Source organism: Anthonomus grandis, chromosome 6 (assembly GCF_022605725.1).
Source record: "Anthonomus grandis grandis chromosome 6, icAntGran1.3, whole genome shotgun sequence".
NCBI classification, from domain to species: Eukaryota; Metazoa; Arthropoda; class Insecta; order Coleoptera; family Curculionidae; genus Anthonomus; species Anthonomus grandis.
Window position 1 is genome coordinate 25701006 of NC_065551.1, and position 72089 is coordinate 25773094.

General features: G+C 30.0%; 4 protein-coding genes across 9 annotated transcripts; 1 reads left to right on the plus strand and 3 right to left on the minus strand.

Annotated features, from left to right (window-relative positions):
* Positions 1–20677: 20677 nt before the first annotated feature.
* Positions 20678–29229, minus strand: LOC126737695 (alpha-amylase-like). The gene is made up of 8 exons (XM_050442693.1): positions 29027–29229; positions 28812–28966; positions 23440–23621; positions 23162–23383; positions 23001–23109; positions 21239–21459; positions 20983–21177; positions 20678–20929 (listed from the first exon to the last, which is right to left on the minus strand). Exons 1-8 carry the CDS (start codon positions 29201–29203, stop codon positions 20715–20717), a joined length of 1476 nt encoding a protein of 491 aa, XP_050298650.1. The 5' UTR covers positions 29204–29229; the 3' UTR covers positions 20678–20714.
* A 6626-nt stretch (positions 29230–35855) lies between these two features.
* On the plus strand, positions 35856–47553 carry LOC126737414 (myeloid leukemia factor). 6 transcript variants are annotated; one of them, XM_050442305.1, is made up of 7 exons: positions 35856–35897; positions 35949–36039; positions 36138–36438; positions 40006–40206; positions 40288–40430; positions 40591–40710; positions 47123–47553. In XM_050442305.1, exons 2-7 carry the CDS (start codon positions 35984–35986, stop codon positions 47214–47216), a joined length of 915 nt encoding a protein of 304 aa, XP_050298262.1. In that variant the 5' UTR covers positions 35856–35897; positions 35949–35983; the 3' UTR covers positions 47217–47553. The 6 variants fall into 6 exon arrangements, with proteins under 6 accessions (XP_050298262.1, XP_050298264.1, XP_050298265.1 ...); XM_050442307.1 differs by adding an exon at positions 40946–40996 and having other exon boundaries at positions 35873–36039; XM_050442308.1 differs by adding an exon at positions 40946–40996 and having other exon boundaries at positions 35873–36039; positions 40594–40710.
* A 1585-nt stretch (positions 47554–49138) lies between these two features.
* LOC126737415 (thioredoxin domain-containing protein 17-like) lies at positions 49139–54274 on the minus strand. Its single transcript, XM_050442311.1, has 3 exons — positions 54052–54274; positions 53834–53940; positions 49139–49340 (listed from the first exon to the last, which is right to left on the minus strand). The coding sequence occupies exons 1-3, from the start codon at positions 54244–54246 to the stop codon at positions 49205–49207; spliced, it is 438 nt and encodes a 145-aa protein (XP_050298268.1). The 5' UTR covers positions 54247–54274; the 3' UTR covers positions 49139–49204.
* Positions 54275–54370: 96 nt separating this feature from the next.
* LOC126737413 (SET domain-containing protein SmydA-8-like) lies at positions 54371–58573 on the minus strand. Its single transcript, XM_050442303.1, has 8 exons — positions 58315–58573; positions 58000–58260; positions 57690–57944; positions 56592–56727; positions 56364–56538; positions 55664–56022; positions 55471–55592; positions 54371–54568 (listed from the first exon to the last, which is right to left on the minus strand). The coding sequence occupies exons 1-8, from the start codon at positions 58462–58464 to the stop codon at positions 54443–54445; spliced, it is 1584 nt and encodes a 527-aa protein (XP_050298260.1). The 5' UTR covers positions 58465–58573; the 3' UTR covers positions 54371–54442.
* Positions 58574–72089: the final 13516 nt, after the last annotated feature.

Sequence of the window (72089 nt, forward strand, 5' to 3'; positions counted from 1 at the left end):
CACAAAAAATCAAAATTAAAAATTGTTCCAGTAAATCTTAAGAATTAGTAAACTTGTTGATGATAAAATAATAGTGTCACGACTATTCGCATACTCCACAAGTTAGAAAATAGAAAAAAAATATTTTCTTACTGGCCGACACGTGTTTTTGCTTACTGGCTTCTTCAGGGCGGGTAAATCAAGAAAATAAGACAGATGGTCACGAACAGTAGAAATAATAAATTTATACCTCCGATTTGAGGAAAAAACAGCATCTATATAAATTATCATATATAAATAGACTTTTTACTACTGAGGTACAGAAGGTGCTTTAAGGATAGAAGCTTTTCGCTTGTAGTATAAATAATCAGGTTTTATAATTTGAAATGTTTTAGAGACTTAAAAGCAGATTTCGTCCTTCAGCTAAAAATGAGTTTTTTTGGTATTACAGAGCATGTGTTTTGATATATTCTGCAATTATTAAGCATTAATTCTGGAATTATTAGTCAATAACTGTCAATATTTTCTTCATATTGATCTTCACAGATCAGTTTCTATTTCCCAATTCTAACACATCAAAAATATCAACATCCCAAAATAATTGATACATTACAGTGACTATGTTAACCCTTTCATGTTACAATAAACCTGTTTTGCACCTTACCTTGCAAGACAAATTAATTTTTCGAAAGTAGTTTACTCAAAACCTTGTTAAAAAGCCAGAACTAAGGATATTATTACCCATAAGACAACTATGACGAACTTACCCTTAAGACCTAACAAGCTACGCCATACGTCCCGGTGAAATTAATAAGGAGGCTTTTTATTTACAAACGTCCGTAGGTCTGAGATATGGACTTATGGGGTCGAACCATAACGTACGTGAATTTTCATCCATATCTTAACGGAAAAATTAACATTAGTGCCCCCTATTTAGAAGTTACATTCATCCCTCTTTTGTAACGTTACTGTACCGACGCACGGTGCAATTTTTTACAAACAATTGACGTGTTCTAAAAAGGAGCGAAATAGCATATAAACTATGCGACAGAGAAGGACGGAATTAATATTTAGCGTTCAGCTGCTGCTCGCCACGCTTCACGCTGATTTCGATCCAAATTTAGGATTCTTTAGAAAGTTGATTAGCACGGGTGTCACATGACCACCCTGTTTGCCATAGCTGCCGATGAAAAATGCGGAGTTCACACAATATAACCGATTTATGGGTGGATGTGAATTGAAGCTGGGTGGTGATTGTTTACTGATATCCGACAAACAATGGCGCGGTGATGGAGCTTTATATGAAGCTTTTATATAGCCTCTCCTTAGTCATTAATTGTTAATAAGTCAGTTGCTACCCGAAAAAGACCTAATTATTTTTTCTTAAGCATAAAGAAATCAGTAGGGTCTATTTTATTTAATTATAATCATACAAGTTTAAGGTTTAAGTAATCGAGGTATACGATTAGTCGAAAGTCGAGGAATACGAGTACGCGGAGTTCTTACACGATTTGATAAGTGCACGACGTGTGCAATAAGCCTCCCAGCATTTTCTGTTACTGTGAAATTAGCAGCATCACACCTCATCCTGCCCCCGTCATGAATAGCAGATCCACGATGTACAACATCTCATCAAATGCTCAAAATTGTGTTAACCTCTTCGATCAAATCAACCCTCCAAATCATAACATTATGAAAGCAGTCACATGACAGTATAGAGAGATAAAGAACTTCATGACTTTTAATGACACGCTGATGGATAAACTACAGAAAGAATCTTTTACTGAAATAAATTTATAAGTGAATTTGAGTGTAATATTTGTCAGTATCTGCTTTCTTCTGATAATCTCATATGTCTTGGTGATTTTAATATTAATACATATAATCTAGAATCTACATATATGCAGAGATTTATTTCTTTGTTGCAGGTTTATAATTAAAATTTTAATTATATTGAAGTCATAGATGAACCAATTCCGCCTGCTTTAAGAAAAAATACTTCTCTTATCATCATATCTCTAATTATCTGTTTCAATAAAAAATTCTAAGTAAGCAGTAATCTTGAGCCCTCTTTGAATCTTCTAAGCCCTCCCCTTTTTATTGACATTCAGAAACATTAGAACCTTTGAAAAAGACGACATTTATAATGATTTAGTTAATTCTTATTTAGAAAATATATTTTACGTGACAGATATTAATGAGAAGGTTTTGTTTTTTTTTTCAACATGCACCATATGTATCAAATAAAATAACAAAAAGGAAGAGTCCTTGGATTATAGACAATAGATATCTTATACTTTTAAGAAATAGGGCTCTTTTAAAACATAAAAGGGAAAAACAGTAAATAATTGCGAAAACTAGCACGAACTTCGGAACCAAGTTACAATAGCTATTGACTGAGATAAAAGTGCTACTTTTATAAAACATTGCGTCAGTTGTTCAGTTCTGCACAGGTTTATTATTCATTCAAAACCTCGTTATGCAATTCCTAGTAATTTAGGTAATTTCGAGACAATTAATAATTTTTTTGTAAAAGCTGCCAGCTTCGATACTTCAAGCGCAGTAATTTCGGCATTTTATCTCCGAAATAAAAAGGGAGGAGTTGGAAATTTTGAGTTTCAAGTTGTATCTCTCAATGGAGTTAGAGAAACTTTATTTTTTATAAAATCTGAAGCCGTTGGTTAAGATGGTATAAGCTTTATTATGCTGCTGCACTGTTGTCCATTTATTCTCCCTTTTATTGTACATACATCTTATTAACTGCTGAGACTTAGAAATTTTTATGTCTACTTCCAATTTCCAAAGTTGCATTACCAAGTCAATTATCTAAAGCTATCAGCATTCTTCCTACTATCTCCAAAAGTATTAGAGAAAGTTTTGGAAAACCAAATAAGAATTTATGTGGATAGATTTGTTATTTTTACTCCAGTTTAATCTGGATTTAAAAGAAGCTATTCCACTGCCCTCGAAAAGGTAATGGATGATATCTTGCAAGCAACTGATCGTAATAAATTAAAGACTTTGGTATTGTTGGACTATGCAAGGCCTTTGACAAACTAAATCATCAAATATTATTGGTGATCTTCACTACTTGTGCTTTAGAAGAAATGCACGTTGCCTTATCAAGGAGTATTCGACTAGACAAATACAGTCGGTAAAAATCAATGGCCAGTTGTCTTCTTTTTGGATCCTTGTTTGGTACGTGCCACAAGGATCCATCCTATATCTTTCGCAATTATCTTCTAATCTCAGATACTCGTTGCTCAATATTTATGCTGACGACACATAAATTTACTTGCCATTTTTACCTGATAAAATTGAAAAATCCAACAAACTTATTTCTCAAGATCTTGCTCTGCTTGATAGAGCCTCTAAAGATCACTCTAACCTTAAATCCAAATAAATGTTAGGCTCTTCTCTTGGTAGGATTCAGTGTAGAGACAAGTATGAAGACATTGTAAAAATTGATGTAGATGATGAAACGATATAATGTACTACTGCAGCTAAAAATCTTGGTGTACTATTGGATATTAACTTATTAAGATTTCGAGAACATATTAACAATTACATTAAAAAGGTATATTTATAACCTTAAAATTACTTTATAGCCAAAGACATTTACTTAATAAACACCTTAGGAACGTTCTCCTATGCGATAGTCTTATATTGTCTGACTTATTGTGATATCGGACAATATGGTCCTTGCATTTTGGCAATCAATTTAAAGCGTATTCCATACATCCAGAATTATTGCGTATGATTGATAAATGGATTGAGAAAGCACGATAGAGGTGTGAATGATGAGATGCGTGGAATAAAAACAAAATCTTTTGATATTTAACAAAATTTTATTTAAGAAATGTCCAAGGTGCCTATACCAAAAAGTTAAATTCAGATATGACGCTCATGACTTGGATTTAAGAAATAAAAACTTTTTATCACCTCCTCAATAAAAAACATGTTTATTTGAAATTTTAGTCACTGTATAATATGAATTTGGGTCCGGAAATGCTTCATCAGGGAGCTAGAGCTGTTTGAAGATACCCTTTAAAAATATAGCTTTCGCAATCAAATTTAAGACATAAATTATTGTTAATTGTTAGTACGCTTATCCCTTTTAATCTATTAAATAAAAATTATCTTAACCAGGGGCTTACGAAGGGGAGTATTGGGTAAACTTAACCCCATTTCTCTAAGCATTCAATATCTGCCGATTTGGGCATCAAATGATGGCGTTTGCATTAATTTTGCATAAAAATGGTGCTCTTAGTAAAAACCGATAAGTTTCACCGTTTTTGTAAAAACAGACTAAAAGTAAATTAAGATACAGCACCAGAATTAATTATTTTATTAATAATGCATAAGTTCATTTGGCGAAGAGCGATAGTAATAAGATTTGTCCTAAAATACAAATCTTTTTACGCGTTGTGGCTTGATTCTACTTTAGGACTGTATTAAGATAATTTAATTGAATCTATTTGTGGTTGACTTTATTAAATTTGAAGCATAAAATTTTATAAGAGTTGTAAGAATCTTTGATATGGTAGATATAAATTTATGTAATTTTTGAAATTACTTAATTGTATAATATTGTGGGACGTTCAGCAGAAAGTTAGAAGTTCAGTCCTGATTAATTTTCGAACCTTGTTAACATGCACTATCGCTTTTCAGCAAATGAATTTTAGCATTATTAATAAAATAATTAACTCTGCTGTTGTATTAATTGACTTTTAGTTAATTTTTATAAAAACGGTAATATTTATCGATTTTTGCTGAGAGCACCTTTTTTATGCAAAATGCGTAGAAGTCTATAGTAGAGTATTTTTGTTTGGTGGGTTCAAAAGAATAAACGTACTAACAATAATTTTGTTACGAAGCTATAGTAGTTCCGAAGCTACGATATATAACACGAAAACTAATTTTTAAAGGTTATCTTCAAAGAACTCTAGCTCCCTGAGGAAGCATTTCCGGACCCATGTTCATATAAACTTTTCTTTTTTTTTGACGTTTTCTATCTACCCTAGAAGTTTGTAAAATAATCAACGGAACACCCTGTATACAATTCAATGCCATACCTTCCAATCTTAGCTGCCTGCTGCCGCCTCAGTTTAAGCCTAGAATTAAGAGTTTCTTTATAGAATCAATTTAAATCTGTACTTAATGTTTGCAAAAAGTTTTAATTTTTTTCTCTTTTTCTTATTTTATTTCGTTTTTAATTATTTTCTATAATGTACATTTAGACATATTTTTATATACATACATTTTGTATATTTATTACAATAAACTTTTAACATAGTATATAGTTTTTTTTGATATAGCAAATAATTATTAGTTATTATGTTATCTGTAAGATAGGAAGCATGCTTCAACTTCGTCATTTGTAATTTACTCTGTTAATTATAATAAAGACATTATTATTATTATTATTATTATTATTATTATTATTATTATTATTATTATTATTATTATTATTATTATTATTATACATAGAGAACATAGATGTTTCTCTTAAGGCACTTTATTACATTCAGTTATCCTCCAACTATTCACACCTTTCAATTACAATTTCAATGAACCGAGGTTTATTTTCAAAACGAAATCAAGTAAACAAAAAAAGTCGATTTCTGGCTGTCACCTTAGGATGATGTCCTGTCACCAAAATGAAATTAAGTTTGTCCTTACTCTGTCATCTAAATCTCTAAACCCCTGTCTCAAAAGACGTTTTTGTAGCATTGCCTCGGCCTAAGAGATACGTTTAAAGGGTTTTCGCAACAAACATAAGAACCGTGTATCATCGCCATCGGTTGCATTCTTTGACACCGAAGAGAGTTAAGTCCTGAATCGGATTAAATCGGTGGGCCTGCTGGGTTAATATGTTGTTTTGTTTTGGGGATTGTTCCTCTAAAGCCGATAAACCGCATTGTTAGAGGCGATACATGAAATGAGGGCTGTTCGTGGAATTTATTTTAATTTACGTCAAAAGATGACAAAATAATGTTAAGGTGGAAAAAAGAGGTATGTTCCTAAATAAATTTGGATGTTTATCATATTGGAAGTTCGTTTCTTAGATTCCATTAGTGGATATCTGTTGCCTTTTTATAAGGCGTTAAATTTCACTTTTTCTTTTCTAAATTATTTGTTTATTATTTGTTTATAGTCGGATGAATATTCAGCGTCCAAAAAATTCAGAAATCTTATATTGCCAAACTTCTTTTTCAATTTCTGAAACACAAGCATAGGAAAGCTTATTTAGAATTATTTTATTATTTTTTTAGCTAAAACCTTAGACCTTTAGACACAGGCTGTTTTATCGTCGGAAGATCCTCTATTTCAAATTCACACGACCGCGCCGTCGCTCAATTTTCCATAACATAAAATGCTAATGTTCCGGTTTAAAAAGGGCCCGATGGTGGCGTATTAATTACTCTGCACGCCACTGTATAAATTAAACACAAACCACATTTCAACCTGTCCCATAAATTCATCATTCGAACGAGAGAAAAATTAAAATCTTGACTGTTGAGTTATTGGGCCGATTTGTTACGTAAAAGCCAAAACGGCACAAGGAGGTAGATAGAGGAAATTAAACTAATTTTTTATCTTTTTGATCGAGAGCATAAAAGAATCGAGAAGAATGAAGGAAAAATTGAAAAAATTAGGCTATTAGTCACTTTAGTCGGCTTGGAGCAATACATGACACATACAAGACAATTTTTCACTGGTACGATGAATAAAATAATAATTTTAAGACTATAGGCTTTTACATTTGTCAAAAGCCTTTGATTACTTTGTTTTTAAGTTAAAATGTTATGGTTTCTCATTTTATTCTTACAAACTTTCGTGTATAAAATGTATCTTAAATCCCTTCAACTTTGTTACAAGCAGTTACCAGCGACGATACAATTAAATTCTTGTTTCAAAATCATAAAATAGCTGAATTATTCAATGGACAATTTAAAAATTATAAGTGATTGGTTCAAGAGGCATACATAATTTCCAAACTCATCTAAATCCGACAACACAATAATAACAAACAAATTAAACACTTCGTTAAACTGATCATTTAAACACAAATTTATTTATTTATTGGATATACGGGAAAATGTCCGGGAATTTGTCCTTTTGGCCAATTTTAAATATTAATACAATTTAATATTTTATTTCCATAGTGATGGAAAACTAGAAGTCCAAAAATAGCCATCTTATAGATTATATTAATTTTTTTGAACCAAAGGTTAATTTGGGAAACTTAAACAAAGCAAATTATTTTATGTTGATCCCCATAATATGGGTTCTATAAGCATGATGACTATTTTTTTGGTATGATTGGCTTTGCACATTACGCATATAGCTACTACAGTTAACTAACAAATCCTTAAAATCGCAAAACTATTTATTTTAAAATAAAACACTTCTAAACATAGAAAACAGGGTCACACACTTCACGTCATAGTGGTCTATCTAGGCGACTTAATTATTTGACAAACTAAGGATAATCGACCAGGATAAAAGTATATAACATATATGGATAACAAGAGAATATAATACCCTATAACTTTATTTTACACATTTTAAAAAAAGTGATAACTATTCTAAAAATGTGACAACTCACTACATTTTTATCGATTTTATCTACTTGTTCATTACCGAAGATACCACAATGTCCTTTAGTCCAGACAAATATAATTTTAATGCTATCCTATTGAAGAATGGTTAATATACGACAAATCTCAAAAACCAAGGGATTTTAATATACAATTCCGCCGATTACTTATTGCCAAAAGGGATGATATAGAATCTGATAAAATTATGTACCTATTGGAGTTTGTATGTTGCAATATATACTTTCATCATGCCTGCACTATTGCACACATTTCAGCGGTAAATATACTGTCAATATCATTAAGTTTAAAGATCTCTGAAATATTTTTAAAGGGAAGAAAATAAGCAGATCCAATAAAAAACTTCAACAAATATAAATATACTATTATGTGAGCTTGACGTAATATCGGCAACTATATCATTATTTATTTGCGGATATTCACAATATTGTGGGTAAGTAACAATGATATTACACAAAATAACAGCTATAATATTGTTCATTTATAAACTTCCAAAAGGATTTTGGAATATTTGAACTGTACTATCAATACTTCTAATATATTTAATATAAAAAAGTTGTGAAAGATGTTATCATTTACCTTTAAAGCGAGAGACATATATATAGCTTTCATTAAAGGGCTCAGTAACATATTGCAAATGAGCAGATTGTTAATTTCTAGCGAGCTGTTTAAGGTCTCAAAAAAATCATTTGGGAAAAATTGATATTGCATATATTAGAACATATAGCCTGTAGATAAAAATTCATAGAAGATTTCAGTAATTATCAGCCAAACAATCTTGGTAGTTAACAGAGGCAAGGAAATGTTTGCGCAAGTGAAAGTTTAATATAATTAGCGTTTCTAAATAGTCAAATTTTATAACACAATAATACAACTCCACCTGGATTATGCACCTCAAATATAGATGCCATTGGAAGCTGTGCACACTGGTTATTAAAAAACCCATGTAAGATCTTATACAACTCCATGTTTGAAATTTATAGTTCTGAATCATTCGTACAAAGAAGAATAGATCAATTGGTGGTTAATTTATTTTATATTGTAAATAAGTACCAAGATGGTCATTTTATTAATTATATTATTTTTTACGAACCAAAGGATAATTTAAGAACCTGTAATATGGATCCCGTGAGCATGATGACTGTTGCCAATGAGGTTTTTAGTGAGGTCCAAATAGATTAATAATGATGTTGCTACATTCTGCGGTAAGGCTTGTTTTTTTGTTCTTACTTTTCTTTTTTTTCTTTTACGCATTACATAAAATTACCTATATTCCTTGATTTTTGTAAAGTATAATCATGCACAAGGCCTCTATGATAAAATTTTTAAAAAGTACAATATTCCAATTATATTTAATACTATAGTTGTCACCCAATTTTATATCAAAACTGTCTTTATTAAAACTGATTTTATTAAAAATGGTCACTTTATAAAAAATTTTAAATCTTGAGAAATGTACTTTCCTTAGTTCAAAAACTTACTATATACATTTCCAATAGTAACTATTTTGTTCTTGCTGATGTACGATAGCAGTGTTAATATTTTTTTTTTATTCATAGCGAGATGAGATATCTTAATTATATCATTTACTTTTATATCATCTACTACTACTACCTTTGTGATTTGTTAATATCTGATTTTCAGTTTTTCATTAATTTTAAATATGTCTGTCAGTTTTTCTTTCTTTTCAAGTATTATTTCAGTCTTTTTCTTTGTACATCAGTCCATGTCATGCATTTTGCGTTCCTTATTATGAAATATGTTTTACTATCAACTCTTTGGCATGTAAATTTTATTATTATTCTTTATATTTGTTTACTCTATAACCTTTTTACTTGTGATACAGAGCAGCTCTGAAGATATTCTAAGCGATGAAAAGCGCATAGCTAATTTAAAAAAAATACATTAGACTGAATACAAAACGTTGTCTTAGTTCATCGCTACAGTGTAAATACATTCTTCAAAATGTTATTTTAGAATTACTTTATTTTAAAAAAAATGCTAATTCTGATGATACCCAGAAAGAATCATGGCTTATTATTGATGCAAAATTTCCTCGAATATCTTATAGGTAAAGGGATTCATTCTTCTTGGCGCTAGTAGATATTTCTGAAATTAAAGAAACCCTTAAACTCTTAAAAATAGAAATTCTTCTGGGTAAGATGGCATCTCTGGACTGGATTTCAAGCTACATAAGCGCTTTTAAGAGGGGTGTAGTTGCTAGCATTTGTAATCCTGATTTGCTTGGATCACTTTATATAGGGGGTGATTCTGATACTCCAACAAACTTTTATCAAATGTTTCTTCTTCCTTCCCTACATAAGCTAATAAAATGGCTTGTCAAGAAGAGAGTTCCTACATTCATTACAGCAAATGAAATCCTTTTTAGTTCTAAATTTGGATTTTACATTTATGCATTTATTGTGTTTCTAATGATTAATTGATATTTTTTGGCATATGTATATATTTTTAATAACATTTTAATGTTTACTACTGACTCTCCTAATTCCTAAAATAATTTTCGCCATACCAATGTAAATTAATATGTAAATTATATACAAATTATCGTTAAACTCCGGATCATTATGGTAAAATTATAATAGAATAATAGATTATTGCATAGAGCCATTTGTTCAAACAATAATAAGAAAAAGCCATAAAACCGACCAAAACATTGGCAGTTTATCCTTATTATAACACCTATAAAATCGGTGAGGAGAATTCTGACGAAAACTATAAAAATGGCAGAAACAATGGAAGTGCGATTAACATTTGCGTTGTCGGCAAAGGCAAAGGCCGGTTTGATCTGCGTGAAGACTGCACAATCACGCTTCGATTTCAAAAATGATTGCGAGCGGGCAAAAACTGAGCCATAAATGCAAGCAGTTTTATGTTTTGGATGTACTTTTGCAGCCTCCTTAGTGAGAAACGCTGCTAATTAGTTTTCAGGGCAACACCATTAGGACCCAAAATTACTTGAGAGTTTTGGCGGTTTTATCTTATTTGATAGTACCTTAAGGGCCACTTAACATGTTTTAGTATTCCAGGGACGTAAATGTGAAATAAGTTCATCACCTGCCAGGTGTGACTTATTTAATAACGTTTAAAATAAATGATTTTAAAAATACTTGGTATATAATTTATTAAACTTAATATTTATGCGTAAAAGTTAATTTTCTATTTTCATCGTTGAATTCTAAATACTATTAGATCATGATAAATATTAAAGTTAAAGTTATTAAGTTTTTTATATTATTAGATAATGGACTTAAAAGAAATTTGTTTTTGCTAATAACAACATAAAAATTAACATAATAATTATTTCTGTCTTTTTATTTTCGAAAAAAATTCGCTTAAATTTTACAAACATTTCAGAACATTTCAAGCTTAAACCGACCTTACTACTGATTTTAAAATATTCTAATATGTTGCAGTGTTTTAGGATAACTATTTTTTATAATTAAAAGGGATAATTTTTACACGCCCTTAGTTACAAATATGATTAATTTTATGGGCAAGGGGGGTAATTTTTTCAATTTTTCTGCTACATTTTTCAGTAATATACAGGGTGTCTAAGATAAGAATCCTAAACATGGGGATCTCAGTAACTATTGAAGTTACAGCTTATGTTAAATTACAAAAAAGTTGTGTACCCTGAAGCGTAGTTAGAGTTACATGCCGTTAAGAAAATTTAAATTTTTTATGGCATGCCAAGATATTGAGCAAAAACGGAAATTTCCCAAAATCTATTTTATTTTTTTCTGACCTTATTTTAAAAGATATATAAAAAATAACGAGACTTTTTCATTGGCACTTTTTAAGAGCTACGTGACGGCATTTTTAGATTTTATATTCGACGTTTCGTTTTCGAGAAACCATCATCAACTTTATTTTTTTATATTGCCCGGGAAAAAAGTATACCCTATATCTGATTCCATTTTTTATTAAAAATTCAACGATATATCACTTGTCACATTTTTTTATTAGATGCAAGAATAAATGCGATTTTTCTATTTTTTAATCATATTTTTAAGTAGGATTTGCAAACAAATAATATTTTGACATTTTGACGTAAATACCTTTTACCCTATCACATATGGCTTAATTTTATGCTCGTAGTCGGATAAAATAATAATTGTTAAGTTGTTTTTAGAGTTTTTATTGTTGTTTGTGTTGTTACAGTTTTTATTGTTTATTGTTGAGTATTTTTTTGTTGTATTAATATCGTTGAATATGCCGGGTGGTCATTATAGTATTAAAGAAAAGTTTTACATGCCGACCTGCTACATTTTGTGCCGGAAGAACACTGTAAATACAGCAGCAATATATTTAAAGTAATTTCCAGATATAAATCAGCCATGTCAGTCAATTTTCTTAGAGTTGGCGCGAAATTTAAAAAAATATGGTGCATTTAAAAAACCAGTTTTATCTAGGAAAAAGGAATCTTTTAAAGACACTTAAAATAATGTTTTACAAGCAGTTGTTGAAAACCCTAGTATCTCAACTAGGTAAATTGAGAAAAATGTAAGAGTAGCCGAATCCACTGCTCAATTAATTTTACATAAAAATAAATATCATCCGTATAAATTTAGAATTTAGAACGATGACCGCATTTTTGTGAGTAGTACACACGCGCATGCGAAAATTATATAAATTTCCCTGCACAAATAATATGGTCTGACAAAAGTTTAGTGACTAATAATGGTGTCTTTAATCGCCGGAATAGTCATTACAGGGCGCAACAAAATCCTCGTATTAAAAAATATCACAACCTCAAGAGCGCTTTGTCTTTAATATGTGGCGTGGAATTTTCGGCATCAAAATACTAGGTCCATTCATTTACTACATTTCATTAACTGGAGAACGATACCTTTAATTTTTGGAAAATAATTTGAAAGACTGCTTGGAAAACTTATCTCTGGCACAATTCAATAGTTGGTTTCAATAAGATGGTGCCTGCACATAATTCAAGACAGGTTCGCTAGTATCTTACGCAAAGATTTCTTGATGGAAAGTGGATTGGAATGGCCAGTGCAGTGCCTTGGTCAGCACGATCCCCAGACTTAATGCCTCTGGAATTCTTTCTTTGGGGGTTTCTTAAAAATATACCAGTATTCTTTTGAGACTGAGCAGCAATTACAAGAAAGTGTAACTAACGCATTCAATAGCATTACACCTGACATGTTGCGTGCTGTTAAAGATCTTATTTATGTTTGGAAAATAACGGAAATCTGTTTGAACATCTGTTGTAAATTAAATTAAAAAATGTTGATTTATTTGTTGTCAGTTATTTTCAAATTTTATTTATTTTTCTTTGTGTAGGGAATTAAAATAATGATTCTCTTATGGTAGAGTAGTTTTTTTTGTGTATAAATAATTCCTAGTATGTTCCATTACTTTGTAAGTAGATATTTAACTAAAATGTGAAATAAATGACTCATGACAGGTATTTAGGTATGTCAAAATGTTATTATTTTGTTTGCAGAGCCTACTTAAAAATATATTAAAAGAAAATAGGAAAAATCGCATTTATTTTTGCATTTAATAAAAAGAATGTGACATTGTATACATCATTGAATTTGTCATAAAAAATGGAATAAGATGCATATACTTTTTTTTTCCGGGTCATATAAAAAACAAAGTTGATGATGGTTTCTCGAAAACGAAACGTCCGATACAAAATCTAAAAACGCCATTACGTAGCCCTTAAAAAGTGCCTATTAAAAAGTGTTGTTAGTTTTTTTATATCTTTTAAAATAAGGTAAAAATAAATAAAATCGATTTTGGCAAATTTCCGTTTCTTCCCAATATCTCGGCAGGCCCTAAAAATTTTTAAATTTTCTTAACGGCATTTAAATACGCTTCAAAGCACGCAACTCTTTTCTAATTTAACCTAGGCTGTAACTTCAATAAGTAATGAATGAGATCCCCATGCTTATGATCCTTATCTTGGACACCCTGTATACATCCGCAGGTATGGCAATTTTCATAAAATAATTAATTTTTTATTCTGGAAATATTATGTTAAATATAGTTGTTAGTTGTGGCAATTGCTTTCTCTGCCTGGATATTAATGTCATAATTAATTTAATATATTATCAAGTATTAATTTTTTAGGACATTATCAGGTGTATAATAGAGATTATTTGTCTCTCTATATAATTGTCTCTCGTTTTTCGACTATATTGTATGCTCAGTGTTCCGGCTAGCCTTTTAGATATCTTTGTAATGTGTTCTGTAATTCTTTTATTAATTTATTTAAATTCATTTTTAGAAATATTTCTTTTGAATAAGATATAAGAAATTACATTTGAATGTAAGGTTTGTTTGATTATTAGATTGAAAGGATAGCACTTTTTTGAAACAAATAAAGTTATCAATTAAATTATTATTGGTGTTGTATTCTTTTTCTTCTAAATAAAACTCCGTTAGTTTTCCCCTTTTTTTTCTACAAACTTTTTAGCACTTTTAGAATAAAAAAAAAAAAAAAAAAACACGCAGGCAGCTGCGCTTTGTGTCTGAAATCAATGCAAATTCAGCGGAACGTTGCCTGTTTTATCGAGGAAGTTATTCGGTTTTATGTTTTCCTTTAACATGGCTGCGAGAAAAAGACACGTGCCCCCTCAGTCGCCGATACGTATATTCTTGAACGAACGATGGATGGATGGATATTTTATGAAAAGCTCCGGAACTAAAAACCGTAACAGGATTTTCTGTAGGAACACCGATAAAGGCGGCCCGAACGGCGGTCTTTTCATGGGCAAACCATAAAAGACCAAGCAGGCAGAATCACCTGGAGATAAGCGAGATCTTAGAGGATAGGAGAACCTTTTTTTCTGTAATGGAGGTTATGAAATGTAATAAGTGGTTCAACGATCCATCTATTACGGAATACGGTATTTACGGTGTTACTAATAATTATATCACTGGTTTTATTATAACGAGCAAAGTACCTTGTAACTGCTCGGCCGCATAACTTCTAACTGAAGGCATTAAAACTAATCAAATGCATTATTTGAGATCTGGATTTACAGAAAGTTGACGTACAATATTACATTAAAATAAATGTATTAAGCAGGATTTTAAAGAAACCTCTTGGATTCTTACATACAATTATGATCCGTGTACTGGAAGGTCAAAATGATGGGTTGAATCTCTGAATCAAAAGGTTACAAAAACAAAAATTCTTAATTCATTCTTAATCTCTTCATTTTCTTCTTTTTTTGATTTAGAAAGAGTTGTTTGCTGGACATCAATTGATCATAATTTTTGTAATTCCCCAGAAATTAAATAAAATTGCTTGTTTTAAAACCATCAAAGAATCTTCTATTCTTCCAGGCGCTCCAGGCTTCAACTGCCTAAAAGAAATAAAAAAATACGTTAATTCACGATTAAAAAAGGAAACACATTTAAAATAAACTGCTTGGAAGCAAGCAAGTTCTGAAAAAAATTCTTAAGGCATAGCCGAAAATGTTGGTGTTAAAAATTATAAAAGGATAAAGACAAATAAAGTGTTAATATAATAATAAAATTAAACAAGAAAACCTAGAAAATTAAAGAATGCTTTTGAAAACAGTGATAAAACTGGAAAAAAAAGGTGTAAATCAACTATTTCCATAATCTCTAGTATATGGTTTTAGTGAATAAAAAACCCAAACATTCAGAGTGAATAAATTTTCCTCCTAGCACTCTAAATGCTCTTGACCTTAACTCCCTGGAAGAATATAATGATTGATGATGTGTTAAATCTGTAAATCACAATGTTACAGGTGTAAAAATCCTCATATTCTACTAATTCCTAATATCTTTATTTTTTTCTTTTAAGTGTTTTATTGATAGTTTACGAAGAGCTTCTTGCTGGCCATCAAGTAATCATTATTTTGGTAATTCTCAAGAAATTATATGAAATTGCTAGTTGAAACCCATGTTAATCTTTAAGAAGTTTTTATTCTTCCAAACACTCTTGGCTTCAACTACCTGGAAGAAAGCAATAATCACTTCTACTGCTGAAAAATGATTTTCATGGGATATCCGAAATTTTTATTATTAAAAATTTTAATAAAAATAGAAATAACTAAGAAATAGAAATAACATAAGGTAACTATTTCTATAGTCTAGTATATCTCTAATCTCAAAAAAATATTTTATTTTGCCTGACACTCAAATCAAAAATTACCTTAACTCATGATTCAAAAATTATTAAGAAAGAAACACATTTAGATTAAGTGGGTTTTATTGGAGTAAAAAACCCAAATATTCAGAGAAATTTAGTTTTCTTCCAGGCAATCCAAATACTCCTGACCTTAACTGCCTGGAAATTAAGAACTATCTCAACTGAAAAAAAATCATGGAATATACATAAATGTTGGTAATACAAATTACAGTAGTATAAAGGCAAATAAAATGTGAAAACAATATAATAAATTAAAGAAGAAAATCGATAACTATAAAGTAATAATAAAAAATAATAAATAATATAAAATTATAAAAAATATTTTTTAAAACAGTGACAAAACTGGAAAAAAGAAGGCTAACGAAAAGTTTGTTTCTGGTCATCAATTGACCGTAATTTTAAATATCGGTAAATACTTATTTTAAATTCTTCTTTAGGAACCTTGAAGTAAGTAAGATCTCAGAGAACAGGCGAAGTTATAAAATGAAATATAAGTCGTTCAATGATCAATCTATTACGGAATGCGCTATTTATGGTGTTACTAATATTTAAATCATTAGTTTTATTATAAAAAAACTAAATAACTTCTAACAGGTCCTAAAGGCATTAAAACAAATCATGTGTATTATTTGATATCCGGATTTAGGGAAAGTTGACGTACAATGTCACATCAAAATAAATATCTTAAGCAGCATTTAGAAAATCCTCTTAGATTAAAGGAAAATCTTAAAGGAAAGTCTTAACTGAAATAAAAACAGGTTATATAAGGACGTACCAGGAATGACATTTAGGAGAGTTCATTACTCTAGTAGTAATAACAAAAATTAAAATCTGCACAATAAGTTCAGGAAATGAGCAACGTTACTCAAATTCATTTAAATTTTATTAATGCAAAAGCTGACATAGAATTAGATTACCAAGAAAGCTTCATGATCTATCGAAAAATACAAATGATGGGTTGAATTTCTAAGTCAGAATATTACTGATACAAAATTCCTAATTGTTTCTACTAATTTCTAAGCTCTTTATTTTATTCTTTCTTGTTGGTTAATTATAAGAAATTATAGGGAATTTTTTGTTAAAAACCGTGCTTATAGTAAAAGATTATTTTTTCATCAGGCACTCCAGGCTTCAACTGCCCAAAAGAAATTACGTTAATTCACGATTCAAAAATTATTAAATAAGGAAACACATTTAGACTCAGTTGCTTGGAAAAAAGCAAGAATTACCTTAATTGCTAAAAAAATATTTTCATACCATAACCAAATTGTTGGTATCAAAAATTAAAAAAAGATAAAGAAAAACAAAGTGTCAATACAATAAAAAAATTAAATAAGAAAACCGAGAAAACTAAAAAATGATTTTGAAAACAGTGATAAACTTGGCAAAAAGAAACTATAAAGCAACTCTTTCCATAAATTAGTATATGGTTTCAGTAAATAAAAAGAACCCACATATTCAGAGTGATTAAGTTCTTTTCCAAGCACTCCAAATATCCCTGACCTTTACTGCCTGGAAGAAACTAGACTATGTTGTGTCGAATATTTGAATCAAAATATAACAGGTGTAAAAATTCTCAATTAATTCTACTAATTTCTAATATTTTTATTTTCTTGTTGTAATGGTTTTATTGCTGGTTTTCGAAGAGTTTCTTGCTTGCTGGCATCATTATTTTGGAAAAGTATTTAAAGATCCTTTAAATACTCCTGACCTCAACTGCCTGGAAAAAAGCAAGAATTACTCAATTTTGGTATTAAAAATTTAAAAAGAAGTAAGACAAATAAAGTGTGCAAATATTTATAAAATTAAATAAGAAAACCGAGAAAACTGTAAAATATTTGAATCAAAACATAACAGGTGTAAAAATTCTCAATTAATTCTACTAATTTCTAATATTTTTATTTTCTTGTTGTAATGGTTTTATTGCTGGTTTTCGAAGAGTTTCTTGCTTGCTGGCATCATTATTTTGGAAAAGTATTTAAAGATCCTTTAAACACTCCTGACCTCAACTGCCTGGAAGAAAGCAAGAATTACTCAATTTTGGTATTAAAAATTTAAAAAGAAGTAAGACAAATAAAGTGTGCAAATATTTATAAAATTAAATAAGAAAACCGAGAAAACTGTAAAATAAAAACTGAAAACTAGAGAATGGCTAGTATATATTTAATTTTTCAAAAATCTTTTATTATTCCTGGTACTCTAGGCTTAAGTAGCATGAAAGAAATAAAAAATTACGTTAACTTATAATTCAAAAATGATTAAAAAGGGGAACACATTTAAACCAAGGAGGATTTAGAGAAGAAAAAACCTCAAACATTAATAGTGATTAAGTTTTTTCCCAGGAACTCCTGGAAATAATCTTGGCCTATCAAGTACTAAAAGAGAATTTTTATGAAATATCTAAAAATTTTGGTAAGGCAAATTAAAGTAGGTCAAAGGCAAATAAAGTGTGATATCAATAACAAAACTAAATAAGACAACCTGGAAAACTAAGAAATATTTTTGAAAGCAGTGATAAAAATAAGAAGGTTTGCGAAGAGTTTTTCTTGGACATCAAGTGATTTTGGTACTTGTCAAAAAATTATATGAAAGTTTTCGTTGAAAACTCTGATGGGTTCTATAAAAAATACCTTATAGTAAGAGCAAAATTAAAAATTTAACAGTATATCCACGATTTGGGATGTTGTAGAAAAGTTGTATGTATTGCTAGTTATTATTTGCTGGCTAATTTATTTTTGTCTGTAATAGTTTTTAACTAAAATAAAATTATAAATTTTCAGAAATATCCTGCAGTTTCTTCTAAATACAAAATATTCTGCATAAAAAATAATTTAAAAACTGTGTAAATATTTGTATGTAGAAAAAGGTATTGCACTCAACTTTTATTTAGGATGTTTCAGTTTTTTGTTTTTCAATCAATCATCATCTTTGTTTTTTAAAAATGCGCTATATTGGATTTTTATATACATAAAGATTATATATAGTAGATTATATAGATATTTTTCCTATTTTTAACTTTTACTACCTACTATTAGCTGCAGCTATTAGTGAAGAAGATATTTAAAAGATCTTGATTAGTCACACTCCAGAACTATATACCATACCGGATATGTGACTCAAATATAGAAACTCCTACTTCATGCCAGGATATGTTCCTCAAAATGCAAATAACAGTCAATCAAAATTCCCAAGAACCTAGTCACAGACGAGGAAGGAGATTTCCATTAAAAAGTGAATCCGTGAGATCACATGTTAGTCCCATCAAGTAAGACTCACTCGCTCAGATTTATACATAAGCGATTGCAGTAGAACTATTAGCTACTTAATAAAAAACGATTGAAATTAAGGTTAAAAATATAAGAACATTATTTGTTCTCAACAGATATGTGAAAAATATATTGGAACTTATGAGGATAGTAAAAAATATACTGCTAAAAATACGTTTTTTATGGCTTTAAAAAAATTGGAAGGGAGAGTTTTAAACGGATCTATACATTTTAAAATAAAAATTCGTTAATCACAAATAAATCAAAAGCTACGGCATTGGATTTAATTGTTATATAGTAAGTGAAAAAAAATTAATATTTCGAAATCTATTAAAGAGAGGAATAAGACATTATTATTAAGAGAAGCAGGTATTAAAAGAAATAAAAGGTGAAGAAAATTATTAGGATATTCAAAAAGTATATGTAGGTATTTCTACTTTCTATAAAGTATTTATTTTTGGCCCCTCAATAAAGATACGCATTTAAACTTTTACATAACAGGTATTTTTATTTAACTTTACTTATATAATCTAATAAAAAGCAAAGATAGAACATTAAGTTTCTGAATGTTGACATTATGGTAAATTTTTAAAAATACTTAATTTAATGAAACTATTAAGTTTTTTGCATAATTGAAAAAAAACTAAAAACTAAATGTATAAAATCCAAAAACCTCTTTAAAAGTGGGTATTCGATTTAAAAACATATGCCTTTGTAGCAACCTTACCTTTTTTAAATCACCCTATTATTTTAAGTTTTTTCTTAAATGTGGAGAGTTTATAATTCCATAATAAGTCTAGGAGCATATTATTGGCAAATATTATCTTTAGGCTATAATATACCACTTTATACATTAATGCCATTATTTGACTCACCGTACACTTACAGCTTTATCCATTTAACGGCTTCTTTTTAAGTGTTAAATAATATTTAGCACTTCCAAAACTAGAGAGTAGAAAATCATTAAACTTTCCAGGAATCATTTCTCTTCATCACTCCAAAATATGATGATTCTTCTATTGCTAATAATCCTGACTATGATTTACTTTCTTTAAAGCAGAGGTAGAAAGATAATTAAAAATTTTATTGTAGATTTCAACTTTATCATCATGATCAGCATTAATTCTATCGACGTACATTCTCTTGAATCTTACGATTCTCAGTTTGATGGTTACGATTTTATTGATATCATCCGCTCGTAGCTCGTTCTTGGTCTTGGACAATTTTATTAATTTTTTTCAAATAAAATTACCACAATAATGACATATTAGCACCCCATACATATGACTATTATAAAAATAGTTAAAACCTAATAACAAATGAGCTAATAAGTCTCTTAAAATGTAAATCAGGCGGCTCCATAGGGTCCCATGACGAACGCCATGGCGTGAACCACAAAATTTTGACAGAGCCTAATTTGTCTACGCACACCGCATACATTTAATTAATTAGAGTTATTTAACAGAAAGATTTTTTCAGCGTCTGTTAATGAAAATTTATTGAGACTTAAGATAATTAATTTATTGTTCAAAGAAGAGTAATGGCGTCTACGTAATTAATTGATCAGATGTAAAGAAATCATTATTTGTAAAGAGGTTTATAGTGGAACCTTAAACATGAAAATAATATTTAAAAAATTGCTGTAAATTAATTTATTAATAAAATATTCTAAAACTAAGATAATTTTGATTCTACATGTATAGCCATTGCAATTTCATCTCCACCAGCAGACAGTTGAACTTGCACATTACCACCTGAAACTGTTACAGTTTTCCCAGTGCAAGATCCATTTGAAAGTTTACCAGTCATAACGTCACAATAAGTACCATCGGCTAATGTAGTGGGAATACCTTGGTTGATATCTCCACCAATAGTTGTTGCAAAGAAACCTAAATAAATTTGTTTCATTTCAAAACTCTTGATAATTTTTTAACTTAATCACCTTTGTTTCCTCTGCTGAAAGCAATTTGGTTACCATTGCTCCAATATTGTTGCATATCGGTGCCAGCAACAACATTTCTAAATTGAACCATGCCAACAACGGAAGTCCAACGGTGTTCACAAGTCCAACCGTTGCTACAACCGGTTTCAGTATAAACTGGACTGAGGATGTTAAAGTTATCATCGTGAGGTGGTCCTACAAGATTTATCATTTTTTCCCTAAGAATTATCTCGATAATTTAAAAAAGAAAACGTACCGCTGTCTCTGCCATCAAACTCAAATCCAGACATAACCTTTGGAACTCCAGCATAATAATGAGCCAACATAAAAGCTACAGCTCCGCGGTAAAGGTTACCATCTTTGTAATTTAAAAATTGATTGTTGTCCCTTTCTGTGTCGTGGTTGGTTACGAAACATAATGTGTGTTCTCCAGCGATGACTCCCCATTGGTCTTCATCGAATCCGAAAGTATTTAGTCTAAATGGGATGAGTTTGAATTGAGCAAAAATTTGGAATGATCTAGGTACATTTAAAAACATGTCTATGAAAAATTAAGGCGACATGTGTGGCCTTGGATAATTGTATGATACTATATCCATCACTGATCTTTCTAAGAAATATCACCTTATCAGAAAAATGCGTGATGATTCTACTTTTGCTGATATATATTTTGCTTGAATATGATGATTCAATTTTCAAAACTGATAATTAAAATTACAATTTGAGGCCTTGATTATATTCAAGTAATTCTGCTCAACTCTCATTTAGCTCTATTGAGTAACAACTTCAATATTTCAATTTTTTTTTTACATTTTGAGAAGCATTGTTGCAAGACGCGTAAATAAATTGTTATTTTAGGAGGTTTCAGCATTATGAAAGGCTCCAATGATTATCCATTATCTTCGTTATTATTATTTATTACCATATTCATCAGTTAGTCCTGAGTGCCAGTTAATTGTTGTAATTTTATGTCAGCTTTGATCAGCTTTTTCTCTTTATCTCCACTTCAAGAGCATCTTAAGACATAAATGTATATGTAATAGAAATTTAGGCTGATGTCAGTAAAAAAGTTAATTTTTTATGAAATTAAGTCGCTTTAGATAAGAAATTATTTATATCGTACAGATGATTTTAAAATTTCATTGACTCGTAACATCATTTACAGTTTTTTCCTTATATTGCTTCTTTGAGATAATGAAGATGGTTGTTCTACAGGTTAACTATTACTAATTTTATACTAGTAGAATATATTGACTTTCTAATTAAATTACTGAAATATGTAGTTTAGGCGGAGACCATATGTTTGAAGTTTTCTAAAGCTTTTGACCAAGTAAGTCGTACACTTCTACTCAATAAATATAAGGTTATCTGTTTTGATGATTTTTTAAATCTGTTTATATAATAATCAGCAAGAGACCGTTAAACCGTCACTTAATTTTATTACATGAGATTGAGGTGTCTTTGGTACTTCCAGAAACTTGTATAGATTTTAATAATATTTTAGTTTTAGATGATTTTAAATTCTTACATTCATTTAGTCAGGATTCCGAAGTTCAATCATTGGATGCTATTATTTTATCAAAACAGTCCACATTTGAATCAGTCTAGTGATCTATGTATTGCTACCCTTTTAGAAATCGATATTTGTGACAAGTTGTAGTTAGTTTGTGCATGATAAGTACATAAATAATTTCAAATTTAGAAGGTCCTAGGAGTATCCTCTAAATTTTAGTTGTCATTATTATCGGCAACTTGACTAATGTCTCGTCATGTAATCGTTATTAATATAAAAAAATTTGATGACATTAATAATAATCAATATTTTTCATCACCCTAAAGCATATTTTCATCATCTTTTTATCCCTTGGGAATCTTTTTTTATTCGGGTATACTTAAGATTATTGTGTATTTTTACCTCATGTGAAGTTATAGCATCAGTGATTTATAATATGATTTTAATTTTCATGCTATATTAACTTATTTATCTGAAACGTAGTTCAAAAAAGTTCATGACTTACAAATTAAATGGACATTGTCCTTTAAAGCAGGGTCCAATAAGGTTGCCATATTTGAATTCACAAACACGTCCAAAGTCAATATATTCCTTCTTTGATACAACATCATTGCCTAAAAAAAATGAAGATATTTCCTCTATGCAATATAATATTAAACAGGTTACCATAATCAATAACTTCTTGATAGAAAAATGGCCTCGAACCAGCACTAAAATAATCAGTGTTTAAATCATTTAAACTTCCGTAGATGATTTTTAAATCTTCAGGCCACATGTGCTTGGCTGCGTCAATTCTGAATCCAGCCACTCCAATCTCGATCAAATGGTTCATGTAATCTTTGATTTTTTCACGAACATAATCTTCGGTTTGATTTAAATCGGGCAGACCTTATAATGGAAATTATTATTATTTTACTGAATTTGTTGTCTATTATATTACATACCACTAAGTTCACAATTTCTAATAGCGCTTGGACTATTATAGTCCATTCCGCAAGTGGGATGGAAGTGTTCTTTGGTGTAAGGAACAGCCGGGTAGTCTCTATTGGTTGGGTCACAAACGTCTCCAGCGGTACCATCGGTTGATATTGAGGCCATGTGGTTTACTACTACGTCTGGATATACTCTTGAATTTAAAAGAAAAATTGTCAAAAGATTTTATTTTTCATATTTTACCATATACTGTTTTAAGATCATAGAAATCCTCACCTCTTTGAAAAATTAATTGAGATAAATTTCTTGGATAAAGTTTTTTGGATATTATAATAAGTTAATTTAGTATATTCAAATTTTATTGATTTATTAGAAATTTACGTGTTTTGATTTATTGTAATTTTTTATTAAAGATTGCTGCTTCTTTGGTTGTCTAATATGATTATCATATTATAAAGTATAGTAGAAATGAACCCATATATTTCAAAGAATTTTTATGCAGTTATGACTAATATTATTAATTCTTCAAATCCAATAATTTGGTGCATTTCAGATATATTCTTTAAAATGTCTCAAGTACACTGACTTTAAAGGAAGTATGCCTCCTTCTGCAGAAAAACTTTATAAATTAATTTATTATTTTCTTGAGCATTTTTAGATTTTAACTTTAAATGCATTATAATTATTTGGTAATAGAAATTTCACGTTTAATAGATAAATAAATAAAATAATATATCCAAAAGATTTTCAATAGTATATGTGAGTAGTTACTTACTAATAACGCAAAGACACATCAGCAATATTATAGCAATTGCCTTTACAGGTATTGAGATTTACTGAATATAGCCCTGTTAAATATTTTGGAAATATAGATGTTATATAGGCTCAAAAATGAAAAATAAAAATACAGAACTATGATAAACAAAATTCTATCTAAAAATTTATTTATGGTTCAGGTCTTTTGGAATTATTTATGTTATTTATATATATTTATTTTATGAGAATACTTTTTTGAATAGTGGTCTTTTTTAATTCTATGTCAATTTAAGATTTAGAAAACCTTGGAAAAAATGGCTAGTTATTTTAAAATTAAATCATTTAACTCTTTTCTTTTATCTAAATGAAGTGAAACCTAAAGTAGCGGAAACTGATGGTGTATCAGCAATATTTACTTGCCTACTTTCCCTCTTAGAATATTCAATTAATCGCTTGAGTTGGGTACATTTACATCGGTCTGAAAAGGAGCTATCGTTATACCCATTTTCAAATCAGGTGACAAAAACGATATAAAGAATTACAGACTTTTATCCAAGTTATGTACATTTGCAAAAGTTTTCTCTCTATGCAAAATGTCTTTTTCCCGGAAAATCCGCTAATACGAATCTGATTTCTTATACATAGTACATTCTGGATAATAAGGACAATAGAGTCCAAGTAGATTCTGTTTACAATGACGTCAGTAAAGCTTTCGATTAAATGAAATCTTTCTTTGCTTGTAAAAAGTGTCTGATTTCGGTGTTTGCGGGAGCTTTATTTCAACTTCCGCAGAACCTCAAAGAAGCAATTTTGGACCTTTATTATTTATTATTTTTATTCTATTTTAATTCTAATTATTGGTAACCCTACTGATTGTCTTGATCTACAAGCTGATCTCGATAGAATTCAATCTTATTGCCTAAAAAATCATTAAATTCATAAAAATGTTTCGTTATTACCTGTACAAGAAATCACTATTTTTTCTTCACAGTTTTCATCATTTAACTCCTCAGTGCTTAAGCGTGAAAGATTGGCGAAGTATTTATGTGAACTACTTGATAAAATATTGCTATTTGATGAACATGTAGAGTTCATTGCTAACAATGCTTTAAGAAAGCTTAATTTATTAACAGACAAAGTAAACAATTTAGAAATAATGATTCTTTCATTACACTTTACTATGCTTATGTTGATAGTTGGTTATCCTTTGACTCCTCAGGGTGGAATACGGAAATGGGCATGAAACTCAAATTGCTTGTGACGAATTATTAAGGATTTCATATTTTTATATAACACAAGTAATGCAACTATCAATTTTATGCATCTTTTGTCGATAATACAAATAGCTATTCCACAAAGAATTTTAACAAATCTTAGTGGTTTTACTAATAGCTCTGCAAGTTCATCAATAAACAAGATGTTCACATCTGCTAATACGTACTGTGAGGAAATAGATTTTTATCATGTATAGGAAATGTTGCAAAAAACACTTAAAGCTAAATTATTGGATTTAGAATGATAAAAGAGTTGAAATAGGTATCGGATTTTTGGTTAAGAGATCTTTTTGCAACGTATTTGAGTATCACTTTTTTTAATGAAATTAAATTACTTTAATTCCTTATGTAATATATACACATATTTTTGTGATTGCCTGTTTGTCCCCAAAGAGAAATTAATAAATAAATAAATTTATTTAAATTTTAATTTTTTATTTTATAAACAGGAGTTCAAGTTTTATTTAAATTAATTTAAATATATTTTTTTAAAAATTGATAATGTTCTTATATGATTAAGATGGTTATGAATATGATGATTATTTAGATGCTATTTTTTTATTTATTGAGTTCTTATCTGATTTCATTAATTCATAAAGAGCTTTATTTTTTTTAAACTGAATCTTTCTATATATTTTTCAATTTTTTTTCCCATAAAAATTCATATATTATAAGCATACAAAAAATTTAATTCGGAATGCCTTACAGATAAAAAAGTTTTTTTATTAAATTTATAAAAAAAATCCATCTTAAGCATTAATTTTATTTAACTCAATATGAATTCACATTAAATAATTAATTATCTCGTTATATATACGTATTGTAGTGAGATAAAGCAAGTTTATATGCAATACAGTAACTCTCTAAGTTTTCAAATTCTTCCATAGAACTAAAGCACAAAAGCTATAAAGAGCTTACTTATTCACTGACTTTGTACTTAAATGCTAAAGTTATGTATGTTTTTAATTTTCGGTGGTGGCAAATTGTAGAGATTGATGTCAATAAATTTTAAATATGTTGAGTTACTTGAAGTAAGGATGTTGAAATTTCCTCTACCATTAGATTTAATTAGGTAATTTTGATTTCTCGTTTAATGAGTCATTCTTCTCTAAAGAATAAAGTTTAGGACAGATAAAATTTATAGCGTTTCAAAATCTACTAAAGATGTTAACGTAAAAACCTTAGAAATTGGGAACATTCTTGGCTTATCATAGATAATTTTAATAAGCCACTTTTGCAAACTCTTGATTTTAATATGACCTCTCCAAATACAGATATCCATGATTTAGAACGTATTCCACTGGTGCTTGATATATTTGTTCAAGTGTTTTGAGGCTCAAAAAGGCTTTTTAGTTGTTTAAATTTGTAAATATTACACCTTAATTTATTCGGAGTAATTCCAGTTCCATCTGAGGGGTTAGTCTATCTGTAGTTGCAAGAATGAACAAGAATAATGTTATAATTTCGTTGACTATAAAGAAGAAGCGATGTATTTAGTTCTCGCAGTATTCAAACTAAGCGAGTTAGCGTTTTATTAGGCATAAATTTGTTGAATTTTATTTTTAGCAGCAATCTTTATTTCATCATTTGTTTGGTAAATTTAGTAGATGATTAATATATATCAGGTAAAGCACTGGTCCCAAAATAGTTCCCTGTAAAATTCCCACTAGTAAAACGTTTTCTGCGCTTTGTATTTTCGCTCTATTAAATCATCCTTAGTAAGATTCCATGCCACATCCTGCTACCCTACCAGTTCATTTTTTTCAGTAGTCTATCATAATACCATATCGAAAGCTTTTGCCAGATCCAGAAATATAGCAAGAGGCTTCTGACCCAAATGAATTGCCGATTAAATAAAGCTCCTTTGCTACATTACTTATAAGTGAGATAGGTCTATAATTTGTTGTGTCAAAAGGGCTGCCCTGTTTTAAAATTGGTGTAACCAAAGTCTTAAAAATTTCCGGGAACCCACTCCATACGAAAATTGTATTTATTAATATTGTTAAAGGAGGTACAATGCTATCCGCTATTGACTAGGACTTGCTGCGGCTTTTAATGTGTTAATTATTTCCTTTGTTTCCTTTTTTGGTACAGGACAAAGGGTTATTATATTTTCAGTGAGGGGCATAGGAAAATGAAAATTTTTGGCTTTTTTAATCGTCTCCGCCATCTTAATTTCAATACTTATAAAAAATTTAATAAATTAATTGGCTATTCTTAGAATAAATACCACTTTCTATTCAAATTTTCTTAATGCCACGTTTTTGTTTTATTATCATTTGTTGCTTCCTAAATTATTTTTCACGTTTTCCTTAGATCACTTCTTGATTCGAATATCTTTTTTTATAATAATTATTTTTTATTATTCAATTTATTCTTTTTCTTAGGTCATTGCAGTCATTTTTAGCTTGTGTATTGTCCAGCTATTTTCCTACACTTAATTCTGTTAATTATTTCTTTCTTTTATCAGTTGTACAGTTTCTTCTTTTATACGTAATTTTGTTTATGAACTTGGTTGACATTTTGTCTGCATCTTTTTTGTCAAAATATCAAAAACATTTTTTGCTCTTAAGATCTCCTAGTTGTTTTACTGAATTTATTTGTTCGATTTTAACGTTTTTATTCTTTTCGATAATATTCTCTTGTGTTCTAAGTTGAAAATTAGTAAAGTAGTGATCGATTATAGACTATAATTTTGTTGGCTAGTTATAGTTTTTATATTAAAAGAATTAATTTAATAGCGTCTATTAAGGTTGTGGTTTTTAATAAATATATGATCGATTATTGCTGCTGTTGAGGATGGACTCGAGTAGGCTTGTCAATTAATGGAATTAACCCAAAACTTGCTGCGGTATTAAGATATTGTTGAATAGAATCATCAGGTCTACCTAGATCAATATTAATATACGACTAAAAAAAAAGTTCGACTAAAGTATTTCATTTAAATCTTTGAAAAATAAGTCCAGGCTCGTTGACGGGTGTCTATTATATTGTAATTAACCGGTACCTAGTCTTATTTTTTCCAAAAATAGAGCACTAAGAAAGATATTTCATGTATTTTGTGATTTGTGTTCTCTCAATTTCATTATTATGAGGAATGTATACTACTGTTCCATCACCAAAAAATGTATAGTGGCAAATATTAAAATGTTCCTATTTTATTTGAAATGTTTCAGTAGAAATCAAATGATCGTAATTAAAACTGTATTTCATTTATGTTTTTTTAAAGGCTGCAGTTATTTAAATTTATTAAGCTGAGTTTGTATGTATAACTAAAACATCTTCTAGACGTCAGACTCTATAGGATGATCCAAAAAAGTCTATTATTATTAGAATAATAGGATAATAAGTACCTTACTCCAACGGCATTACACCGCTTAACCATATCCTTAAAGGCTTCTTCATTTCCATGCCTATTTTCCAACTTATAACTAACAGGTTGGTATGCCTCCCACCATGGTCTGTCGTTATTTTGCACCCAAATAATATTTTCGTTGGGTGGAGAAGTCTAAAATAAAAACTTTATACTTAAGATTTAATTAATTAAAGTATAAAATTAGATACTTACTTGAACTCCTCCAAACCCATTAGGTCCCAAAAAATTCTCACATTCATCGGCAATATCTGACCAAGTCCAGTCAAAGAGATGCACGATGGTACCACGACCATCAACAAAATTTGGATTTTTTTGCGCTAATGCGAAGTTGACGCAAAAAAGCGTCAACGAAACTACGAACAGCTTCATTCTTTGGTTTGGTACAAAATAAGGCAAATAATAATTATTGCGCTAATTAATATTAAGTAATTTTTATCTTAAAAGTGTTTTCCATTATTTTGGAGGTAAGTACCTGCTTATTATTAGTTTTAATCTTAAGTGGGGGTTCAAATTTCACGAGTGAGCTTTATTTTTAAAATGTTCTCTATAGAAACTAATTCATGTAGGTGTGTAATATATATTGATAAGACATTAATTTATGTTACAATAATTCAATAATTTTTTATTATTAAATTTTTATATAGATAGTGCGTTCGTTATATTTCGATTTGTTGAACTTAAGAAACAGCAGGGTTGACGTTTAATACCAGATGATGTGAAATGTTAAAATACATTTTTTTGTGTTTTATCTTAAAGGCCTTATGAGATTACGTATTACATATTTTAGCTTTACACCTGTATAAACAAAAAAATAAATACGTTTTTACGAAATGAACATTATGTTAATGTCTTTTACTAAGACTATTTCGTCGTTGAAGTACTAATACCTCGTAAACCCACAAATGACATTTTTCAGGAGATGAAAAAAACTATTTTTTATTGAAAGTATTTAACTTAGATATTGAATATTTTTTTAGATAATTATTCGAAATTAAAGTTTTTTACTAATTTTAATTATATAAACATTTTTCGTGGCATACGAGGTATTGTAATGAATATCTTGTTTTTGGAGTGAGATACACAGTTTACCCTTTGTAGACAAAACACTTTGTTAGGAACAAATACACGTATTTTTTATTAATAACTAGGCCTAATTTACAATGGTATGAAAACATTAAACTTCACTGTATGCTAAATTGTCATAAAAACTGTGACAGTCTCTGGGTATAACGGATTTTAAAGCTTGCAGGTGTTGCCACTTTTGTTTCTTTATTTTTCTTTTCTCATTATACATGACTGGCCACTCCACAACATCTAACACCTTTTTTGGTCTCTGTGGAAGCTCTTTCCAGTTGGCATCAAAATCAAGTTTGTAATAAATTTTTTCATTAGGCAAATATCTGAGTGCTTTGATGTCTGTTACTACGGGATCATTTACAACTTTACAAAAAACATAATTTTAATTAATAAACTTAATGATATTAATATAGTTAAGAAACAACTTACTTTTCCTGGTCTGATAGAATTATATCGATGAAGTCTTTTTGGAGTTAAGTCTTTAAAATCTGTATACTCCATACACACAAGATCATACGGGGCTGGCTGAGATCTTGCTTCTTTTGAAATGCGCAAATAATCACTGGGTAAGTGTATGTCTTTTCCTTTTATTTTTCTTTCAATACAGCTGTGGACGGAGTCACATTCCATCTGTGTATGCCCAACTTCTAAAAATGTCTGAACAATCTCCACATTATTAATCACAGCATAATTGAGTAAGGCATTTGACATAATGCTGATCCGATTTTGGTATGTGCATCCATCGCTATAGATTATTTTGTTTTATTTTATTTTAATTACACCACTCCACAGAAAAAATTCCAATTATTGAGTGGGGGAAAAAAATACAATATTATACAAATTACAATCCAAAACTAGAGAAAAAAAAGAATACATTATTAATAGCAATAGTTTCCTACAATATTATACAATACTTGAATAAAAAATAATTTTGTTTATGTCTACTATCTAGGAAAAGCGTACTCTTTTAATTTCGGACAAACTGCAGTTGAATATGTCACATTGATCCTGAACAGAATTAAAAGTGCCACATGCTCTACGCATTGGAGAATATTTACAAATATTCGTTCTAGGTCTAGATAGGTAAAATGTGTCAGAATTTCTAGATGATATGCGGGGCACATGAAGATCTACATGTCGTAATAAGTCTGGCGAATCATTTTATTATTAAGAAGTTTAAATAAAAATTTCAGATCAGCAGATTTTCGCCTCTCCTCAAGACTACCAAAGGAGTACCTTTCTAGTAGGCGTTGATGTGAAAAACCAATTTCTGGGTACACTCCGTCACATTTATATAAAAGGAACTTTAAGAATTTACGCTGAACATTTTCTAGTTCATGTATATGATTCATATAAAATGGTGACCACACAGAAGAAGCATATTCCAGTATTGATCTCACATAAGAAAAATACAAAATTTTAAGACTAAAGATATTATTAAAGCTATGTGCGTTCCTAATGACAAAACCCAGCATTCTGTAGCTCCGATTAACAATGTCCTGAATGTGTGGCTGAAAGGAAAGAGTGCTGTCGAATGTCACCCCCAAATCCTTGAACTCCGTTGATCTTGGGACGGTCTCACTGTCCATAGTATAGTCATACATAATCAGGTTTTTCTTCAAAGAGTAAGAAACAACTTTACACTTGGCAGCATTAAGAGGAAGATTGTTATTTTTGCACCATGCATTGAGGAGATTAATATTATTTTGCCATTCCATACAATCTAAGATACTATTGATGCCACAATACAATTTTGTATCATCCGCATATAACAAACTATTTACAGTGAGCTGTTCCGATATACTATTAATAAATGTGTTGAAGAAGAGCGGCCCCAATATGGAGCCCTGTGGAACTCCAAACGTTGCAACTATCTGAGCCGAACTACGGCCATAACATTCCACGTGCTGAAGACGACCCGTAAGATAAGAGCTAAAAAAGTGTATTAGGTGAGAAGAAAAACCGTAGTTTTGGTCAAGATTATTTAGAAGAATACCATGATCCAGACGGTCAAAAGCCTCCGAGAAGTCTGTATAAATAACGTCAACCTGTGAGCTGGCATTTATTGACTCAGATATATGTTCTGTAAGACAGACTAAGTTTGTGGTGGTAGATCTACCTTTCATAAATCCATGTTGACGATGATCTATAAGAATCGATCTATAATGAAATGATCTATAATTGGACCAGATTCATTTTGACATTTTATATTCAAATATTTCAGGAAAAAGGTCACAAATGTTGATGCTGTCATATCAGCATCAGTTTCTGTGAACCAAAAGCAAGTTGCCTGATGAGAAACTGTATCATAAACAGTAAAATTATGACAGCATAGTTTAAGCTTAAAAAAAATGGCGCTGGCTTGAACGAATGGACATACTTTAACTGCTTGCAAATCAACTCTTAAAACGCGCCCTGTTTTATTAGTGTTTGCTTCCTCTTTGTCTTTGTTCTTCTCATCCCGAGCCCTATCCTTTTTGCGTCTATGAACACTCCATTCTTCATCTGAAAGTTTAGTGCATAAGTCACACTTGTCCTTTTTTATGGGATATAATGACAAATTTTTAGAATGGAACATACTATTGAAGACCGTTCTAGATAGGACTGATCTGTTATCTTTATTACAGGTTTCCTTATACAAATTAAAGAGGTGAGTTAAGCTTTCAACAGTGGTTTCTAAATACAATTTTGTAGAACTGGAACGAGTATAATGTGATGGTAATTTAGGCAACTTGTCAAAAAATTCTTTAAGGTATTCTTTGTCAGCATCTTTATCTGCTCTAAAAGAAGGTTTTTTCTTTTGTTTGTTAACTTCTGTTGAAGTAGTTATACTAAGATCTCCTTTTTTATCCAATCCTGAACCGAAAATTCGCCCAAGCACAATGTTTGTAGAAACATCTTTTTGGATTGCTCTTTGTTACATGGTTTATAACAAAAATTTTTCGTCGGTCCCAATTCATTTCATTCCAGAAACTTTTAAATATTCTAAGGCGTTCTTCTTCAGATATTTTTGCACAGTGCTTATTTTTGACTCTAATAGATTCCTTTGATTTGCATGGCGGTCCTAGTTTTCGAGCCTCTATGGGAATATTTGAACTTTGCTGTCTTTTCTACTGTAACCCATGTATGGTTGTCCCTCCATTATTTGTCGCTTTGTTTTATTTTTGCCCCACCTATCCTCTTGACGCTTAATGCTTCGTTTTCGTCCTTCTAACATGTTACTATAGTTTGGTTCTAGCGGGTTTTCGTTTTCAGGTAAATCACATCATGATCTGTCTCTATAGTCTGCGATGTAGAAGCTTCGTCGTGTACGTGATTTCGGCCAGGGTCTCTCAGGTTATGTGATTCTATTTCGCTATTTGAGCTATCAGAACAGTTGTCTACTTCTGAAATGTAAGCATGATCTTTACCGTCAGTATTGCCACCAGTATTATCATAGTCCGGTTCCATTGAATTTTCATTTTGAAGTATCTCATCTTGATCTATCTCCATAGTTTGTAACGTAACACCTTCATAGTTTATATTATGCCTTTCTTCAAGATCTAATAGGTTTTCTAAATCGATAGTATTGCTTGAATAAATATTTATCTCAGAAATCCCATAGGGGTTTTCAAGGTCACTTTCTTCGTTACGATTTTCCAGTAATTCGTTGGTGGCAACAATGGTACAGCAGGTCTCGGTATAGCAACTAGTGTCAATAACATCTTCATCAAATATAATGGGAATATAATTGATATCAAAAGGAGTTAAACTTTCTATTATTCTCTCTTGGTCCAAAGCATTAACAGGCGTGATAAGTTCGGGCTCATGTAAATTTTGATTGAAGTCATCTGGTCAAAATATTATATTTTACGTTAATAAAAAATAAGGACTAATTTTGCCTTTATACAGAGTTGCACAACAATTTGCATAATCACAATCAAAAGTCCTAAAGTCTTAAGTCGTTTTTTTGTTGAGTTTTACTTATGATTGTAATTATGCAAAATGTATAAATTCGGCATAAGTAGAATAAAATAATGACTCCATAATATAAGACAAATCACAAAAGGAGCTAAACCCACCCTAATGTACTCTATTTTAAAGCGAATGTATACGCATAAACTTACCTGGATTATTTAATTTTTTGACCAAGAACACTAACAATTTTCCGCGATATGAAGACATTTTTATTGTTAATAAATAAGTAATAAATTACTGTTTCTTCGATAAAAAGACAATAATAATAAAGAATAGAACCCACAGAAACACTTTACTTCAACAAGTCGACCAAACGCGACTAAAGCGCGTTACGAGGTATTAACTTATATAATCATTTAGTAACAGTCATTTGTGGGATACGATATATTCGAAATATTCCTGACTGTGGGTTAAGAGATATTGCCTACAAAAATATGGACATTTACTGTAAGAGGTATTAGAAATCCTAAATATTCACCAAGTAAAATTTTTGTTGTATACAATGTATTAACAGAGTTGTAGAATTCGGTTTACGCTAACCAATGCCACCAAAAACAAAAATTTGATTTTTTGTGGTTTATGAGGTATTAGTAGTATTTTAACGATTTATTACCTAAACAGTCGTTTAGAAAAACATAATTTTGAAATAATGTGAGATTCAAAAGACTTTAAAATGTTCGTATTTAACATTTGTGAAATATTTCAAAGAACATCTCTTATATTTAAATTATTGAGTTAAGTTTATTTTATAGAGAGTATCCGTTTGCTTATTAAAGATTTATATGTACCTAAAAAATACAAAATTCTTAAATTAAGTTTCATAAAAATAGTATTATTTTCAATTAAATAATAATTTTTTTCATTATTATTGAATAGATTTTAAGTGCTTGTCATTGAATTGGATATTCTCTTGTTATAAACCTTATACGATTTTGTTTTCCTTTAACAAACACTTTTTACGATTGGTAATAATATCAATGATAAGTCCAAAAACTTCAACATATAAATAAAAAGGAACATGGCCTTATGAGTCCGTCCCTGGTGCTCCCTACTCTAAAATCCTAAATTTACTGGAATAATTCACTTCATTCTTCCAAAGAATTGTGGCGCCATCTATAGGTGAAGCAGGCAGCTTCAAAAAATGATTGAATTAACTTCTATGAAAGGAGCCACTAGATTGACTCCTTTTTTAAAAACAGCTTTTCAATTACTTTAATCTATCGTCCATTAGATAGCAGCACGTTTTATTGAAAGTTACATGGGATTGCATCTTTCTATTTCTTACTATTCTCGACCATTACCCTGAATACGCTTGTGTACATTTTTTTTTAATTATTTCTAAAAAAAAATCTCTTTTACATACTGATTTGTCTTGTTTTAATTTAAATACTAAATTAACCGGACTAATCCACTTTCTCTCGACAAAGTTCTGGCGCCCTCTGTGGTTAAAGCACGCCAGCCTGAATGAATTATTGACTAAACTATAACGATTTGAGCGCTAGATGCCGCTCATCCATAACTTTCTCATGAAATTTACCTAGTCGATAATGTAATATCAATTTTCTATAGAACCTAATTCCTATTTATGAATCAATATTATTCGTTATTCTATTTGTAGGCAAAATGAAAAGACTAAGCAATTTTTAAAACTTAAATTTGAATTGATAGAAAACTGAAAATAAAACAACAGAAAAAATCTTTTAAGCTCTTTGTGAAAAACAGGAAAAAATTCAAATTCTTGCATTCAGGCAGCCTGTTTCTGTTTCTAATTATTTCCTTACATTACAGTTTCCTTTGCTGTCAAGTCCGGTCTGTCATATTTTGGAATTTCCCCAAATTGACGTTTACAAATCATTTCTCTTAATGTCACACCACCGTCCGATTATATCTGTCCTTTTCCGAATTAATACAACAGACCTATATTCCCTCTCTGTCATAGACGTGATACGCCAATATAAATGGAACCGATTACAGTCAAACAAAAGAGAAACTTTGACAAGACCATAAGAGTGGGGATTTTTACATTTATGTGAGGAACGTCAGTTTTTTTTGCATTCATCTAATAATTTCCCTGTTTTAGCCAAGTTTTTTCGTAAAAAGTGACTCAAGAAAACCATGAGCATGTCGCTCTTCGGTTCATTAATGGGTATGGACGATGATCCTTTCTTCGGGTAAGTCTAGATGCACACAAATGTTTACATTTTCAATTTACACTACATCCAAAAATTCCATTGTAAAAACAAGCACATTTTGCACAATATTCTTGTAGATCGGCAATGCGTCAAATGCGTAGCATGGACAACATGATGAACTCTATATTTCAAGACTCCTTTGGCATGGGTGGTATGCCAGGCATGTTCCGAGAGTTTGACCATGCCAGACCTGCAATAACTGGAATGCACACTCTCATGTCTCCCTTCGGAATGCCACCCATGATGCACAATTTGAATCGGTTGATGAGTAGCTCTGTTGATTCTATGGGACCATCTATAGGATCTATGGGTAATGGACATTTTAGCAGTTCCAGCACTGTTATTAGTATGACATCTGGACCTGATGGTCGGCCACAGGTTAGTTTAGTTTAGGAGATACCATAAATCACCTATGTCTCAATTTGTATTACTTTGATTCAGTACTACAAGAAAATGAAATTCTTTAGGTAACTTGAGATTTTACCTTCAGTAAATGCAACACAAATTTAAAATAGAGTTTTTGACAAAGCCATGCAATGAGCTAAAATAATCCTAATTAAATATGCATATCACAAAGTACAGAAAGTCTTATGAGTATAAAAATCTGCAGTAGGTAGATGAAATACATTGGAAATTCAACAACACTAAAAGACATAAAACTAAGAATTATTAATTAAAGACACAAACTAATTATATTAAATGTATGGGAACTAGACTATTAATTCCAGATAGTTGCATTAAAATGTTTGTCGAGTGTGTAACAAGTTTTTGAGACCAACATTTTCTTAAAGCTTTCTTAAATCTAACAGTTTATTGATCTAATTTTAAGAGGAAGGTGGTTAAACATTTTCTTACCCATATAAACAAATTACTTTTTTATTTGCTCACTGTGTGGTATGGGGAATTTGAAACCATAAGTGAGCCTAGTACCAAGAGAACTCTAAATACGTCACTTATAATTTGGTTTTTATGATTTTTGAATGTGAAACTTGCAGTCTTTAGGGTACACATATAAGGACCAAAGTGTTGAAAACTATAAACAGTGTATCAAACTTATATTGAGCACATGAGCCCCAAAGAAAACATGCCATAGCTCAGAAGCTTTGGCATGTTTTTATGGGGCTCTACAAGAGCATAATAAGCACTTTTTGCTATGTCAAAGTCTGAGTTATAAGAAATTTAAGAGTCTAGCAACCAGAAGAAACCTGGTTACATATCTTGGTAATATGGTCTTGAAATTTAAGCCCATCATCAACTGTTAGACCCAATAACTTGCTAGAATGGTACCTTAGAAGAGGCTCATGGTTCATCACAACATTATCCATAGAACACTTAAAACTCCACAACAATAATCACATCACATCATTCCAGTTGGTTTCATGACCAGTGTTCACAGTCATTTTGAGATCTGTCAAATTGCAAAGTAGTATTCCCAAGACAGAACCTTGGGGAATCCAGTGGAAAACTCATAGTTTCAGTGAGGAACAATTGTTAAAGTTAACCTTCTTAACATGACCTGACAAGTAGGATCTGAACCATTTAAAAGCCATATCTCTCTATTTTCAACAAGAGTATTCTATGATCTACACAATCAACTGCTCAGGATACAGCAGATCATAACACCACTGCAGCCACATCACTCAGATTAAGACTGGTGTAGATTAGCTTAAGAAGACTCTTGTTCATTTTCCTTCCTAGCATCCAAATTGGTTAGGACTTAACAGAATAAACCTGCTCAAAAATGAAACCATTCTTTTCTTTGCCAAACTCTTGACAACTTTGGACATGACAGGGTGAAGAACAATCAGTATTGTAAATGTTTTATTAATAGAATAAAATATCTTCATTGTATTCTGCATCAGTTTTCTGTTTAGGTTTATGTTTGAAAATAAGAGAAAATTAAATTTTCTCCAGAATCATGTGATCTTCAGCATTAGGCTTTTGTATTTGAAACCATTATGGGGCTGCAATTTAATATCTGTGCTATTCAACTTTTTATTGTCTAACAATGGAATTGTATCATTTGAAACTTGTGTTATTATGATTCAATAACCTGCACTGTTTTTAGATTGTATAGATACATACTAAGAAGGGAAATTCTTAAAGTTGTAACTAAGATCAATGTGAAAAACAGACTTTTCTATTTGAATTCAAAATTTCATTACAAAATCAGCTAAAAGTTTCAGGAAGTATATTTGAATCCTACATATATAAAATATAAGTCTATGTCTATCTATCTTAAAATCATAAACCTTCTGAAATAAGTTTTTTTCTTAAAGATGATAATCTCCAGTAAAATCATGGTGTGACTCAAACTCATTGATGTTGAGCTCTAGCAAAACCAAGTTTTGGTGAATAAGATTATATGGGTATTAAACTTAAGGTGCTATCTGGTTCTATTGCAGTCAGGACTGGTGTTCAGGAGCTTGGCTCACAGATTGGGAAATTAGTTTATTAATTTCTCTCTTTGAATCTTATCTTCAATATAATATTGCACCCTGCAGGGGTCATGACTAAGATTCATGTCACCCAATATTTTTTCAGGAGAGAATTCCTTATTTATACATTCTTCAAACCACTCCTCTAATTTTTATTCAGTCATTTCTGAATTCTCTGTACTCATGCAGAACCATAGAACTTTGTGACTTTTCTCTTGTTTCTTCCTTCATACACATTTATTTAAAGATCAGTAATTTTCCACAATTCTTATTCTGATTCTCAACAACAGACTGAAGACTAGTAAACATTAAAAAAACCTAAAGCAAAATTAACAAAAACTATTGCAGAATTCTTTGTTGGTATTATGAAATTAAATATTTCTTGACAAACTTACTGCTTATGGGATAGCTCTTGAACTGCTGGAGTGGTTGTATTCACTACATGTGAGTTCTAAAAATATGCACTGCTGGTTCAAAAAAAATCATCCCATAAGGTGGATCACCTCAGAGGGCACATCTTGCATTTTTACTTTTAATTATTAATGTTGTCCAGTATTTTTTAAACTGTGAAACTCTGCTAGATGATTTAAAAATATTTAAAGAAGTTTACAGTGAAGGTGCAAGATGAAAAAAATTAATTTACTATTAAATTAATAATTCAAATATATAGTCTTATATAGTCTGTGTAGTATCCATAGTCTTGGGGTTATATTTGACTCCAAAATATTTGTGGATCATATTACCCACTGTAGCTATAAGGCATTACACATGTTGGGATTCATAAAAAGAAACACTAAGGACTCACATTTAGAGTTTAGTTATCTTGTGTGGTTCCCATATTATGCAATGCATATTAATTCCTTAGTACAAGTTCAAAATAAGTTCTTAAGATATGTGGGTTATAAGTTCAATATTTGCATGGATGTTATGAATTTCCAAATATTTAGTGCTAGACATAATACTTATGCCTAGGTTTACAAACTTCTTAACAATCCAACTTATTTATCAGAATTGTTGGCTTCAGTTAACATAAATGTTTTTGTCAGAGATTTTGTTTGAGACCTGATAACAATGAACACATTAGACCAGAATCTGATCACACATTTTATGGTCAGCATAATCCAATAAATCATTCAATGGCGGCAACTAATCAAATGCATGTAGATATTTTCAATATTTGTGTTAACCAAATAAAACAAAATCTGTGATTTATATATTTTCTAATGTTATTGAAATTTTTTTTGTCATCATGTCATATTGAGTTCTTAAATATTGATGTACTTTTTACTGTTTATCTAGTATGCCTACTTAGTGTCATATGTTAATTTGAATGAAATGTTTTTTGTTCTGTTGTAATTACAGGATAAAAAAACTTTGTAAACTAATAAATAAATTATTCTCTACATACTTTTTACACAGAATGTGTGCTATTTTATATTTTATTTTAATTCATTTTAATTTCTATAGATAATCATGAAAATGATCAAATTTTTTTATATAAATATAGGTATATAAGGCAACATCTAGCACAAAAGTAGCCCCAGGAGGAATTAAAGAAACTCAAAGAACTGTCTCTGATTCGGTAACTGGAACCAAAAAAATGGCTATTGGACACCACATTGGAGAAAGAGCACACATTATTGAAAAGGAACAAAATATGCATACTGGAAATCGGGAGGAAAGAGAAGATTTTATTAATTTAGATGAGGTAAGATCTGGATATTCATTTTCTTTTTAGCATCCATATTGTAAAATTAGTTATTAAATGGTGTGATCGATAATAATTTAGGATGAAGCAGAAGATTTCAACAAAGAATGGGAGACAAAAACCAGATGTGTTTCAGAAATTCCTAGGATAACTTATTCCTCTGCTAGAAATCGGCATGCATATGGAGGTGCTCCTGCTGTACCTGCTATTACAGCCGGTTCCAGGTAAGATTTCAATTGTCCTTTTGGATGCAAAACAGGATTTTGTTCTTACTCCAAGACATTTTTTTAAGTTTTTTTTTTTAAAGTCGCCTTGCATTGTTTTTCTGTATATATGAAATTTTTCGTTGCTTTTATATATTTGTAATACTGTTGTGCATGCTAGTAGCCGCCGTCACAGAGATATTAGAGACATGAGAAGCTCGAGCCACCTGGTGTCGGGACGAAGAAGCATTAGAGGGCCAAAGTTAGCTTTACCGCTTGCTACCAGCACACCTTCGTCTAGGTATGACAGTCATTTAACAATTTGTCTCTCGGTCATTTTTTTCATTAACATATTAATCGTTCAATATGCACGTTTGTCTTTCAAACATTTTCGTGTGTGTTCTTTAATAGTTACCATATAAATACCCCAATACACTATTGGTTTCAAAGACATTCTTTATCGTCGAGCATATTTAAAATATCACTCGTAAACACGCTCTAAAATCAATCAATTTTTACGGCCTGTGGTCTTACAGATTAGCTCGTCGTTAATAACCTCAACATAATTCCATCTTCACTTCGGTCAAGTAAGTAGCACTATCATAGTGTATGCTTGCTACTTATCTGTGTAGTTTTCCTAATGGTTTTCTGTAGGATTAAAGATCTAAATAATATTTTTGATGAAAAGTGGACAAATAAGCAGCTAAGTAAGGATGTGTTTGTCTGGCAACAATGGGATTTTCTTTTTTTTTGGTATCAGTGTCGTGACAGACTGATTTGTCAGGTATCTAAGTTACCGATAAATTTTTCCTAATACTAATATATTATTGTATGTAAATAGCGAATCTGCTAGGTGAGTTAGAGTTTAGCTTTTCAACAACTTTTTTACCATAAATTTCACATTGATAGCAACAGATCATCCAACCAGTTTATTGTCACATATTACAACCGGCACAAGTAAAAAAACTCAATCGCTTCTATAGGAGAAACTACTACTGCAGTGGTTGCAACCTATTTTCGTACTGTAATAGTAGACACTTTCTGCGCGCGCAGTCTCGTTACTTCATAGCCATATTTTTGATATTTATAATATTAAACAAAATGTGTGAAAATATTTTGTATTATTGATGCACGCCTCCTAGCCACGGAATGATTATATCTAATGTGAGACGAACATTAATCCAATTCGGCTCAGTAAAACCAAATTTATTCAACTAGAGTGTCATAAAATCTTTATTTTACTATAACTTTAAAACGAGCAAAGATATTAACTTGGGATTTCTACGATTTTCTTGCAAATTTAGTCATTTTTTGAGTGTGATATCAAAAACAAACGGGTGATTTATATTTCTGGAAAACTTTAAAATTTAATTAATAATTTGTGCCCTTTAGGAGTGAAGTACGAAGGTATAAATTAATATCCAAAATTCTCTTGAGTTAAATTCTAACGTTGCCAAATGAATAGGTCTAGGAGACACGCTTATCTCGCTTATTTGCCCACTTGTACAATCAAAATTCTAAAACTTGATTATTTGTACGAAACCTTTTTGTCTTCATCATTCTTGCTTTATTACTCTTAAATATACGAAGTATAAGCGAATATACTTTGGACCCCTATAATAAATTCTCTAAATCAAAGGTGTTATTTTTTTTTGGAAATATGCTCGGACACGTCGATTATCATTTTTAAAGGGTTTAACAATTTACAGATGCATGCAAAATTAAAATTTTTACTCCTTTTATCTCCATGTCCAACTGGATCAAGGTCACACTCAAAATCCAGAAAAAGTCAATGTTTGGGCAGAGCTTGTTGGTGATCGAGTTATAGAATCGATTTTCTTTTCCAAGAAAATCCTAATGGAGCCAGATATTTATAATTCTTGCCAGAGTTCCTAATTTGGTTGTTTTCTTCCCTTGCCTTATAGAAGCTGACGTCCCAAGTATAAAAACAACAAATTGAGGGGTCTAGTTCCAAAGTGAGCTCTCCATGAAAGTGAGATCTCCATTTAAAAAAAAAATTTATTTAGATGTCGCTTCGGATTCAATTTTCAGCCGTACATACAAACATAAAATTGTTTTGTGTCGGGCTATATCCTACCTACTTTTAACTTTAGAAATCGGATTTGGTTCCAAAGTGAGCAATTTCCTATAATATAATAAAATCAAACCAAACAAACTCCAGAAAAAATAGTTAAAACAAAACGTTCAATCTCCAAGGCATTATAAATACAAAACATATTAGTTAATTTGCAAAGAGTACAAAATCCATTTCGCGCCATTTACATCGATTCTTGACAGGTTACATCCTGAAATAATTTACTTGTTTTTATTTTTGTTGTCATTACTCTGATGTTCGTTGAACGGTGCACGTGTATTATTACCAAGCTACCACGATTTAATTGTTTCAACTTTTTAAAGTATTTTTAAATAATGGAAGTTAATGTTACTCCGATACGAGATGGACAAAAAGTTCGAAAAATATAGAAAAAACTATAAGGTAAAGTTTAACTGATTATAAACATCTTATGTAGATTCTATTGCATATTGTTTTTTGTGTAGATATAGTCCACACTTTCTTCCGATTTACCCAACATGTGGCCATAAAACTGGTGCATTTCAGTGCAGTTTACTTACAATGATGGAATTCAAAAAATTTCATGCAAGGTTTTACCATGTAAAAGAAAAAAAATTTCAAGATAATTTTATTTTAAAGTATTGTAAAACAGTGCCGATAAAAAGAAGAAGACCAAAAAATTTGAAACACAAAGAAAAGCTTTTTCAAACAAACTTTTTCGTTTTTAGTCAACAAAAAAGATTAGTTCCTGTATGTAAAAAGGCATTTATAGGCATTTTGGGAATAACAAGAAGAAGGATCGATACTGTAACCAAAAATTTTTTTAACTCGTCTATGCCGGCAAGAGAAAATCGAGGGGGTGATAGGAAGTTAGCAATATATCAGTTTAAACGAGAATCAGTAATGAAATTTATAAATAAATTTAAAGCCACGGAAGCTCATTACTGTAGGGGACAGACTGAGAGATTGTATCTTGATTCATCAGTAAACATAAAAAAATGTGGACCATGTATCAGAATGACAACAAGGATCAACCAGTAAAGCAAAGTTATTTTAGAACAATTTTTAACAGTCAATATAATTTGGGTTTTGGTAGTCCTCGTACTGACTTATGTTCTACATGTCTACAACTAACTAAAAAAATTAAAAGTTGTTCCGATGAAGCCACAAAAGTTAATTATATGGTCGAGAAAAGAGTACATAAATTAAAGGCTCAGGCATACTTTAATTTTTTCCGAGAAGCGAAGGAAGGAGTTGAAATTTTTTCATTTGATTTCCAAAAGAACCAAACGCTGCTGAAATTATCTGACCAACAAGCATACTATTCAAGACAGCTTTATATCTACAATTTTACAGTACTGAAAGGAACTTCTAAATCTAAATTAAATCCCTCAACTGTCACAAGTTTTTGTTGGACTGAAAATGAATATGGTAAAAGGTCCAATGAAATTGCTTCTTGCAATTTTCATCTGCTGAATGTATCTGATTTTGCAAACATTCACACCATTCGATTAATGTGTGATGGATGTGGAGGGCAGAATAAAAATACAACCCTAAATTCAATGCTCAGTTACTGGCTATCAAAGCAAAATCCAGTTACCAAGATTGAAGTAATCTTTCCAATTAGAGGTCATTCATTTATACCACCAGATCGAGTATTTGAACATATTGAAAGAGAAATTCGGAAAAAAGAAATTATATTGGAGCCAGAAGAATATCTAAACATTTTTTCACGCTATGGAACAATTTTAAAGGTTGGTACAGATGTTGAAATAAGAGATTGGAAAAATGATGTAAGCAAATTCATAAAACCACCAGGTAATGGCATTTTGCTTTTAGTAAAATGAAAAGGATAATGATCTCAAGAACAACTTTTTTTTAAGTATCTCAAATTTCACCTGTTCAAAAAAGAAGTTGTTATATTTTTTGAAAATTAATTTCATCGTATATGTAGAACTTCATTTTTCAGTTAGGTTTTACACTTTTTGAAATAAAAGTTATATTTTATAAACTCAGAATTTTATTTCATACCGTACAATCTCCATAAGATTCATTATCAAAAGGTACAATCTCCAGTACCAACTTTCAAAATGTACTTTATCCAAATATTTTTTGATAATATTTCTATGAATAAGTTTATTTGTTTAAATTAAAAAGTATACTTTCCCACTATCAACTCTATACATCACAATATTCCAATAATTAAAAAATATCTTTAAGACAAAATGAGAGGTTTTTCTTTATTCCTGAAAAATTAATAAACATGGAGATTGAACACTTTGGAATTAGACCCCTCAATTGACCCTTTGAATGGCCACCCAGGTCTCCGCATTTAACAGCTTTGGATTTTTTGGGGTTACTTGAAGAGTCTTTAAAACCACACCGGCACTTCCGTTTAGGGTATTATTAGTTAGTAAATGGTTAATAAATTTTAATACTTATCAAATAAAGAGAATTGAATTCATTCTTCGAACTATACAATGTTTGTTAAATATCTTTTGAAAGAGAAGTAGTAAAAAATTGAAATTTGGCACTAATCTGTAACTTGGAAAAAAAACTGAGTTGCCATTTAAAAAAATTATCTATTAAGTGATATCACACATTTGAGACACCCTGTTTTTTACATTAAATTAAAGGCAATTTAAAGTACTTATCGCTCGTGTCCGAGCATAATTATGTCCGAAAAAAGAACACCTTCCACTTGGTAACTTGGAACCTATTCCAAGTTAGAGACTCGCATTGTATATGGCTGACTTTCATCCTAACAGACACCTATTAAGCAATTTTAACTTCGTTTGCATTGACTAGCATAAAGTTGCTCTCCAAGGGAATAAATTTAATTAAGGGCTCTTAGGATTCAGTAAATACTAGATCAAGCATTAACTTCTCCGTGTAATTATTTAACTTTCGTCAAATATATCTGCCCGAAATTTCTTATTTAAAATGTTTTTCCATTTTTATAGGGAATAATTTGGTTGAGCAAAGAATGTTCATAAAACGTGTTTCTTACCGATTTTGTTGTGCGGAATCATTGAAAATATTGGTATAAGTCCTTCAGAGACTCAATTCTATCGAAAACACGTGCATATAAATGTTACAAAGCATTCAAAAGTGGTCTATAGGCTGACAGAGCTAGCACAAGAGCTGAACGTTTGAGACGAATCAGTTGGTACAATTTTGGTCGATATTTTGGAGATGAGAGTAAAAAACTGAATTTTGACAAAAAATTCAGTTAACCATTTTTATGCTTTGGAAGGCATACCATTTATCACAAACTTGCCGTTTTTTTTCCATTTTGACCTTTCAGAACATGGGAAGTGACTGAACGGGATAAAGTTTGGACTCCCAGAAGAAACTTGACTGCCAGGTTTGAGTTGAGTTTTTTTAACTTTGCCATCAAGTTCTCTTTTTTTTTAACATCCCATTAGGGAAACTTTATCTGAAGTATTGGAATAAGTTTTATATAACCATATTTTTTTCATTTTAACAATAATAAAATTATTCCTGGTTTTTAATGCGGACTTAGAAAGAAGTTTAGTACGGCTTCCGCTTTAGCATCGGTACTTAATCATATCATTAAGAGTTTCGATAAAGGTCTTGTTAGTGTTCTGATTTTGTTGGACTTCTCTAAGGCCTTTCATACTTTAGACCATAGGCTTCTATTAGCTAAACTTAAACACTAAGGCTTTGAGTCCGATGCACTTAACCTGGTTGGATCATTTTTTCGAGACAGATCGCAAAAGATGAGCTTAAGTGACTCGGTGTTAAATAATATTTCTATTAAATCTGGTGTACCTCAGGGTGCTATATTATCCCCGCTCTTATTTATTATTTACACAACAGACGTTATCGCTGTTCCTTTATTTTGTAGTACACATGCCTATGCTGATGATACTCAGATCTACTTTTCTTTCAATCATCAAGACACTCAAGAAGCTGCCGAAAAAATAAACTCAGATCTTAATATAGTTAATCAATTAGCTTACGAACATAATCTTAACTTAAACCCCATCAAGACAGAGTTATTGTGTTTTGGTAGTACAACCAAAAAAGACGTAAAAAAGTCGTTAAATCTACTATCCGTTATGCACGAGTTTTCGCCCAACAACTAAATTAATTTGATCTAACAAGCACCGTATATATCAGATATGGCTTCCTGTGATTTTTCCGTTGACCAAACACATATCTCTACTATAAAGCACACATTTAAGGTGAACTCAGGCCATAAAAGGCAATTTGAAGGGGCTGAAGTTGATCCTAGTCGCAACCTATTGGATGATACCTAGTGGATGATTGGATTAATCGTTGGTATAAGCGTATTTCCTCGGAAGGACACTAAAATGCATTTTCAGGATTCAAATTTTCTATCTTATTAAGATATTCCTGGTAGACATTTGACAGAATGTAGTAAAACCTCGGTTTTCCTAACTATTTAAAACTTTATGTGCAGTTGAAAACATAGTTTAGTAACTTTATATTCACTTAAAATAAGGTGAATTTTCACAACTTTGTGCTAGTCAATCTATACCTGCATGGTAGATGTTTTCTTTATTTGCTGATTTAGTTGCATGAAATTTGTAATTTCATTATCACAATAACTTTTATTTTAAAAAAATACTTAACCCTTGTAATATTTCAGCTCTCAAAGGACCCCATATACTGTCCCAGGCCAAGAGAAACCCAAAAAGAACAAGAATGTTAAAATAGTATCTGGTACGAATCAAGAAAAATAGGTTTAATTTTCTTTTTCAGAATTAAGAGTTTTGTCTAGTTACATTTACTTTTATATAGTCATCACATATTAGACGAATTATTTTCACTTTTTTTTTTTAATATAATTTAATACCATAGGCGTGATTACCTAACGTGAACCGCATTGATTCTACCAATAACTATAATTTTACTTCAAACTGTATACACACTTAGATGTTTTCAAACGTCTAATATGTGCCAAACTTGTATCGTTTATTGTTTCTCTCTAAAGGTTTTCATTCCTTGTATTGTAGTTTTTGTGTATTTTAGTAAAGGTTAAGGCAGTGCAACATCGGGATTAAACATTGTTTAAGCAGGTCTTAATGTTTTACTTCCATCAAAAAATTAGGGCAAAGAAATATCTGTTTTTGATTCATATTAACTTTTAGGTTAATAATATAATAGGCCAACAAAATGACAACCATTTTTTGTACAGTTTTCAACTTACGGGTTTTTTATACATGGTAGATTTATTCTTAGTAAAAAACACCATACGTAAGTTTTCCTCTTTAAAATGGCGTTGAGTTGGCTATAAGATTTTCCTATTTTAAGTTTACAAATTTTCCTGTTCAGTCTCATAAAAATAACATAAGTATGATGCAATAGATCACTTTAGATTAACAAATATAAAACGTCTTGCCTGTCTAAAATTTTAATGTTTTATATGCAAAAAATTATATTTCGTACAAACAACGCGTAACAAGTTAATAATATTGAAAAGGAAAGCTTATTTTCCAGGGATTTCTTGAAAACCAACCTCGAGTGTAGAAAATTTATCATTAAAAGCATTAATATTTTAGAGCTATTTATATCTTAGTATTTTTTCATTAAACTATTTTATGCCACTGTATTTCCATGATCTTTCCAGGAAAGTTAATAAACTTGTAATATATCAGCGAAAAAAAAAAACGTTTGACACCATTTAAGAATTGTACTTTAAGATCCCGAGGGTACCTAACAACTGTGCATATACTACTCTGTCAAAAAATTACCAGATATTAGCGAATGAAACGCGGGCTTTTTAAATAATATATTCCCGATACCTGAAATTTTCGGAAAAGTGTACTCTGGTTTCTGGATATACATTTTGTTGACCTATGTTTTATTAATTCTTAGAGAACAAATTAATTTTGATGTTTTTATTGGTCACTGTCAGAATGGATGTTTTTATGTTGTACTCCTAGAGATTCTAGGGTCAGTTATATAATTAAACTTTTGAGTATTAAGTTGAAAATCATAACTTGAAAACAATCGTATTTTTATTTGTTTTACCACCCCCCTCATCCTATCCACTAATATTTTTATTAATCATCTGTTAAAGAATATATTATCATTCAAAAAATTATTAAAATATATATTTTAACTCGATAACTCCCAAGTTTAATTATAACAGTGGTCCTACTAGTATTTTTAAAATTGGTATTTTAGGTGGTATATTTGTATTAAGCAAGATATAGGCATATAGTCGTAGTATAAAGTTTTTAAACTCAACATTAAAGTAAGTAAATAATAAATCGAATAAACGTATTGTTTTTTCTTGTTTTTAGTAGATTAGTAAACTTATTGTATCCTATTTATTATATATAACAATAGTGGGGTGAAGGTTTTACCTAAATAAAAAAATCTGATAAAAGCGTTGCCAATTGATCGTTTCACCATTAATCGTTTGCCCCAATATTGTTTTTACCTTATTATGAATGATAGAACTTCTAAATGCAGTAATTTTTATTATAATTTCTTAAAATTTCAATAGCACAAACTTAAAAATAAATTACAAAAGCTGTTCAATACCGAATTAAATTCATGAAACTAGTTTTAACGTTAAAATGAATGCTTATTTAGTGTGTTATTGTGATTCTTCAAGTTTTTTGACGTGAGTATATTCAATATAAAGGAGTTCAAATTAGATTAGTATTTTTATTTTATACTAATATTTTCTTTATCTGATACATTTTTATTGGTTAGATATTTATGGTTGACATTGAAAATCTTGAAAAAGCAGGTTTACAAGTTCTTCTTTCAAGCAAAAGTTTCCTTCGAGTTTCTTTAATGTGTCGAATCGCATTAGGGTCGGCAGTGTTCTTAATTGAAGGTCTTCATCTTTTCTAAGGAAAAAAATAGTTTTTTTTCATCAGGTTGTTTTGAAGAAATATGTAAACTATTCCTGCTATACCCTTGATGTGACGAAGTAACAATTTTATCTAAATAATGATGGATAAAAAAGTTATAAGCGAGCAAAATCTCATGATTAGGTAAAAAAACTGCAAAGTTCATCTTTGAATCTCTTAAAAAATAATAGTGTACAAATAGTTTTATTAACTTCCTTAGGTAACGTCCTTTTCAACGGTACCATTTGCATTTTAATGTTCTTTTAGAACAAGAAATAAACTTACTTAATCATTATAACTCGAAATTCGATTCAAGGGCGTTTACGGCAAGGTTGCGATAATAACGATTTTAAAACCTTGTCTTTTTTTCAGACATGTTAAACGCAGGTTTTTTCTGTTTCACACGCGTTTGACAATTCTCAAGTACAAAGTCCTATACAATGGGCTGAAGTGATTGCTTGTTTGTCATTTGTTTAGTCCAGATTGCCATCATCTTTGCTCGGTTGTGTCGACTGTATGTCCAAGCCTTTCCTATTGTTTTGTTACTTGTGGGGTCTTGTTACGTTATTGAACTTTTCGCTGCAAGTTTGCCATTGCCATGGCTTTGTTTTCGAACGAAGAATACGCTGATATATTAATAATGTATGGTAGAGCTGATATCAAGGCACGCGAGGTCTCCAAGACTTTGTCGGGATCGTTTTCCTAACAGAAGACAACCCGATCGTCGTACAATTTCTACAACATACCGACGCATAAGAGAAAATGGCAGTGTAGAAGTTTCCAGAACCAAGGATTAATGTCCGACAACATAATGATGAAGTCGATTAACACATTCTCGAGGCTTTTAAGGAAGATGGGATGAGTCTAACACACATCTAAGCACTTTAACCCTTTTAAAGTGTCGAAGATTCTTAAAACAGACGGACAGCATGCCTTTCATTTATCTCCAGTATATTCTTAGGACAATTTGTGTAAGTTCTTGCAATTACCTCACCATTTTTACATCTATTTTGAATAAATAATTAACGAATTTAAGTAATTTCTCAACAATTTTTTTTCTTAGATCTTCAACAAGGCGACCATGAGAACCGTCTTCAATTTTGTCGACATATCCTCGACACAGATGTGGACGACGCAAAATTTTTAAAAAGTATTCTGTGGACGGATTTTTAATTTCCACAATAATTTTTGGACTTTTAATTAACGACTGACCAAGTCTACCAAAGAAGATTTTTAATCAATGTCTGGGCGAGTATGATCAGACCGCATTTCTTACCAGATAACCTTAATGGTGAAAATTATTTGCATTCTTTGGAAAATGAATTACCAAATTTGGAAGTGCCAATTTTTAATGAAAACTGGCCCATTGTTTTTTAATAAGATGGTTGCCCTGCCCGTTACTTAGTTCAAGTAACAGGCACCTGAATGAGTGCTTCTCAAATTTCTTGAGCTACCTCTCATGACCTTTCCGTTCCCCAGATTTAACGTATCTAGATTTTGATGTTTTGATGAATTAACGCCGCATTTGATGTCATGAAAGTAGAGATGCGGCTGCGGATGACGACTGTCGAAATAAGAGATATGTGCCGGCCCTGTATAAGAAACAGAAAAAGCCATTGAAAAAAAAATCAATTAAAAATTAAACAAGGTATTATCGTTTTATTTCAGTCTTACCTATGTGAGATAACCAAAACAATTGGTCGTTTGAAAACCATCCAAAGATGAACTTTTTTTAACTAATATTGAGACTGTTAAAAAAAGCTTTATTATATATAACGTTTTTTATCCGTATTTTTTAGACAAAATTGCTACTTTGGCACATTAAGGTATACAAGGTATAATGGTTATAAAGAAAATGACACAGACAAGTAAAAAAGATATTAGCTTTACAGTCAATAATTTGGGCATTTTTGTCTAATTATGTTCCAAATGGTCCTGTGTATCCTTTTCTTTGGACATCGTTTTATAAAACACCCTGTATATTGCTTCTACATACTACATGCATTTTATTAATTAAGATGATTCAAATTTTAAAATGCTATAAGTTTCTTACTGCCTTTTAAGTTTCCTGGGTTTTTAAGGTATAGATAGTTTATACATTTACAATGAAAAAACATCATCATTTTATTACTATACTCTAAAGTGAACTTTTCCACTTTTTTACATCGCTGTTTCATTTCTATACTACTTATTGAATCTATAAAGTAATGTGTTTTCCAGTATAGTTTACCAGATTACAATGAACAAACGTGATTTTATTTATTTATTTGAGGCAAACTATTTACATAGCGTGTCCATTTAGTACAACCTTCCTTCATTGTGGCTGTATTTTTGAAGCAAAAAAAATCAATTTTTTTCATATACAGGGGGTGAAAAAATCTACATTTTAAAATTATTTTGACATATACAGGCTGTTTACAAAAGGCGTGGCAAAAGAATTTTATGTTTTTTTTAAATGGTATATCCTAAATTTGCTTTTCTGATTCTGCGTCAAAATTTAAGCAATTTGATATATTACATGTTATACTTTAATCAAGTGGTTTGTAAATTAGAGACAGTTGAAAATCGATTTTTTTCAACAGAGGCTATATCTATGTTAACTTTTTAAAGTTTCATGACATCCATATTTAAAAAAAACTAATTTTAACTGTTTTTAATTCAAAAACTACTTGATTAAAGTATGACATGCATAACATCAAAACGAAATAAAGAAACTGTTGGACGCTATTTCCAGAGGTGATTCTTAACTAAGCCCAACTGGGTCTTAACCAAGAGCTGCCTCACGCAATGGCATCATTAATAATCCGATGAAGAAAGTACATATCAATTAAAACTCTTTTTGTTTACAAAAAGTGTAAATCTAAGCCAGTGACTCATGTCGTACTGTCTGATAACCAGACTTTTTCAAAATGTTTGACAACCATATATAATGTGTCGGACAAGGGAACGAATAATATAGTATCTTAAAATCAGTTAAGGATCTATAATCAAAGTGAAGTGCCCTAGATGTAATTTGATTAATGTGACTAGAGAACGTGATCTTAGAATAGTGATTTTGGATATATTCAAGTAGCAAATGGTAGGCACTACAGTGATAATCTCCTTAAAAAAACCTTGTAAAATGATCTGCAAACATTGATGCCTTACTGTATCTTATCTAACAAAAATAGACAAAATAACACAAAACCACCGTGACAAGAATTCAGCGTAGTTTCAGATATCTGTTAGTAACAGACCCATATAATAATGTAAGAAAAAATCAAGTTAAGCAAAGAAGCATGACTCGGTCAAAGGCTTTAAAAAAGTCCGCCTGTTTATTTTTGACGGAATACACTGGCACAAAAGGTCAATTCCTTTGATACTTTAGGATCACGAGTAGCGCCAGTAATACAAAGATGTCTGGATATTTGTCTTAAAGTTCTACAAGTTGTAATTTTCGGGAAATGCGTGCTTTGGTACCTGATTCCACAGACTTTCTCTTCTCCATATAGCGACGTTCTAGCATTCGCCGTGATGGTATAGATAAAACAGAGTAATACGTCTGCCTCCTTCTATGCGCCAAACTGGCCTAGGTTCTAGTTGTCTCTGAATCTCCTATAAGACATAGGGCCCACGAATCTGAGCCTTGTAAAGCGTTATACAGAATTTTCGTTTTAAAGAGAGTCTTAGAGACTTTGTTTAGGTGGTTCTCGAGTTTTAATTTCTTATTTACATATAGCTGTTATTAAATTGTGCTCAGATGTTCACAATGAAATTGTGGACTTTTACCTAAGTCACCCGCAATAACAATTTTTCCACTTAAATGGTTTGCTTGCAGATTGTTCATTTTATAAGCAAATGTCGGTAAACAGTCCTTTATAGTGTGTAAGTATTACTGGGTGGTCTGTAGAGGAAGCATAAATATTTTGTGAATTTTTCGGTTGTTATTTTTAACCATATAACATCGAAAATAACATTCATTCATTTACACACATAACATTCCTTCGAGGAGTGAAAAATATTTGAGGAAGATCATTCATTCTTATTGCTATTAAGTTCTGACTGAAAATATCGCGAGTTAGACGGTGTAAAGTTATTCTTAATTTTTAAAATAAATTGGTCAAATCAACTTTTTTGCGGTCTTTATTAGCATTGTATATGATATCTTCCACTAAGGTGGGGCTAGAAAAATTAAAATTAAATATTTCACTTATTTTCCATTACAGCATGTTTCTTTTTTTTTTTAATTTCATAAAATATAAATTGTCTTAAAAGGAGTTTCTTTTTAAAGAACATACATTTCTTTCCTAAGAATTTAATGTGCAAGCGAATTTTGTATCACCAACAAAACTTTTAGTTGTATGTTCTACTTTGTTCAACTGATGAAGTACTTTCAACATTGGAAATGTGAACCGCATATCTGAATATCAAGATTTTTTTATTACCAAATATTTTCAAGCATATGATATTTGAATGATATTTTTTTTTTAGATAATTGTTATTATCCTTACCTAAAAGGGTTTGTCAGATCTTCCCAATCATCTTCTAAACCAACGTATACCGTTATGAAAGCTCCAGATGTAATATTGCTTGTGTACTTTTCCAAAAATTGAGTCACCTAAAATTTAAAAACATTTATATAATTATTTTTCTTTGTGATGAATGTATCGTTCCTTGGGCTTACTAAATAGAAAATATTATGTCTACAGGGCCATATTAATATACTTACTTCCACACATAATGGATTCCAACAATATCCACTTATAGGAGAATACGATGCAACAAAAAATAAATATAAAGGCTTAGTGTTCATATTATTGCTAAGGATTTGTTCGTAATCCTCATAACTATTTGCTATTTGTAATTTTTCTTCCACCCTGGGCTTGCCGAGTGTACAAGTTGTTTTAACACTATCTTGGGACATTGCAAATTAAATAGCTTTAAATTAAATGTATTAGACGTTGACAGTTTTATAACAATTGACGTCACAGCACATTCCAACAAAAAAAGAGGAAAAAATAAAATTAAAAAAGTTGAAGGAAAATAAATTCAGTAAACAAACTTTTATTACATATTGCTGATGGTGCAGTTTTGTAACAATATATTATAGCAATCAAATTTTACTGTAGTAAACTATTTAAATCTTCCAAATTTTTACGTGCTTGGGCACAAATCTTTCCTTCTGGTAAAATATTTGGCTCGAACTTCAGTTGCTCTATTGCCTGCTTAACGTAACTTCTGGATTCCTAGAAAGTAATTGTATTAATTACACTAGTTAGTTTTGTAGAAGGCTTTATGGCTTAAAAGAGTAAATACATGAAACGGATAATAAAGATATATATAACACCTTATTTTGGCATTTTTTTAAACAACTTTAAATTTAGAGCAGATACGATTGCAAAATCCTTTTACGGCATCCATACACAATCATTTTTGATTAATTTTAATATCGATACGCAGTTATCAAAAGAGTTACAAGCAAATTTACAAACGAAATGATCAATTTAACCCCGTTTCACGGAAGTAAGAATTTTGTGTCTAACAAATAAGGGACGACAAATCTCTCGAGGACCGACCCTAAATAAACATCTAATAGCCCTCTTTTGCAACATAAATACGTTATTAAAGACATACTGAGAGCATGATCCTCAAAAAACAAATACCATACCGAATATGGGCTTCAGTTAAAGAAAAATATGAAGCTCTAGCCACTGAGCTGTTTAAATTATTCACAATGGCACGAAGAGCATAACAGCCAGAGGAAATTTTATTACATAATGTGCTTATATGATTTTCAAATTTTAACCCAGAATCAATATACAACATTATTTATTAAATATTTAAATAAAAAAACACATTTTTAATTTTTGAGGTTTCTTGTGTGCTAAGTAATTTTTTTTTAATTGAACCTCTTTAGTTTTTACACTTACATTTTATTGTTTTAAAATCCTTACGAATTTCTTTTCTACAAACAAATCCAACATCTTAAATCATATTAGAGAAATATTAAGAAATTTACTTCCTATGAGCATCAAGTCTTTTTAAATATTAATTAATTTGGTATATATTTAAAAAGTTTTTTATATTTCTCATTGGTTAATTATTAATGGGAAGAATGGTAGTAAAGTAAGAAATATTTTTACAATACCTGTAGTAGCTTTTGTATAGCCATAGATTCAACATCGCCATATTTTTTGGCCATTCTTGTTGCAATTTCTACTAAGCAGGCATGTTTTTCAAATAAAAGTAAGCCTCTTACACGCCTCTCACCTAAATATATGTATATAACATGAAATTATCTTAAATAGGTATTTAATTAACATAAATAATATAGCACCTACTTGGTATTAATGTGTTTGTAAGCTGAATCAGCTCCATACAAAGCAACCTTTTAAGTGCTAAATCTTCATCGCATACATCAGCTAATCCGTTTGCTGTTAGCTGACCAATTAGTTGACATAAAGCCAACTTTACTTCGACTAATAAAAAATTATTAGCTGGCAAAATTTTTCTTAACTTTTTTAGGAAATTCTTGCATGAAAATATATTGTTTTTATTTAGATAAGTAATCTCATTTTCCAATTTTTCGGTCAATGTGCTTACGAGGGTATTTTCGACGGAATAGTCGCATTTGTTACATCTCCACAGGTTTTCCGTAGTTTGCAGAAAGGATTTTGGTAGCAATTTGCCTTCACAAGAGCTAAAAATAGAATCCTAACTGAAATGCCTTCTTTTTATAGATGTAATAAGGAAAACATTAGCCAATGACTGTTTTTAATTGTTAAATAGTCAAAAAGGTTTGTTGATTTAAGTAATTTTGCATATCAGAATTGGGAGTTGACTAGTGCTTAAATCCAGGTCATAATGACATGTTTATTTATTACCTATATAAACATAAGTTTTTTTCGCATAAATATAATAAAACTATGTTAAAAAGTTATAGTTTTATAAAAATTTTACTTCTTGAAATAGTGCCCGAATACGGATCAGAATGGCATATTAATATTTCACTTATAAAATACATATGAATAATTAAATTACCCTTTTTGACAGCTAAAAGAACTGAAGTACGTCTGAAATTCAGTAGCATCAGAACATCTAGGGCAACAACAAGAGAAAAACTTCGTCTCCTTCAAAAAAGCTCGCCTTTTCATTGTGCCCCATAAAGGGTCAGCATAGCATATACTTAGGTGGTCCCCCTTCTTTATGCCTAAGCCTTAAATTATAATTTTTAAAATTATTTGTAAAAATTTGTTATTTTGCACTTACCGGATGTTATAAGGATTTCGCCATTTTTTGAGAAACTTTTTGAACAATTTGATCTGCAATTGTGTTCTAGCATTGATGTTTTTTCATATATTGCTATATAGGGAGGTTCTGAAAGAGGAACCTCATGAGAATTTACCTGGAAATTAATTTTTCGTGTACAAATAGTATTTTTGTATTTATATTAAGGCATATTATAGAGTTTTTGAATCACAGCTGTATAATTAATAGAGGACATAGTTTTTAAGCTGTTCGAAAAAGAAGCCATTTTAAAAATTGGTTTTCTATTAGAGTACAAAAGTTGTATGCTGTAATTGACTATCAGCAAAGTCAAAATAAAATTAATGCTTCGAAAATGAAAAAATATTAAAAAAATAAAAGAAACTATGTTCCAAGTCACTTAAGATGTTAATAATTTTTTTTTAATTTAGTGACTCAGATAATAAGCACTCATAAGCACTGATCGTATACTAAACGATACCGAGTCTGTTGAACCAAAGAATAAAAAGAAAAGATGTCCAAATTCTTGAAAGAAAAATGTTCGCAGAAACAAGAGAAATTCAGAATTTTTGCAAATAAACACAAAAGAAAATCACGTTCCAGATAGGTTTTTAATTTTAGGATTAAATGTAAAACTCGTATTAGCGAGAAATACCGGATAACTATTTTTACATCAATCGAGAATTCTTCGAATGTTGAATATTGAGGATTGAGACAACAAGATGCTCTCAATAGGATAGAGATTGCTGTTTGTAAAAGAAAAACAACTGGTACTAACAACAAAGGAAGATCCAAATCCATTAAATTTTATTTATGAATTAAAGACTCTAGAATACCCTCTTTTACCCTCTTAACTTATATTACCCTCAGATTTTCATTTATTCAGATTAATATAGCATTTTTTAAAATAGCAACATTACGTTTTGCTCCTCCTAAGAACATAGTATTGACGTAAAATAAATGCAAAGGAAAACAATAATTTCGTATTTTCTGATATCTCCAAAGCTTATTAAACCAAGAAATAAATAATAATTATTCTTTTCGTTATATTTTTAAATTAGGATTATTTTTATTGTATTTCGGTTAAAAAAAATAACTTACCAATATAATGCCACATATGTTCAAAATCTCCTCAACACTAAACTCGCTTTCTAACTTCAAAAGTTTGTATAAAATCTCGGTAACCATCAATTTTTCTTGATTATATTTGTTCGTCGATTTTCTTTCCTCATTATGAGATTCCAAATTTGTTATCTTCTGCCATACTTCTGGGTTGTGTTTCTTTTGATAGAGGCATCTCAGTATAATAATAATTTGATAAAAGTGGTTGGTATTCTCAAAATTATTAATAAGAAACTAAAAACCGGTATAATAAAAATTATTAGGTAGAATTAAAAGAAATGTGTTTTACCTCTGATTTACTTCTACTAATAAAAAAACACTCAGGGGCATGGAATACGCTTTCTTCACACTTTACACTACACATGGGCCATTTGCATTTTGAACATGATTTGTAGCATCCTGAATCGATTTCTTGGTAACATCCCAAGCAAACTGGAATAGTTTCTTGAGCAGGTCCTATAACTAAAGGTTTTTCTTTCAGAATTACTATATTTTCCTTTATGTCATTTGATGCTTCTAAGAATCGACCCATAGCTTCATCAGAGGAAATCTGAAAATATATTTAATATTAATAATACGGCAAATATATTAAAGAACATCTTACTTTAAATGCTTGACAATGCTCTTTATGTTTCTTCCAGTGAGACTTTTGGTGCTCTTTTGAACAATAAAACACATTATGACAAGCACTGCATATTTGATTAGCAATTTTTTGACACAATGCACATTTAGCTTCTTCGTTAACTTCTGACATTTTTAACAAAATAACTCTTACAGCTAAAAATAACACATTCTAAATTTGATTTATCGGTTTCACTGGAGCAAAATGAATATCTTACCAGACTGACGTCGAATGCATGAAAAGCAATACTTTGTTTAAATATAGAAGACGTCTATTTTTAAAGAAATTGCAGTCAACGTTAGAGGTTTTTACTGCCGTGCTAATTAGATTATATACGGGAGACATTTATTAATTACTGTAACTGAGCTGTATACAAATATGTTTATTTAAAGAAGTTGATATCAAAAATTTAAACTGCAGTAAAAAATAACACATTTATAAATGCTAAAATTTAAAAATCAAAAAATTAATTAAAAAGTGAACATTGCTAAATACAAACTTTTTCTAGATCCCAGTCCTGATAAGTATGACCCAATTAACCAAACCAGCAAAAACCATTATATTTAAGTCAATATATTTAAGTCAACAAATCATGCTTGTGTTCTAGTTAGCATTGTATCGAATGCTTTTGAAAAGTCCAGTACTACAACGTCTCTAAAAAATTTTAACCTAGTGTCGTAAACATCATCAATTTCATTAGAGATAGCAAATTCTGTCCTGCATTTTTTCAGAAATTATTGGGATTTGCAGACTTTCGGCACGACGAAATGAATAATATTTATTGGATTTTTAGGGCAAATGGAATTTAAATACAGTTTTTCACTCCGTAAAGCAGAAAGTATTAAATTTCCCAAATCATTATAATGTCTGGAGGTGATGGGTTGTCGTGTTTTTTTTGTTCATAAAAACTTTTACAGAACTGTTAGCCAGGTTTTCGCTTAGTAATCATTGATTTTTAATGGAATGCTGCTATAAAATTAATAAAAGCTTTTTTTTGATTTTTAAATGATTATAAAAAAAATTATTATTCCTTTCTTTAAAGGAACGAGAGTGGATGATGATCATTATAATTTTAAATTAGATCACGTGTTATTGGTGAACACTAAATTCAGAAATACTCTATGAATATTGCTTAACTAACTTAATTTCAAAATAAGTATTACACGATATAATTAGGTCCGACGCCCCTGGATCTCACGGTAGTCCTCACATCAGGTTTATTGATTATAACATCTTATATATAGTTCTTGGAAGGAACATACTAGATAGCACTATAACCCCTATAGTTAACACCGGTGTTATATGACAAGAATGAATTATAGCCAGGTGGAATTAAATTACAAGCGCTGACCAAAAATATTTCACGCTATAAGTTGCTGTTTTAGTGTTGTCAGGAACAAATTTATTAGTGGTAGGGTGCAACATAGGCGCACGTAATAATTTATATTAGGGGTAGCGGTAAATTCATAAGTTTCTTGTTCAGGTCTAAAACATTGCTTTTTTGCACGCAGTGGCGTTGGTGGCAAAATTATATTTTGCAGAGTTCAAAGTTCTCATGTTATCCATAAATTATTAGGGAAAATAATAAGGTGAGAACTACATTTCATACCGGAAAATGAAACACAGTGAAAATCCAAGAAATTATGCATTTTATACATGACTATTAATATTATAAAGATTTACAAAAATCCTCGTCTAATGAAATATGCAATAAAAATAAAATTAATATTAAAGGATCATTCATTTTTTTGTAGAAAATAAATAAAATACATTAGAAACTCAAAAAACAAAATCTTTAATTTTTTCTAGTCATACATTCCATCAAAAGCTCTTATAGATTTGTAATAAAATAATGCTCGTGCATGGTATCAGTAGCCAAACCTAAAAAATCATAAGAAACCGCAAAACCTTTTATGTCTTTAAACCTCAATATTGCAGCGATTTTATCCGTTCCTTAGGTATGAATTAAATACTAGATGGACAAAAAATAGTCTGATTTATTTACATACTTACATTACTAAACACGATTACTTAAAATTACCAGAAATATTTAATTACAGCGTATTTATTTACTACTATTTATATCCGATTTAAATTTCGCGCCGATATTCTGAACTGAACTGTCAATTGGCCTCTTAACCGCGACGCGACTCCTTATATACTCGGTGCACCACGATGCTCGCTTGTGTCATTCCGAAGCAACGGTATATTTGCGGTGTTCCCAATATCGTTAAAATATTGACGAATTTGCATTTTTACAGCTTACTTATTTATTCTGCACCTTATTTGTGACACTTGATATTGAGTAGTTCTAATGGCTAAAAAGGGTAGCGCCACCGATTCTGGGACTTGATAAAAACAACTGATGTTGACATTGTCGTAACTGACAGTCATACTTATCAATATTGTCACTCTATTGCTATTGCATGTTACATACTTTTGAGTTTTGTGATTTTAAATTTTTCATCATTTTTAGTTTCGAATTCTTTAAAGATTTATACTGTAATATATTTAGTCCAATATTTTACTTGTTATTAACTTAATAAGTAAAAATGTAGTAGTCTGTTTCCATTGAAAAACTTTAAAAAAAATCTGTAGGTAAGTAGATCTTAAATGTTTGTATATATTAATTTTAGATTTTTAAATTTATTACGTGTTTTTTACCTGTGAAAAACAAAAAAAAACAATTTCAAGAGGTAAATGTGTAATTTGTCATTATTTTTATTTTTATCTTACAATGATAAGTAAATATTTTTTATTGAAAAGAAAAAATCATTGCCAAATAGAAATATATTCGATATTAGTGCAAAACTAGAAATTATTAACCATCGGTTCCTGGTGTAAAACTGTCTTAATGTCTATTAGATTTTAATTCCAAAAAATTATGCTACTTGCATCAACAAAAAAATTTCTTATATTCTTTCAGATTTAGTAATACAAAAGGAATGGTTTAAAGATTTAAATTTGTCCTTTTCTGTCAAAAGACATGTTTTTCGTGAAGACCATTTTTACCATAAATCATTCACATGATCATTTAAAAGGAAACTAGTAAAGTTTGAATGTGCAAAGAAAATTCCTAGCAAGAAGATACGAAATCAATACCATTTGAGCAAATTTTAAATGAACATGATTATTCTCAAATATGTAATTCACCGACATTCAAAGGCCAAGTTTAAATTGATAACTGAACAACTGATATATGTAACTTTTTTTCTTTTTTAATTTAGATATGGCTTATGAAGCAGAAAAGATTATTTTAAACCATACAGTCGTTCTGTTTTATTAATATATCTACTCCTACAATTCAATCCCAATTGCTTTATTTTTCTTTAATATATTTTTTATGTTGGGAAATATTCTTTTTAGCTGTTAAAGCTCCTTTTTTTAGCACTTTTCATTTTTCACTTAAATAATTAGTAGTAAACCCACAGGCTAGAGATAATGCTATTTTATGAATAAAATTTTGTACTATATTCAAGGCTCTTATAGAGACAATACCTTTTTGTCTCTATCCTTTTGGTTTATAGTATTTATCACGCAAACTATAGGAAATATGTAAAAGGTTATTATTAACTACTCTATGCAATAAACCATTTTTCAATCCTCTTGAACAAAACCTTTACTGATTTTTTTAACCATATACTTTAAATAAGTCGGAATTTGTTATCGATATTTTTCTGACACTTATTTAATTTTATCAGCTGACACTTTAGTTTCCGTTTTTTCTTTTGGAAGATTTATATATTATGATCCCTATGAGCAGCAATATAAAATGTATTTATTTGTCAAATGATAAACAGTGAGAAATATGAAAATGTTACATAAATAAAGTGAGAAAAATTTTAATTCTTTATAATGTGCTCGAAAAGATTTAAAATCTTTTGCTGTAATACGCACTTTTTTTTTAATTTACGAGATATATTGGTCATAAATGTGTTATACCTACACGCCTTAAATTTGAATATCCCGCGTTGTTCTTGACATGCCTCAGTCGGTATTCTAACCTGCAATATTGATTATTCATATTTCTTTCGCTATAGTCGCGTCGTAAATGTAATGACATCTGTTATGCATGAATAACACGAACTCCTCTTCTTATTTTACTTTCTCTATGACTTACCCTTAAAAATATTTTGTCCAGAATCATTAAGATCCAAGTTTTCCTTTATGTGGCCTTCATCACCACCAAATCTAATATCTTGCAAATTTATTTTTCTTATGGAAATACTTGACAGAAATTAAAATACTAACGCAAAAACGGGATATTTTGGAAAAGTTGCGAGCTAAAAATTATAAACTCATTTAAATTGGCATTTTTAGAAATTTTGAATGCAGGTTCCAATCGTTATTAACAATCCTATGGTAAGGACAATGCAGGCGAATTTAAACTCTAGGTAATATATATTTGTTCTTTGTTGTTTAATTTACGCTTTGAATCTTACAACTATTTTTCTATAAAAAATTACATATCAATCAATCATACGTATACATAAAAATAAATAAAAACCAATAAATTTTTCCAATATCTCGGATTATGGGTTCAATGAATTACTACTGTTCTTATATAGGGTAAAAACCTGGCCTATATCTTAATTATTTTTTTATTTAATCTCTCAGATAAATATTAAGAATTTTATATTCTCTCACTCTTATACTAAGCAAACCAAAAAAATTAATACTTTAACGAAATAACTTATAACTACGTAAGGCATTTTTTAATTTACTTTGTAAAAGAATACTTATCAACTACGATCCTACAGAAGAAGCATGTGATTTGAGAGCAGTCATCCATTTTATCTGAAAGTAAATGCAAATGCAACGCTTTAGGATATCATAGACCATGTTGCAACAAATCGACAAAGAAATAATTACTCGATTTTATAAATTGTAATCATATCAATGAATATACTAATAAAATCATCCTGGTAATATTATCATATATCTTAGCACATGTGAAGCTTTAACTTTTTTTTTTAGGTTTAGTCTTTAATGTGTAACTTCAATACTAATTCTTTTATAACAACTTGATAATTAGCATAAAAAACATAATGTATAAAACCCTTAAGAAAGCAACAAAGTAGAAAAACTATAATTTCAATTACTTCTGCTAAGTTAGTTAAGATCCTTTTCTGTTAGATAACTTAAGAGTGAATCTTGTCATGCAACTGCTACACAATTTACTGCTTTATAAAGGCGCCCTTTGATCACGTGCCTTAACGATCTCGAAGCCAATTAAAGACGGGAATTCCTGCTTAAGCTCAAATTCTCTTCGGGAGCCGTTATAGTATCTACGGAATGAAACTAATTGGTCAGATACAATTAAGATCCGGAATTAAAACTATATTGATTAATTTATATTTGTAGCGTGATGTTAATATGTTATTTTTGCAAGTTAAAAAAGCTTAGACTTAGCATATTATCGATCGGGTTTTTCCTCTTTCCAACTAGGTCAATCGATAGCAGTTTTATTCATAGATATTCCAAGAACTGCACCCTTCGTAAATATCTTTTTTCACAAAATATATATATGTATAACAGGGTTTGCTAAAGCTTAAAAGCATTACATGGACTTCCCGTCTAATCACTTTAGTGTATGCTTTTTTTATGATATTGATAGTTTTTCCAATAGTTTAATGTAATAAATAAAATATGAAAATAATAGATATAAAAAAAACAAAATCTAGTAAAAACTTAGTGTTTTAAGGTTTCCATTGCATTGAATCTCTTATTATATTATTTTTCTTACGCAATTTGGTTAAATAGAAACGTTGAACATAATTTTAAAATAAATTAAATTTCGCCCTAATATTAATGGATGAAAAGTTATTTTTATATAAATTTGTAAAAATTGTTTTATTACTAAAATTGATTAAAATGGACTGAATCATATGTATTATATATACTACTATATTGTTTTTTGTTTCATCAGTATTATTATCTACTGAGCTTAGTTTAAAGATATTTTTTCAAATTATGTTCTTGTGTTTTGCATATTTTATTTCCATTTTAAATGATGTTGCATGAAATTAATCTACTAAAGTAAAGTAAATTTTATTAAAAAGTGGAAATATGTCATTGAGTATATTTTTATTTAAACGTTTAATATTTTCTTATCGATGATGCCCAGAAAGCAAAATATTTAAATAAAAACTTTGAATTAAAATACTTACTTTTAATATACTTTACCAAAAGAGAGGAAGTTTATTCATTTGTGAAGAAGTTTTCAGAATTCTCACTCCAGTACATGGTCTTCGTTATTTATTTTTCCTAATGTTTTCATCTTCTTCATTCTGTATAAATAGTACGCGAAAGTCGCTTTAGCTATTAAATTTAACATTTTTATCAAAATTACAATTTCTTGTTTTACCTTGAATATACTATCAATTTTTTGCTTTTAAATTAAAAAAAATATAACTTTATTACCTAATTTATTATTATTTAATTTCGTTTTAAAATTGGCGCCAAGATTCAGACTTGAACCGGTCTCCTAACAGCGAGACCTCCATTATTCTAAGAGATTCGCCAATATTCGGCATATCTAGATGTCGCGAAGTGGTCACTCACTCAATCCTTGTCGGACTTTCTAGTCTAGGCGGCGAACGAAATAATTTCCGAAAGTCAGAAAATTCGCGGCTGTTAAGATCGTTACATTATATTTATTACAGAAGTCCTTATGAACCATAAAAATGTAAATCATGGACCCCAAATATGACCAGTAGTCATAAATTTTATAGTTTATTGAAGTGTATTATTATAAAAATTATCGATGATACCTTTTCTGTCAATATTAGTTTTTGGGTAAATTGGATTGTATGCCTTTATAGAAATTGTTGGTTATATTTTTATTTTATTTATGTGTATATTTTATGTATTTATATATTTATTTATTTATATATTTATGTATATATTTTATATATATATTGCATTCTTTTATGTTCGAATTAAGCATTTTTATGGGCATCGAATATGCAAAAAGGAAAGATTTCCACAGGGATAAAATTGGAAATCAGGAGTCAATAATGTCAGTTTTCCTTTTTCGCTTTAAGATTTTATTTTTAATTTGTACATTTTCAATAGGAAAAAAAGCGTAGGTAGTTTATTATTAATTGATTTTTTCCAGTTTCTGACTACATTAATCAGTGTTAATTTTATTAATATAGAATGCAAGAACTTCACCTTTCGTAAATAAAACACTTGGATGTGTTTAACATGTGTTTAACGTATTTAACATCTACCTAATTTTTATTCTCTTCATTTGTTTCTATTTTAATTTATAGCTTAAAACCAATGTCCACAAGATAGAAAAAAAAATTCAAAAATAAGTAAATTAGTAAATTTTTAAGAATTTTACGTAAATTTTCATTACATAATTTTTTATATAAATTAGATCTTTTATGCATGCCATGGAATAAATCGTTTTGTTTAGCTTTTATTTTAAGCATGGCTTTCTGCTTCAGAGTTTTATAGATAATTTTGTTGGAAGTCGCTGAAACCATTGGATTTCAATAAAAAAAAAATTTTTAATTATTAATTGCCGTGAAGTAGTTTTGGATTACTTTATGGAAAATCGTTAGTTATTTTAAACACTTTGTTAAATCTATAAAAGCATTTTCAATTACCTGTATTTGCTTTTATGCTTACCAAGGTTACTTTTCTTAGTTTCAACTGGGTGAAAGTCCTTAGGATTTTTTTACTTTTCTTTTTTTCATGAGGTATAGACATATAAATTTCTTTTGATACACACATAGCTACAGTGAACTGACCACGTGAAACACAAAATTAAATGCGTAATGTATTAATTTTATTGGCGCTGCTGAATAGACATTCATTGTTTTAACCGTTTACGCGCGGACATGCATGGTTTCCTTCTGACATAGCGACTTTAAAATGGTTAATAACTCCGTCCATTTAAGATTTTCCTCCTTTCTTGATAAATCAGATAAAATATCGTATATAAAAAGCAGGGACGGTATCTCACAAAATGCGTGGAGATCTTCAAAAGTCACAACTTATCTCTTGGAATCCACCACTAAAAATTTGGAATCAAAGAATAATACAAAGAAAAGTATTAAGTAAAAGAAGGCCCGGGAGAAGAAGAACATCATGGTTGCGGAACCTACGGACTTGATTTGAGGAAAAGTCAGTAGGACTGATTTGAGCTATTGCAAAAAAAGTTATAATTGCCAACGGTTAAAAAAATTATAAATTGTTCCAATGTGGAAGTGACACTATGCTTTTCTCTTATAGTCTTGCCAATGGTAATGATTGTCAAGGAGTTCAAGTATTGCTTCTTATAGATTATGAGCCACGTATGCAATTTTGTAAATAGTATCACAAAAAGTAATGAGAAATCCTCATTTTGATGCCCACACCTTATTTACGAACGAAGCACAATCATTCAACAACAACTCAAGAAAATCATCATGTGATTACAGAGACACATTTTTAGGAATCATTTTCACGCAACGCTTGAATCGGTATCGACCACTAAATTGGATTTTTTTTTGCCAGAATGTCTTAACGAACAGTATTCTTCAAAATTGGTTTAAAAGTGTTTCTCTTTAGTTATGGCAACAACTTTGATTTATGCATGATGGTTCTCCAGTCTCTTCGGCATAATGTTTTTCAAATTTAGCATTTTTATAATAGGCATCAAAAAAAGGAAGAATTTTCGCAGAGAAAAAAAATGACTTTTGTCCTGTGAATCACGAAATTTCAAAAGTTCAATATTATTTGTACTTGTAATAAATTTGTACATTTGCAATAGAAGAAAAAGAAGAAAAGCTTCATATTAAGGCATCATATTATAGATCGAGTTTTCTGGTTTCTTGCTAGGTTAATTCATGCTACTTCTAAGTAATAGATAATGCAAGAGTTTCATCCTTCGTTGGCTCGTGAAGATTTAAGTAGAACCTACCAGGATCATTGGATAGGCGGTGGAGGATCACAATTTTCGCCACCTAGATCACCTGATCTAAACAGCTCGGATGTTCATTTATATGTGTAATTTCACGTAAAAGCACTGTTTTTTCATACACCAATTGTAAAATTATAAAAAATAAAATCAATGACAATATGAAACTATACGAAACACGCATGGCATTTTTAAAAGAGTTTGTAATTCTATGGGAAGAAGTAGAAGCCTGCATTGAGGCTTGAGGGGTTTTATTACACATGTTAAATATGCCTTTCTTAGCTACTTTTTTGTTTGATAATTAAATTCTAAACAGAAATTTTATAGACAAGACGAATACAATAAGATCTTGTGTAGTTATTTTCTTCAGAACTCATAACTTTCAGATATCATAACACGATATAGAATATTTTTCCCATTATATTCCGCACATCAGCACGTTTTCCTACATTTTTCAGTCAATTTCTTTACTATAACTTAGTAGTATAATTTCCATAAACTTGCCCAGTGCTACTGCCTACCAGTTTTCATCTTACCTAATTCCACCCTGTTTATCACCCACACGTTCCACGAAATTAACTTTTGTCTTTAATTAAAGTGATAAACAACATTGTATAAAGGATCTGGAGGCCTCCGTTAGCATGCTCCTGTAGAAATTAAGGTGCTCGCAGCGTCTCTCGTGAGTGTGCCGGATATTTGACAATTTGAGAATAGCAAGACGGGACTAAGAGCCCGCTCTAACTTTATGTTTATGAAGTGTGACGCTCCAAAATGATTATAGTTGCTGGATTCCTTTCAGTTATTCCCTTAAGTATCTGCTTTCAGTATCACGTTTAGTAAAACGCTGTTGTTTTATTAAATCCTTTACTAGTAGTAGTAAAACTTGGTTGTAAACTATAAGTTAAATGAAATTTACGCGATCTCTCTTTTTTTATTATTTTTTTTTGGTATATAGACTTGGTTGTTTTTTTATTTGTATGGAGGTTTTTCAGGTAATTGTTATTACAATTTCTAAATAAACAGGGTATCCCGAAAAGATACCTACAAACTTTAAGGGGTGATATTAAGGGTGATTAGGGGATCAAAACAAATTTATTTGCCTACTACGAGGTTGTTATTCAGCATGCAAAGTGATGATGATCATGAGCTCTAAATAACTGTGACTAATAAGTTTTTGACATTGCTTAAGATTATGCTAGCTTTTGTTTTAATCATATAATATTCCATGGTAAACTCTTGCAGTGAGTCAGATCCCTAATCAGGCAACATAATATATGCTTATTTGATTCACTTAATGTATGTTTAGAAATTTTGAAACACTTATAGAATGCCTGTTAGCTTATGTTAATAATTATTTATTTACTTGCAACCAATTTGATAAGGATCTGAAAAACAGAAAAACTGATTCTAAAAGCCTGTAATAAAAACTAAGAATATGCCAATTTTTGAAATTCAAAAAAAAAATCCTAAAAACGCAATAGCGTTAAATTAAATAAAATCCTAAAATTAAATAAAAACGTTGTATTCCAATATTATATATTGCAAATACCTGCAAGACAAGAAAAATTACCGCAAGTTCTTGAACGAAAACATAATTTTATTACAAATGTCTGAAATAATATAAAGATTACTTAAAAAGTCTAGAAACTGTTAAAAGTTATTTAGTAATTTTAAAAATTCTGAAATTAAAAAGTGAAAACCAAAACCTATTTTAAAACATTAGAATTAAAAGAAAAGTTATTTGAAATACCTGGAAGATGTGAAAAATGATTCCAAACTCGTGAAATAAATTAAGATTTTATTCCAAATGCCTTAGATATTTCAATATTACCAAAAAAATCTGAAAAATTAAAAAAAATATTTAAAAAGCTTAAAAATTCTTAAATTTAGCATTGGAAACAAAAACTAATTTTAATATATTAAAATTAAAACAAAAGTTACTTGAAATACTTGGAAGACGTCACCCACTGTCCTGGAATAAAACAATAATTTATCCAAATGCCTGGAATATCATAAAAATACTCAAAAAATCTGGAAAATTTTAAAACTTTCAAAAATTCTGGAATTAAAAATTGAAAACAAAAAATTATTTTGGCACAAATGACCCTAAGGTTTAGAAATGAAATGATATTCTATTCTAAATGCTTGGAATATTGTAAGGATGTTCGAAAAATATAAAAAATTCAAAAAACGTTTTTTTTTACATTCAATATTTTTTGAATTAAAAATTGAAAACAAAAACTTATCCTAAAACATTAAAATTAACAGAAAAATTATTAGAAATAATTGAAACACGTGGAAAATAACCCTAAAGTCCAGGAATGAAACAAGATTTTATTCCAAATGCCTGGAATAATATAAGAATGCTCTGAAAATCCGAAAAATGGTTAAATTTAATTAAAAATTTAAAAATTCTGACTTCAAAAACTGAAAAGAAAAACTCATTTTCAAACATTAAAATTAAAGGATCAATTTTTTGAAATAACAATAATTTCCCGATATTGTCGGGAATTATTTTTGCTCCAAATACATTTATTATTTCTGTTGAAAATGCCACAGCTTGTAAATGTACATTCATCGGTCTATATTATCTTTATAATAAATTTTAATCATAACTTGCTTTTCTTAATTCGTAAAAAAACATAGTTTAATTTTTTGTAAAATAAGTGTCAGTTTATACTAGAATATTAACAAAACAAAAATATTTAAAATATGTGATATTTATGATAGTTTATATATTGTCTTTTCAGTTTATTACAGCGGCACCTTCGGCAAATTAATTTTTTTACAAAAAATAAATATTACTTGTGATACATTGTTAAAAATTTTAAAAATGTAAAAATTCAATATGGCGCCTATAAAAGAAAACAGTGTTGATGGTTGTTGGCAAAAGACGAGACGTCCTATTTAAAATCTAAAAACACCATCAGGTAGCACAAGAACAGTGGCAAAACCAAAGTGCAAATTATTTTAAAATCGTATAAGAAATAAGCTCAGAAAAAAATAAAATCGATTTTTCAAGATTTCGTATTTTTTCGAATATCATCGGAATTTTTAATTTTTAAAAACGACATATTGCTAATCTTTCTCAACTTTGCCTCAATTTAACCATCTTTGTATCTTCTAGATATTCCGAGATTCCCATGCTGAGGGTCGAATTTAAAACACCCTCTTTCAATGTAACCGTTATTAAAAACCTTAGAAAGCAGCTTATTAAATCTTTAGGAAAACCCAAAAAAAGGACACTCTTTATCTAATTTAAATGTTTCCAAAGCTGTCCCTTTTTTTAAGAAGGCATCAAGGTCTGATCCGGGCAATTACAGGCCCACCTCATTAATTTGCAATTATGCGAAGATCTATGAGCACATATTGAAAAATCTACTCTACAGATATTTTGAGCAGAATGGTCTCTTTGTCACTTTTAAATATGGCTTCCGAATGAAAAGAACAACAACCATCACCTTGGTGAATGTGTGGGACTACCTGGTTATTGTCTTTGAAAAAGAGCATTATGCTGTTAAAGTGTTTTGTAATCTCTCAAAGGCATGCGACTGTGTAATAGTGGTGGACAAACTAGGATTCTATAGTGCAGTTAGCTCAAATATGATGTAGTGGTATCTCACATGCTATAGACAGCAGACAGTACACTGCAATAAAATATCAGTCAGGTCAGCAGTACTAAGGCCTCTCTTATTTCTGATGTATAATAACAATGTTTAATATGCCTATAGATGTGTGTTGATGACAGTACCATCTTAAAAAATTAATGGTATTAGTACAGAAGGAGGCTGGCCAAATGGTTTATGAGTAATAGGTCGACTCTTAACCAAAAAAAATTGTCTTTTGGATGAGGAGCTATTCCAGAGGAAGTAATCAGGATGCAACTAAGTTCTTGGGGATGTATCTGGATCCTGGGCTATGGTTTGATAAAGATGTTAACTACATATCAGCCAAATTTACGAAACATTTTTTTTGTATAGCCTGGTTAAGAACCTTCCTTTTTCTGCTTTGCTTCAGGCCTTCTATGCTATCTACCAGTCAGTAACCATGTAAAACATTTTTGCATAGAACATTTCAGCTATTCAGCTCATGTTTTTGCACTCCAAAAATGGTCTCTTCGTATTGTTCCCCTGAAGATGCTAAAAGGAGTTTTGCCTAGCTTGAAGTGCTCACGGTGCCCTTGAGATATATTTTTTAGTGCATTCTATTTGCCTACAGAAATGTTGCTTCGTATACTATACATAATTATTACCGTAACAATATCATTAGGCAAAGTAATGATGTTGGAACTTACTTTTTGAGACAGCAGAGAAGTCATTTGCCTATAAACTATTAGTGTACGCTCTTTTAAAACATGTTGCCCGAACTTGTAAATATCTTGGCACTACCAGATTATAGCCATATCCTAAAATAGGTTATGCTAAAAAATGCTTTCTACAGCATTGAAGAGTTTTTCTTAAACGATTTCTTCATTTCAAATTGACACCAGTGAGAACCTTCCATGTTTTACTCCTCAATATTGCTAATTGTTTAAATTTCTGTTTTTAAGGAATAGTCCCCCATCACTGTATATTATAATTGTTTTTCATTTTGTATATTGTTTTTCTTATTTGCAAATAATTTGTATATGAGGAAGTTTATTGCTGTGTTTTTGCTATTTATCATTGTGACGTAAGGAATAATGTATATCAAATACTCAAAATTTAATTTAATTTTTAGAGTCTGTAACACTTTACTTCCCATACTTCCGAGATGTAATAAAATCTTTTGAACACATTTCCAGACATGAAACGAACGTCTTTTCATTTAATTAAGTTTAAGTCTTCTTTATTTTTGAGGTAGT

What these genes read in the sequence shown, in the direction of transcription:
- LOC126737413 (XM_050442303.1), bottom strand. Translation starts at nt 58,464, where the DNA reads ATGTCAGAAGTTAACGAAGAAGCTAAATGTGCATTGTGTCAAAAAATT. An exon ending in TTAGTAGAAGTAAATCAGAG is followed by an intron (nt 57,945 to 57,999) that starts GTAAAACACATT and finishes ACCGGTTTTTAG; the next exon opens with TTTCTTATTAATAATTTTGA. An exon ending in CTATACAAAAGCTACTACAG is followed by an intron (nt 54,569 to 55,470) that starts GTATTGTAAAAA and finishes ATTACTTTCTAG; the next exon opens with GAATCCAGAAGTTACGTTAA.
- LOC126737414 (XM_050442305.1), top strand. Translation starts at nt 35,984, where the DNA reads ATGAGCATGTCGCTCTTCGGTTCATTAATGGGTATGGACGATGATCCT. An exon ending in GACGATGATCCTTTCTTCGG is followed by an intron (nt 36,040 to 36,137) that starts GTAAGTCTAGAT and finishes ATATTCTTGTAG; the next exon opens with ATCGGCAATGCGTCAAATGC. An exon ending in ATTTTATTAATTTAGATGAG is followed by an intron (nt 40,207 to 40,287) that starts GTAAGATCTGGA and finishes ATAATAATTTAG; the next exon opens with GATGAAGCAGAAGATTTCAA.
- LOC126737695 (XM_050442693.1), bottom strand. Translation starts at nt 29,203, where the DNA reads ATGAAGCTGTTCGTAGTTTCGTTGACGCTTTTTTGCGTCAACTTCGCA. An exon ending in ATGGGTTTGGAGGAGTTCAA is followed by an intron (nt 28,967 to 29,026) that starts GTAAGTATCTAA and finishes TTTTTATTTTAG; the next exon opens with ACTTCTCCACCCAACGAAAA. An exon ending in TTTCAGCAGAGGAAACAAAG is followed by an intron (nt 20,930 to 20,982) that starts GTGATTAAGTTA and finishes AAATTTATTTAG; the next exon opens with GTTTCTTTGCAACAACTATT.
- LOC126737415 (XM_050442311.1), bottom strand. Translation starts at nt 54,246, where the DNA reads ATGTCCCAAGATAGTGTTAAAACAACTTGTACACTCGGCAAGCCCAGG. An exon ending in GGAATCCATTATGTGTGGAA is followed by an intron (nt 53,941 to 54,051) that starts GTAAGTATATTA and finishes TTTAAATTTTAG; the next exon opens with GTGACTCAATTTTTGGAAAA. An exon ending in GATCTGACAAACCCTTTTAG is followed by an intron (nt 49,341 to 53,833) that starts GTAAGGATAATA and finishes TTTTTTCCTTAG; the next exon opens with AAAAGATGAAGACCTTCAAT.